The sequence below is a fragment of the Balaenoptera acutorostrata genome, chromosome 11 (genome assembly GCF_949987535.1).
Source record: "Balaenoptera acutorostrata chromosome 11, mBalAcu1.1, whole genome shotgun sequence".
NCBI classification, from domain to species: Eukaryota; Metazoa; Chordata; class Mammalia; order Artiodactyla; family Balaenopteridae; genus Balaenoptera; species Balaenoptera acutorostrata.
Window position 1 is genome coordinate 29,799,560 of NC_080074.1, and position 72,089 is coordinate 29,871,648.

The following is a 72,089-nucleotide window of genomic DNA, read 5'->3' on the forward strand; positions in this document are numbered from 1 at the left end:
GTAGAATTGTGCACTTAGATGGCTAGAGGAGGGAGGGAGGGAGGGAGGGAGGGAGGGTGGAGGATGGGAGGGTTATCCTCTCATGTTTCACAGATGTTGATTTCAAGTTTCTACCTGGTAACAGCCTGGGGGCCAGGACATAAAGATACAAGTCAAAACATAGAGACACACACAGAGAACTGACAGCATCCAGCAAGGGAATTACAAAAACTCAAAAAAGCTTTCCACTGGCTGAATAAATATCTTTCCTTGAATTTGCACTTTCTATTTACTGAATTTGGAAAGAGCCATAGACTTTATTGCCATTTTCAAAGTTCTGAATTATATAAAAGTGTAGCCTATGAAAATAAAATTTTTCATATACAGGTTAAATTAAATTGTGATCAACTTCTAATATCTATGTGTTTTATTTAAAAAAACACACACACACAACTGGTAGACAACAAGAAAGGTTTTAAACTATGAGTAAGGAAAGTAATAAATGACATGCTTTTCATATAAAACCATGGCTTTCTCCAGGACACTTTAGAAATACGTTCAAAATACATAGAAAACCTCCACAGCATAGTACTTGAACTTGCACAAACAGCCCAAGGCAAGTAAGAATCCGAATGACTACTCACTTATTTTCACAGACCACACTTGAAATAATTTCATTCCATTTGCTGGACTTACACATCCTGAAAGCAAGAAAAACTGTCATTTCGGTAATATGATAAATGTGACTTATAAACAAGACTAGAAAGGGTGGATAAAGGAGTCGGGTTGGGGGTGGGGAAATAAACCCTTTAGTTACAATTTTAGGGAAATGAATCGACGCGGTAAAACAAATTCCAAGTCAAGTTGCTCCACTGCTATACTACAGAAGAAGTTTAGAATCTTAAGCAGATGAAAAAGGAATAAAGCATTTAAATGGGGAGAAAAAAAGGCCGATAAAATTTCTGGCTACAATACAAGAGACATATCATTACCATATGATCTAATGTGGGTGTCAGCCGGATTGTGTTCATTGAGGGAAACCTTATTTTTTAACTGTGCTATGGAGTAGAAGCAGGAGGTTTTCAACCTAGTGACAGTCACAGAGCAGCACCTGCCCCCTCCTCCTTTCCACACCTGCAAACTCTTGCCTGGGCTGAATATTTAGTGTAATTACATCTCAGCTTTGAGGGCTCCTGTGGCAGATCCCCGGATTAAAAGGTATGGTTTTCAATAATTGTCCTGAACTCTGCTACAGACTAATAAAACTTTGATCAAGTTGAGAAAAAAGGGATTATTTGGTAAGAGGAAAAAAGAAAACAGTGTGTGCTAAAGTTTTAGTAACCTTTATGCATCATTTTAAACAAGTATTGCTTGAAAACAGAAAGTAAATATTTTGTAAAATGGTTGAATGCATTGCTTTAGTTCTTTCTCTCTGTTCTTGCAAAGATGTTTCTTAAGAAACTATAACCTAACACCATGACTATCTTTATTGATATATTTTTTATTTGTACTAATTAAATGTTTAGCTCTTTGGGAAATGTTTATAGAAAAGTATTCTAGACTGGCATATTATTCGTAGTTGGATTATATATTTAAGGATTTATTCTCCTCCTGGATTCTTGTATATTTTAAGAACTTTAAAACCTCAGAGAAGTGAACTCTGGTGATAACTTATAGAAGTCTAATGTATATTTCTACAACCTAGAAAATAATAGAAATTGTCACCAGAGAGGTGAAAATAAACACTGAATATATTTATGCTGATTATTAAGGACTGAACTAAGATAATCTCACAGTTAGCAACATAATTTCTGAAATGTAAAGAAGAGACCCTGCCAGAATTTTCGCTGCAAATAAAATTTTACTATAAGATACATTCACTATAAAATGAAAGTGTGGGTTATTTTTCTTTCTAATTTCAAAACAGGGTAACATGATGACCACTGGTTAAATGGACTCCCAGTGGTGTAAATACCTGTGGCTTTTTCTTCAAATTGCTATTTTGACCAGAAAAAGAACCAAATGCCTCCTATAGTAGCCTTTATTTATGGATGGATACTGCTTTTACTGTTTATTTTTAACTTATTTCTATTATTATTGAGGTTTTTAATTCACCTAGTGCTGGGGGATTTAATTTGCTCTGCATTTACAGCCTCACTTATCTCTTGAGGGTTAAATTTTGACTTTGAAAATCACACCAAAGGCTTAAATGACATCATACAAATGTTGATCTGAATGGTATAATGAAATGAAGTAGTTTAAGAAACCAGAAATTATTATTTTTGATAGAACACATAAATTATGGCAGTGAGCTTTAGTAAAGTAGTGACATTCTTAGCAATTAGAATTTTAAAAAGAGGCATACATTCTAAGAATACTTAAAACAGTTGAAATGAAATTTTAATAGCATATCATCTCAAGAATAGTCTCCTTGCTGTCTACATAGGCAACTGCTGGGGGTTTTTTGTTTATTTTTCTGATTTATTAAGAAAGGAAGGAAATGATTAAAGAAATCATCAGTATCAACAGCCCACATTAACTGTTTTAAGATGCTGAGTTTTTAAATATTATGACGCTAATTTTAAAGAAGTTATTTCATGGAAGAATTTGTATAAAGTACCTGGACACATATTATTCTTCTCCAGGACATTCAGGGTTAAAATGCACGCACACGCATGCACACACACACACACACACACACACGAAAATAAGTAATGGAAACTTAAAAGCTGTCTGAGTTCAGCTTCAACCAAAAAGATTATTGTATAGAGAATTTGTACCATTTTAACAAGAGTAAACAAATGTAAATGATAATATTCCTCTGAGCTAATGTTTAGCATTTCCTTTTTTTGGATTTGTGAACCAGGCATTTTCTGCTCTGGAGGAAGATCAGAAAGCAACATCTGCATTAATTCTCGTTGCTATTTATTAAATCTGCAATTAGTTTGCTTCATTTTTCTCAAAAATTGTAAGACATTAAATATGCAAGGCTAGCAAACTTGTGGTAAACCATAAACATTGCATTTTAATGTGAAACAGACAGAAAACCACTCCCTTAGATCCAATCCAAGGGAACACTGCCAAAACAATAGGGTCTCCTTTAAAAGGCAATGCAGTAACTGAGTGGGAATGGGTTTCTAAAGGAAACCTGATACTGAATTTAAAGGGGCAGTGTGAATAATAATCTTCGTGGTATTATTTAAATGAAAAGTCACTAGTCTGTATTGCATACGTGCTGCCTTAGATGTGCTTCAGTAATAAATATAAACTAAGAATAAAAGTGTAAGAAATTTTAAAACATTTGTTTCCCCTCTAGTAGATCTAGGCAAACATTTCCAGAAGATACATTAATGTTAGAGCATACAAAGACTTTTTCTTTTCTGTATATGCTATAATTGGATAGTGATTGAAAATAATTCTCTAATTCTAATTATGAATGTACAACTTTAATATGAACCCTTATAAGTGTACAATTAAAGATGGTGAGACTAAAGATAATATCTACAATGTGTTCTGGGAATACTTTGAGCAGTTTCAGTGGGGTTTGAAAATATAAGAACTCAAAAATTGACTGTTCCCCCATGATCAACTACTTTTTGTTATTCAGATTTATTAAGATTTTGTTATTCAGATACATTTAGTTCACTTCAGCCAACTAAACAACCGACTCAATAACATAGATGTACATATCTATAAGGGCTTGTTGAATGAATGGATAAAAACTGTATGGATTTGTCGAAATCATACTTTCTGTTTGTTGATTTGTTTACAAAATAGTCCTGTTGGTAAAATCAGATAACATATGTCATATAAAAATCAGATAGGATTTTCCATATATGTTTATTAGTTTATTAAAAATGATTAGTTTGAGAAACTAGCCAATAGATTTATTTTAAAAACTGAATCTTGCTTATACCAAGTTGAGGTTATCAATTTGGTATCTTTCTTACGCTAGAAATTTGATATTGAAAAAAGATAATCATATTTTTAAAAATCAGACTAGTTGGTTGCCTAGAACAAATTGAATAACGTGTATTGTTAATAAATTGATGGTCAATTGAGTCATTTATGTGCAAAATATTGTGCAAGGCCCTGGTACACAACAAAGATTAAGACACGCCCTGAAGGAGTTCATCTTCTAGTGGGGGGGGCAGGCCAAGCATGCGAAACAAATTACAATATAATGTGATAAGATCTTTAAAAGAGGTAAGCAACGTGCTTTGGGAGCATAGAAGAGAAAGCAGCATCCTGCCTGAATGAGCCAGGGAATACACAAGGGAAGCCCATTATCTCATTTAGTCTTTACCACACTCTTACAAGGTAGGTATTTTAAATGGTGATTAGCTTTGAGTGTCAGGTTTGAGGTGGGGACTGGGAGTAGAGAGAAAATGGAGAGAAATATGGCTTGAAATATCAGTTGGTATCAAATTATGTATGGTCTTGTATGCAACAAAGGGGATGTAGACCTTACTGGCAAGCTGTGAGAAGTCAACAAAGGGTTTGCAGTAGAAAATTAATACAATGAAATTTAATTTTTAGAAGATGACTTGGGCAGCAGAGTGGAAGATGGCCTGGAGCAGAAGAAATATTCAAGGCTGAGTCCATTTGGAAGCTCTTGTTCAGGGAGTGATGAGAAGGGTCTGGACCAAGATAAATACAGTGGGGTGGAGAAATGAGATTGGCTTCCAGAGATATTTCTGAAGCAGGAATTGGAGATCTCTCATGTGTACAGACAGAATTTTAACTGTGGCATGACTTGTGTTGCATGAGCATTGAAAATTCCAAAGTGGTTTATCATCATAACAGTTTTGCAGGTGGCTTGACTATATAACCCATGGTCTTAATTCAGACCCAAATTCAACCAAGCAGATTCAAATACTATTCAAATTTTTCTTCATAAGTAAATAGCTGTGCGAGTTAGTCTCTAATGTACCTTGTTACCTTCCAAATATGTTTCTAACGCTCTGCTCCTAACTATAAATAAAATATTACTTTTTATGCTTTTCTCTATGCTCATTCCACTGTCAGGTGTTACTTAAGAATAACCACATACACTAGGCAAGGCTATTCTTCTAAACCTTTCATTTGTTTCCTAGGTTCCTTGGTTGTGAAAATACATGAGATAAATCATGAAGGCAACTTTCATCTTCCTCTTGCTTGCACAAGTTTCCTGGGCTGGACCGTTTCAGCAGAAAGGCTTATTTGACTTTATGCTGGAAGATGAGGCTTCTGGTATAGGCCCGGACGACCGCTTTCACGAAGTTCCTGAATTCGAGCCTCAGGCGCCAGTGTGCCCCTTCCGCTGTCAATGCCATCTTCGAGTTGTGCAGTGTTCTGATTTGGGTGAGTGGGGTGCAGGCTCTCTTTACCTACCTTGTCTGCTTTATTCATGGGAATGGCTTCTGTGGGAGTTTAGCATTTTCAGTTTTAATTTCTGCAATTCCAAATGTGAGAGACAGTGCCACCTAATGAGGAGTAAGGGAAGCAGAGTAGGAGAGAAAGAAATAGCTTTGAAGTTAGGGGACTTTCTTCTAAATCCGGGCTCCATCACTTTGCAATCTTGGACGAGTCACTTAAAAAGAAAATCATCTTTCTGAGCTTCATGGCTCCCTTTCTGTAAAATAAAATTTTGAACAAAATAATATCTTATGTTCTATGATTCCAGGGTGATAGCTTATTTTAATTTGATGATTTGCTCTCATGAAATCTTAGATATTAAGAAAACCTGGGTGATCTCTCTACTCTTGGCTTAGCCCAGATAACAGTTTGAACATTACTAAATTGTAAAGTATGCAGAGTTATCAAGAGCAAAACAAGTAAACTTTTAGAACAGAAATTTATCTTTCAAGTACCAAAATACTCCCTTAATCCCTGGGTCTTAGTTTTGCCTCTGCCTTTGGCATTTTGTAATCTAGCTGTTTATATTCTTTAGAATGTTTCAAAGGAAATCTTTATAACTAAGTTATGGTATAAATATTCAACATAATCATGAAGCATATATCTTTATCCTAACACTGTAAATACAGTTTGATTTATTAGCTTTCAAGAAAAATTTGGCCTGGGAATTCCAAAAGCAATATACTCAGAAGATAAATCTCCAGAAAGTTTGAAGCCCCAGCAGATGGGCCAAAAGGGAATGAATTTAGTTTACATGGCAGCTGATTCACATTCCTCTTTTTTTTGGTTCATTTTTCTTACTGGAAAGAAAAAAAAAAAAATCCTCACAGAATGATTCTGCCATGGTGCATTTCCTTGTAGAATAAACCCCATAGTTTTGTAGAGCACTTATTTTTGAAATCCTATATTTATTCAGAATATGCTTTCTGGGGCTTCCCTGGTGGCGCAGTGGTTGAGAATCTGCCTGCCAATGCAGGGGACACGGGTTCGAGCCCCGGTCTGGGAAGATCCCACATGCCGCGGAGCAACTGGGCCCGTGAGCCACAATTGCTGAGCCTGCGCGTCTGGAGCCTGTGCTCCGCAACAAGAGAGGCCGCGATAGTGAGAGGCCCGCGCACCGCGATGAAGAGTGACCCCCACTTGGCACAACTAGAGAAAGCCCTCGCACAGAAACGAAGACCCAACACAGCCAAAAATAAATAAATAAATAAAATTTAAAAAAAAAAAAAAAAAAGAGAGACTCTTTAAAAAAAAAAAAAAAAAAAAAGAATATGCTTTCTAGGAGAATTTTGCAGGAAAATTTGCTACTAACTCCTAGAATTGGAATAAACTACATACAGGAACCCAGGAAAATGTAAAACATGTTAAATAGTAACAACTGAAAAACAAACACTTTGAGATAGATTCTTTGATGCTGTCATGTACTGTATAGCCATTTAAACCCAAATAAAACGTGTAAATAAAGGCTTTAAGAAGGCTACAGGATAATTCCACTAGATTAATTAATTAACTCATAAATTCAGAAAATATATTGAGACCCCATAACAGGTCAGATCTGTTCTGGGCCCTGGGGAGAAAGGGATGAGGAAGATAAATATGGTCCTAGTTCTTGTGGGTCTGATATTCTACTGGTGGTGGTTATTCCTTTTTTGAATTGTGTATTAGGGGGATTAGATTACTAGCAAATTCTACAGAAACTTTTATGGCATCTAGAGATTACCTCCATTACTGGTTTAGACAGGAAAATAATGGTGTTAAAAATATCTGAAGAAGGGAATCACCATATGATGGATATACTAGTGGTAAAGTTTTTCAAATATTGCAAAAATGGCCAAGTTTCTAAGAAATGTGATGCAAATTGAATCTCACTTTGCCTGAGAACAAGTTTAAAAGGATCCATAACTACCCCCCACTACACATATTGTCAACAATAAAGAGTTGATATTTTTAAGGAAGCCTTGTCCAGTCACTTCACTGAAGTTTTATTCTTCCAAAAATATAGTTTTACTTTGCTTTCATGATAAATAACTCATAAAGCTTGACTCTGATTAAAGCATTGGGACAGTTTTCTAATTGTCTATCACAAAAAAACTCCCAAGCCTATTGCTCCAAACTAAACAGAAAAATGTAGCCTTAGGGAACATCAAGTTCACTGGTGTGGATGTCTCATGATACAGTTTTTTGGTTGTCCTTGTTATTGTTTTGCTTTGTTTATTTTGTGTTGTTTTCAGATGAGAACGTTTTCCAAGTTATCTTTTTCTCTAAGAGCCCAGAGTGTACATCATTCCTTTGGGCTTACTGATCTTATATACAGAAGTAGCAGCTAAGATTGTAATAATGATTCGTTTTGGGGAACCATGTAAAGGGGAGTACTGAGTTCCAATGAGCAATGGTCTCATCCAAATTACTTTTACTTTTTTCTTTCACATATGCATATTTAAATATATTGTCCAAAAAATCAGTCAGATATTTCTGAAACAGAAAATACATTTCTTAAAAGGAAAAGCAATCCACTGCCTTTAAAGAAAACACTGTATTCACGTTTTCAACTACTGCATAGCCTCTGCTCCCTTTATGATCATGGCAAGCTGTTCAGAGCCTTGACATTTTCATCTGTAGAGAAATCACAGTCAGTCTTAGAGATTCGATTATCTGTGTGAGGTACCCGACCCATAGTAGAGCCTCAATACTTGTTTTCTATATGATGATTATGTGGTGTAAAAGATGAAAGAAACACAGGAAAAAAGCAAAGAAGGGGAAATGGGCAACCTCACTCATAGTAAAGGCAATGCAGTTTATTTTATTTTTTGTTTTAAGTTCTCTAGTAATCTGAACATGAAGCTTGAATTATTATAGCAAAGAAAAAATGCAGTGCACTTTGGGATGAGAAATGTGAATGCCTATTTATACCAAGGACTAATACTTTCTTAAGGATTATTCTTGCTAGAGCTTTTAATGAGCAGAGCGGAGCTTCAGTGTTGAAGGACAATAGAGCTTTGTCATCTTATTATCTACATAATGTTTAATATAAGCAAACATGTCTTATTCAAATGTCTGACTATTTTTGCCAGTAAGAAGTATTTCTGACAAAGTTAAACAGCATCAAAATTTTAAACAGTTCTTTCAAAGCTAAGATATTAAAACTGTAAAATTAAAATTGAATAATCAGTCCATGGGAAACTGGAGGTGTTCAAGAAGATCCATTGACTCTTTTAGTCCCTAGTTCCAACTTATCAGAATAGCATTATAATATGTTTTTCTAGAGCATGGGGGATTGAAAAAGTAAACATATATTTTAGCCTGTCTAAGAAAGTAATGAATTCTCCATTGATACTGGCCAAATTATTTGGCTGAACTTGTAATTTAACTTGTAATTTGAACCAGAATTTTATGAGACCCATGTCTTCTTTTCTTTCTTTATCTATCCTCTTAAGACATAAAAAATCCACTCATAATTATAGCATTTATAAAAATAACAATATAAAAGTAAATGTAGGATTAGCAAATTCAGAACCCTGTGGGTGTCCTTAAAATAATAATCCCACAATGTTACTCATTCTTGTCTGAATGCCCTAATATTAATCCTGTGATTGGACGCTTTGTTTTATGTACTTAGTATCTTAAAGGAAGACAGTTCCCTTACTTATGTACTCTTTGGCTCAGCCATTCATCTGTGGATCCAGTGTCACCAAGAAGCATTACTTGGTACCGACTTTCATCTCATTTATTAAAGGCACATCAGCCCTGCCAGTTGAAATAAGCCTAAGTATTGTTTTTTAACTATTCTTCCAAATTAAAGCAACATGTATTGATATATTTCTTATAAACAACTTTCAAAAGAATTGAAATACCCTTAAAAATACTTAATAGTGGAAAGATCTTGGGTCATGCAGTTCAACGCCTCTGAACTCAAGTCCTGCTTTACCATTTATTACCTGTAACTTTGAAACTTTCAAAACCTGTTTCCTCACTGGATAAATGGGAATATCTCTTACCTTATTAGGTAAGAATAGAAAATATTTATAAAAATATTTTTCATAGCAACTGTTATGTTCAGTTGACCATTTCAGACAAAGTCAGCTAATAACACAAAGTTATTTCTCATGATGTTCTTTATTTTTATGTGAAATTGAGAAACACTAAGTATATGGCTTGTGAAGCTGGATACAAAATAGCACCTTCTCTCCCCTCCCCCCAAAGAAGGCCACATCACAAAATAGATAAAAATTGGAAAATTGTATAATTATCAAAATAGTATTCTCCAAATACTATTCCTTTGAACAAAATTGGTTTGGTTGAGTAGAGAGAACAATAAAGATTTTGGCTATTTAATAATCACAGATGATTCATAGCCTGCATAGTTAGCCCTCTAGACATGATGCCAGAAGATGAAACATTTTATTTTACCAAGCAAAAGCGTTGTAAACGACTAATGGTCCCTAAAGTGTACCTCATAATGCAAAGGATATTTTACTTTTTAAAAATCTCAGGAAAATGTACAACCCTTTAAATTGCATAAAGTTAGTTTTCTTCTTTTTAATCATTTTGCCTCAATTGGTGGAAATTTTGTTAGTGGTCACCACTTGGAACATAGATGCCAGAACTTGTCTCTTGTTTGGGGAAACTGGTTTTCCAGAAGCAAATCTTATGTGTGAAGTAAATGAACCATTAGACTTCTTGCATGAAATCATCCTAGAAGAATAAATTAGGACTATTTGTAGAGGGGCAGAGAGAATGCTGGAAGCTTAGTTGCTTTCATTGTTTATATCTAGCTTTACAGCAGCAGGGATGTGGGGTGACTCTCATTCAGAGTTTCAGATGCATCAAAAGGGTATCTCTAAGATGTGGTGCAGGAAGGAGGCTGTGCACAGAGCATGCCCATGGGTTGCCTAAAATAGTTTTGGGTAAGGATAGAGTACGACAGATCTCAGATGCAGCAAGAGGAATGCTCAGGTGTGATCCAGATAACCAAAGCCCCTGACTCAAGGGTTTAAAGGTGAGGAGTAGGAAGAGAGGGGTCAGAGAAGGCCAAAGGAAGCATCTGTCTCCTTGACCTGACTGACAACTGACATTTCCCTGGTTTCCTTCTTAGTCCCAGGAGAGAGAAAGAGGCAGCTGTGTGGGATCAAGGCATTTGGTTAGACTGCAGCTGTGATGCATTCTCCTCTGGAGGATCATTCCTGGCTCCAGAGGACAGGATGGGAATATGTTAGTCAGAATATCAATTTCCTGGATGAAAGAGGAAATGCAGGAGACCCTCTAATCTTAACTTTTCTCCTTCAAAGGAGTAGCAAGAAAATTATATATTTCCTTGAAAATAAGGATAAAGAAGAATTAACCCAGTTTGCAATCTAGTCTTAACAAAAGGATGAAGCCCTGTAGCAGCTACACTGTAACACTCAAGATTCAATTAACCCTTGACTCAGTCTGAAGATGGTTTTGAGGCAATTTCTGCAGCTTGTCTACTTCTGTGCTCTCACTGTAATCTGTATTTGCTTTGATGATTCTGCAATAATCAATTATATGTACATAGATAATAATTATTCATTATCTTTAATTGCCTATTTAAATATTTACTTTCTCTACCAGAAGAAGAGCATGGTGATAATTTATCTTTTGGTCTTCCACTCCAAAAAATGCTTTATACTTGGTAGGTTCTCAAACATCAATAAATGCTTGATAAATGAATAAATGAACATATGCATGGCTTAGTGCTTGAATGAGTGCATAGTTCTACAATATTCTTGATTCTCTCAAGCTGGAAACAGGGTGGAACATGGCTGACTGGAAATTAGGAGTCATGGAACTGTAGCGTATCCTTTCTTATTCTTTTTGAGGATGACTATAGAACCAGGAAGCTTAAACCTTCCTTAAGTTATTTGGAAAGAGAATCGAATTAAAATGATGATCTATTATTTCTGAATCCAACTGCCATCAGAGTCGAATTGCTATTTTTTAAGAGGAAAAGAGGGAAACATTCCTGCCTTTGGAAGAAATGGTTTTTGATGGAGCTGGGACTCCTACATATTATTTTGATCATATGCCAAAACTAAAATGTATCACCATTGGCCTAATTATTAAATTGAAGACAGAAATATAAAAACTTTTTGGAAATCAACAAGAATAAATCTTGGAGTTTGGACCCCTGCCACAGGGTAGAAAACAACAAAAAAAGGCATGATGTTTTAGGACGACCTGGCCTTTGTCCAACATGATGTTTACCAGATTGATGAAATTTGCTAGCACAAAAATACCATTCATCACTGAGACAACTAGAAAAAAAAGTACAATTCTTATTAGCCTTTATTTTAGAAATGACTTTCTGGTAATGTCTTAAGTAGAGTTTTATTTACTTTTCATTAATAACCCTATTTTAAAGAAGATAAAGTTTCCTTTACTGAATTTGGAAGAGCAACTAAATAATTCAGTCTAGCCTTGAAAATAATTGCATTTTGATGGAAGATTTAGAATTATGTTAAAGAATGCTCATTGAAAAATAATTAAATTTAGGAAACCACTTTTTGCCTGTTACTATTGCTGAATAAATATTACCTCAAAACTTAGTGACTTAAAAAATAATTTTATTTTGCTCATGATTTAAGCTACAGGGAATTTGAGCAGGGCTTAGAAGGGCTGCTCTCACTTGGGGTCTCTCATGCATTTGTAGTCAGGTGTTGGCTGAGGCCACAGCCATGGAGAGGATGGCCCAGACTGGACCTAAGACAGCTCACTCTCATGACTGGCAGTTTGTTCTGCTGTTGCCTAGGAGCTCAGCTCTTCTGTCATCTGGAGTGTCTCACGTGGCCTCTCCAGCATAGTGGTCTCAGTGTAGACAGACTTCTTACATGACCCCTCGATGCCCCCAGAGCGAGCATCCCAGAAGAATTGGGTAGCAGCTGAACAACCTTTTCTGACCTAGCTCCGGAAGTCATGCTCTGTCACTTTCACCACGTTCCATTAGTTCAGAGAGACATCATAAGGCCATGCCAAATTTGAAGGGACAGGAATTTGATTCCATCTTTTGGTGGGGTTGGACAAGTGTGTATTGAATAAGAACATGTAAGATGGGAGATATAATTAATGCCAAGGAAGGCAGAAAGGATGGGAGGGAGGAAGGGAGGGAGGAAAAAAGGGAGGAAGGGAGGGAGGGAGGGAGGAAAAGAAAGGAAAGAATATCCTAATATAAACAAAGACTGATATTTTACAGATTTGCAAGCCTGTAGGATTTGCCATCATTGAACTAGGGTTAAATTGACCATGAACAGCTTTTTGGGGGGTCTAATTGTTTTTTGGGAATATGTGCCTACTAAACTGAGGGGTTACCATCCAAAGGTGGGGGGCTTGGTAGACGAGTTTTCCAAAGGTCTTGAACTTCACGGGAAAAATGATGACTATAACAAGCCCACAAAATGACTGACAAGAAAAACCAACTCAGAATCAAGTGCTTTAGGTGAAAAATCTGTGTGCGATAACAACTGAAAAATAGATTGCCGCTTCCAGGATAATATGCATCATAATCGTATTGTACAGAAAATAAAAAACAATCATTTGTCACAGACTTACAGACTAATAATCAGCAAGATAATTAGAGTTTTACCCTCTCTTCTCATTATTGATAATAATTACAGGTACCAGGATTTGGGACCCTGCTATGCACTATAGTAGGAAATTATTTTATAGAATAGCTTGTTGAATTCTGAGCCAGTTGCATCCTAATAATTTGGGAGATTTATTATGAGAATATGTACCTTTATGAAAGAAGGATGTGAAGAGATGATTGTAACAAAACATAGCAGAAAAGATCTTGAAGCCATGGCCATGAACTTTTCACAATGGGACAGCAGAATATACTATGATTTTAAAACTAATCAGTCAAAAATTTATTTCTGTACATAGGGCAGTAAGACCAAAGCTCTCATGAAAGATAGTCATTTGTCCCTACTTACCCAGAATTTACAGAAAAGAAAGAAAACTAAAATGTGGTATAATACATAATAAGTTGATAGATCAGAATTTTGGAGGCATTTGTTTTATGGAGTGGTTATGACAAATATTATAGAGGGGGATGGGGATAGTGGGTACACTTTAAAGGATTGTTAGAACGGAAGTGGAAGAAAATGAGTGGGTGGAGTATTCCATAAAACTAATTATATGAACAAAATCAGTAGCTGGGAATAAGCACAGTATGTTCAGGGGACAGTGTAGATCAGCATCTTTTAAAAATATGTACATCGTTTCCATGCATGCATGGCATATCAGGTAGTTCTAGAGTGAGGACTCATGCATCTTGTTCTTGGTTTAGTTTAGCCATGAGTCACTGTGGAGAAGCCATTTAACTTCATTGGGTTTCTGTTTCTTTACCTATGAAAAGAGAGTATTAGACTGGCTTGAAAGTTTCTGATTTCTGGGACAAGTAAAATTTTTTGAATGTTGAACAAGTTACTTTCTTATGAAGGTCAAAACCAAATCCAACAAAATAACAGCAACCTGGCATCTGCTATCAGAATCATTATTTTAAAGAAGGTATATTTAAAATGGAGGCAGGAGCTAGTCTCAGAAATGTGTGTGTGTACATGTGTATGTGTGTCTAATAATTTATATTAAAACTAACCAAATTGCCCTCATAGTTTTCTGATTTGGATATAGACTGATAAGAACCTTATCACAGAGTCTACCTGATCAGAATTTGGAAACCATAGATTAGCTGATACTCAATGGTCCTTCCCTTTGTGACATTCTAAGAACTCATAGCTAGGATAATTTCCCCTTTGTATTCTGCCTATACTTTTTGAGCGAGCTAGTTAACACCCCAATACCTTGTCTAGCCCTTAAATGTACAGCATGTTATTGGGTCTGATGTCAGGATAATTCTTCTTGGAGATACAAATAGGTATGATAGGAAAAAAAGTATCCTGTTGGAAGCCAGAAGATTAGGCTTTTCATCTGCATTTTGTCACTCCTAGCTACATGAGCTTGTTCATGTCACTGAACTTTTTCTAAAAATCATATGAAAAAATGAAGTTATCATACTGCCTTACCTGTCTCATTGGATTGCTGTGAGGTAAATGAGATAACATATTTTCAATTTTTTAATAAATTGTAAGGCTAAATAAAGTTTTAATAATAAAGTGCTGATATGTGAAGTCCCTCAAATGAATATGAATTTTCTAGTAATTCAGAGAAGATTGTAGGATTATGATTTTAATCATTATAACAACTCTCTAAGAACTAAGCTGCAGAAACCACAAGCCTGGTTTTTTTTTATGCTAAATCTTCAGGGAAAAGATGTATATAATTCACCCCAAGCAGTTCCTATTACTATAAAATTCTAGGATGACATAATCAAAATTGTCAGCCATCCAGATATATCATTTTCTCTTCACATCTGAAATGTTTCTTCACTTTGGCATTGAACAATTGTTAAGGGGGCCACTATAATGTAAGTTCAACAATGTATAAAACTAAGCATAAGTGGGAATTAAGACTTTGACAAAGAAGCCCACTAAGTAATGATGAAATGTAGGCAGTAACTTTTCTCCAAATGAAAGGAAATGTGCCTTTTCTGCGTTGAAGAACACTAATTATCAAAGATTTGGCAGAAGTCTACCACTCTTAATTGCATGAAGTTAGCAAACTGACATTTCTGAAAATGTCAGTGATCATGAGTGTATAGTGCAGTTAAATATCCTCCTACAAGGTAGCTGTTCTGGTGGTTTGCTGTTCATCACTGAAAGCACTTCATTTTTGTTATTTCTCTGTGAACTCTTTCTGTAGTGAGTTCTTGGAATATATTTATGCATGTGCAGAATCACCTGCACTTTGATATTCAAATTTATAACCATAGCTGATCACTGAATTGGGAACTAGACTTTTTGCCATTATCAACAGAACAGTGATAATGTGAACAAAAAAATTTTTTTTGGAAACAGATCAGAAGTTGGTATTTCAGATACATTTTCTGTAATTTTCATGGCAATATGAAGATAGGAATATGGTTAGCATGATAATTTACCTGTATGCTTACATAAGATTGAAAACTGAAAAGGTATCTTCCCAACATAGCAGTTATTATGTACCCTGTTTCAATTTCCCTTTTAATTGAAAACTGTAGATTGAACTCTTTTTTCCATGAGGATGTGGGCAATTTCTGTCTTCTTCCTGCTATATCCCCAGAGCCTAATAAATTAATGGTGTCTAAAAGGTATTCAATAAGACGTTATTGAATGAATGAAAGAATGATCTTCAGCACTTTTAAGTCTCAGATATGATGGAGAGGTTGAAAAACGTTTCTGATTTATGTTATGCAATCTTAAAATATGAAAATGACCATAGGAATTTGAGTTAATAAAATATCAAATTTTTGCTTACATCAATATGGAACAAAACCAGTGGAAGAAAGGAAGGAAAAAGGCTATATAATTTAATATTTTCTCTGTTAACATTCATAATGATACTTTATTTTAAATGCCATACCTTTTGAATAAAAGCAGTTTATCCTTATACATCTAGTTGAATGACTATTGACATGTCTTTTTTTAATGCTATAGAGCATTTGGTTTTTCAATGTGTTTACGTTTATAAACTAAAAACAATAACTCAGTTATTTAGATCTAAATTTAAAGTCCAAAAGTAATGCTTCATATAATAAATTTTAGAGAAGTTATATTAACAAATTTTGTTCATTTTATTCTGATTAGCTACATATCTATTGGTCATAAAATTGATACTGTTTTAATGTTCCAATTAAAACTGAAAGAACCATTCTTCTAAAAGTTTGGATAACTTTTCAAGTTTTTGGCACAACAGCGTGGTTCTGTATTCACATAATTTTAATTTTATATGTAGATCTGTGATAGCGTTAGGTTTATCAAAAGGATCTTTGATGATTTGGCTAAAGCTCTCTCTACTGAAAGGATATCTATGTAGAAAGATACAGGTTTACAAATCACTTCCACTTAACACTTATCAAAGGAATGACTTTCTAAAACAAGAACAATGAGGTAAAACACACTGTGTACCGAGACATTTGAACCACACCTTACAAAATATTAATTTTCCTATTATGCAGAAGAGTAATTACATGGGGTAAATAATGTGCTCTGTTTATGATTTTTTTAAAAATCATTTGACTTTGTTGGAAAAGATAGAGCAGATATTTTAAACTACAGTTGATATAATTCCTAGAAGAAGAAAAATATGGTAGCGGTAAAACTATCACTGAAACATTGATTTCTCTGTAAACACATCCTTTGTGATTCTGTAGTCATGTGTCCCTTTTCACTGAGTGCACATTGCTTTTACTCTCATGCTAGGTCTGGACAAAGTGCCAAAAGATCTTCCCCCTGACACTGCACTGCTGGACCTGCAAAACAACAAAATAACTGAAATCAAAGATGGAGACTTTAAGAACCTGAAGAACCTTCATGTAAGAATTATTATTTATTTGAGTTATAACAAGATCTAACTCAAAGTATTTTTGAAAACAAAACTTAGGTAAGGCCAAGATTACCATATGGTAATAAATAAGCACATAAGTGTTTATTAAATTCTCTTTTTAGGGGGTGATAAAGGAGCAAAGCATCATATTCATTAACCCCTAAAAAAACATCCAATTTTCTTACATATACCTCATATAACTTTAGTATTGGCTTTCTAAAAGATATGTTATATCTTAATCTTCTCACACATTTTATCGATAAAAATCTTTATCTTCCCAATTAGAATGTACTTCAATAGTGGAACAAAACACAAAATGGACTGATCTTAGTATTATTTTATTTCATTGTTTCTTTTGTTTTCTTTCATTCATTTTCTAAGACATGCAAATGGCTTTGTAAAGGCTCAAAGACTGGCACCAAGAGAAAAAAATAAATGTCTATATAGCTATATATTTTGCTTTGTATTTAAGATTATGCATGCTGCATCCTTATCTGTATCTGTGTTTTTATTCTGCTTTTTCACTTACTTCTACTCTATTGTAATGTAACACATCCAGTCTACCAGTCAGGATTCCAGCAGAAAAGAGATGGCATGATCAAGGCAAGATTTAGTTATCAACTTTCTGACAGCCAAGATGAGAAAAGCAATAAACATTTATCCATTAGGAGAAAATTTACCAGATTTTTAAAAGGAAGCAAAGAATTTTTTCCTTGAGATTTTAAGATTGCCCATGGAACAGTTAACAAAAATAATAGCAAGTAATAAAATGGCATCATCAAATTACTGAAGTATCCAACAATATAAGCACATTACGATATAAGTAGTGAATATTTTGGACACTAAGTAAGAGAAGAAAAAGACATGCTCTTATATCAGGTTACCCAGTTAATGTTTTGAGAGAATATGGAACAAAGGGGTCATAGAGGATTAGCAGAATTTTGAAGGGAAGAGAAGAGAGTTTTCTGTGCAAGAGGAAAGGAAAGGCAGAAGAAAATGAGCAGCAAACAAAAAGAGAAGATGGCTAAAGTGAAAGATACAGGCTCCAAAGTAGTGGAAGGTAAGGCTTGTGCTGGAGATCTTGAACCCTGGACCAATGGGATCCTTCTCCACTGATAGGATATTGGACATGGGCCCCTACTCACCTTCTCTCTGCTTTCATGTTATGATCTCACTGGGTGTGAGATGATGGAGATACCAACAAAGTTTGTCAGTGAGTATTTAAACTATCCTTGGAATAAGTTAAAAGAGGTGATAATAAAAAATGAATATATTAGTTTCAATAAACTAAAATATTAAAAAGCTTCATTTTTTTTTGCATAACTTTAGCCTAAAGCTACTTTTTTAAGGAAGGAAAATTCTCTTACACCCAACTTCCTGTATGTTTAAGTATAATCTCAATAATTTGTTTAAACTCCTCATACCTTAAATAAGAGATACCTAGTTTCTGGTTCTCACTAAATCTGGTGTTTGTAACAATGTGTTCTTTCTTTTCCACATCTTCTGCTAAGTATGTTTTTAGGCAACTTATCATCTTGGCAATCTCTTTCTTTCTGCTTTAAAGTATACACTGGAAAAAGACTGAGATTATTAGAGCTTCTAACCATTTAGAGGATGTTAAACAGCTACTTTTCTCTTACTCTTTCATTCATAATCATTTTTATCCCTGTTATTATGCAAATAAACATCATAATTTCAGCCAGGAAAGCCACCCTTGAATGAGAAGGGAGAGAAATAAAAATTTACCAAGGATTAAAATAGAAAGGATTTAACAGAAAAATGTTGCATTTTTCTCAATAATTTTATTAATTTACAACCGTGCCTCACTATGAGCAGTATATATTGCTTAAGAGTAGTTGTATACTTATATATAGCAGAAAAAAATACATAATTATTCTATAAAGTAATGGAAAATTCAGTATAATAATATCAACATTCAATATATTTCCTTTGAATTAAAACTTAATAAATCTAATTTTTAAAATTTTTAATTAAAAATAAACAAAAATTGTCAAAGATTGAATAATAGCAAACACTTCTTTAGCCATTACTATATACTAGGCACTGTTCTTAATATCTTGTATACATTAACTTATTTAATTCTTGTAACTATTCTAATGAGGTAGACACTCTTGAGAACACCTTTAATACAGATGAGGATACTCAGGCACAGTGAGGTTATGTTACTTGCTTACTGTCACACAACAAATAAGAGCCAGAGTTTGAGATCTAAACTCGGGAACAGTCTGGCTTGAGTCTGTGCACTTATAAATTGCCTGTAAATATGATAGTAACAATAAAATCCCTTAAACAACACCTGGTACAGTGTGAGCCCTACATAAATGGCTTTGGAGAAAATTGTACATACTATTAAGTCGGGTTTCAACATTTTTTTTCAGTTTTATTGAAATATAATTGATATACAGCACTATATAACTTCAAGGAGTACAGTATAATGACTTGACATACATATATTGCAAAATGATTACCATAATAAGTTTAATTAATATCCATCATCTCATACAGATATTTAAAAAAAAAAGAAAAACAAATGTTTTCCTTGTGACAAGAACTTTTAGGATTTATTCTCTTAGCAATATTCAGGCATACCACACAGCAGTGTTAACTATAGTCATCGTGTTGTACATTACATCCCCAGTACTTATTTGTCTTATAACTGTAAGTTTATACCTTTTGACCACTTTCTTTGATGAAGGTGGTAAAAATGCTTTTACTCCTCCTTCCACTCTATTTCTATTGTCAGTCACTTTTTTCGTCACCTCTCCCCTACCTACCAGGCTAGATCACTTTTCTTTAGTTACCAGATAAGTAGGCAGTCCTGATTTTTTGAGCCTGGGCTTCAATTTCAGGTTAAATAGTACTCAAGGCATTTCCTGACCCTTGAGCAACAAGGTCTCTCCCAATTCGACTTCTCTCGGCCTCTTACCTAACTAATGATAATCCATTTCTGCTTGTGATTCTTTTTTTCATCAGTTGATCTCCTGAAGAATATCTGCGGTTCACCTTTGATTCTTTCTCTGTTTTGTCATTAGCCAATGTAATTAGTCAGTTTTTTCCCATGTTGACATCTTTCCATTGCCTGTTATAATATTATAACTATGCTTTCCTCAATACATTTCCCTGTGTATGAAACTAACATTAACCATCTTTAGCAGTACTGTATATACATGAGTACCTTTTTTCACATATGGATCTGTTTTAGATGAAGCTCTAATTTATATATATCTTAACATTTTACATCATGATGACCAAAATTTGTATGGTTGATTCATTTTTCACATTTATTTTATTCTGAAAGTGGAGATGCTTTTTGCTGGACTAGACCTTTCAACCAACAATGCCATTTGAAAGGTGCTTTCCAAAGAAGCAGACTATATGCATGATCATTTTTTCATCCTAACAACAGCCTCCTGTAGGTGTTATTATAGTTTCTACTTTACTCAATAATTGGGAACAAATGTCACACCACCCCAAAATTTAGCAGCAGTTATTATTACTACAGCATACTCACCAGTAGAGACATTGTCTAGTTATTATCTAGGAAAAGAAGTAATATTTTAATACCTGAAATTGCAGATAACACATCAAGAATCAGGTTGATTCTTCATAATAGGTTTCAACATTTAATGTAAAATAAGACAGATTTTCAGACCACGTTTAATTCATTTAATTGTATCAGTCTTTCAGAATTTTCTTCCATGGGTGGCAATTAAGGATGGCCTTTGCCTTTATAATTAAGCATCCACCATTGTGGCTGCCTTTTAATGATGCAAGTGCTCTCTTCTCTCCTCTAGCTCTGGCTTTTACTGATCTTCTGGACATTTTGCTTGTTAATATCAATTTCCTATGACTTTAACCCTCATGGGTTTTTGAACTTTCTGTAATAGTCTTTGAAATTTCCTAGGATTTTGTTTTAATCAACCAATGTACCTGTTAGGATTAGTTAAAAGATTATGTTACTTGTAATAAGTTTTAATTAGTCAAATAATGTGAACTATATGAGGATGTACATGGGTCATTAAACCAGCTGTTACCTTCAGAAAGTAGTCCTGCATTTCTGAGGCAGAAAGCTCTCACTGTTCTATTACTCTAGTTCCTATTTCGCCCCTCTCCATTTTCATATGCTCCTAAAAATGTGCTACAGTTGAAAATACAGGTTTCTTAAACCTTGATAAAATTATCCTAAATTCCTTAGGATTAATTGATAAATTGACTTAAAATAATATCAGTGTTGTTCTGTATACATATAGATCATTGGAAGAGAATGAGGTAGTCCAAAAGTAGGTGTAGCAAAATCTATAGTATAACAGTAATGGACTACAAGTAACTTCCTATATGAATGGAACTCAGAAACATTTTTAAATTACCCCCAAAATAACATATTTGAATACATAAAACCCTTATATGTAAAAAGGGCAAAAACAGAAGAAAAATATATTGTCTCTGCATATCGTATTATCTATACCTTTATTCTGTAAACCAGTTATTAAAATACATTAAAACTTAAGAAAAATGCGAAGTTTTGTGAGCAAGCAATCCATTTCCTCCAAACAATAAATGGTAGCAAAATAAAAAAGGAAATTTGTTTAACCTCTCAAGTGACAAGGAAATGCAAAGTAAAGCAATGAGCTACAACATAATGTGCTAATTTGGCAAACTTTTGGAAGGCGATTATATCTAACTCTGTGAGGCTGCAAGAAAATTTTACTCTCTTGCATTGTTGGTGATATTATAAATTAGTACCACCCTTTTGTAGTGGAATCCATGACAACAGCCAATGAAGATGGACTTTTAGGTTGAAAAGCTGACTGGAGAATGGATGCCTGTGGCACACGATTCTTTTCAGGTCACTCTAGTAATTTCAATATTTTGGAGTATTTATTGTTTAAAAATTAAATATCTATATCTCTATCTATGTATCTATAATCTGTATTTTATCAAATTTCTCTCCCCTTTACTCCTGATGTTCAGGTCCTCATATGTTTTCAAGTAAAGGAATCAGATCGGTTTAATTTTTTTCTGATTTCTTCTAATTTTGCAGATTTCTCTGCTAGTCCCATGAATGGAACGAATACACCACACACTTGCTTTACATACATATGTATGTGTGGAAGGTTTTGGAATTAAGATGTTGCTTTTGTTCACTGTCTACAGACGTTGATTCTTATCAACAACAAAATTAGCAAAATCAGCCCTGGGGCATTTGCACCTTTGGTGAAATTGGAACGACTTTATCTGTCCAAGAATCAACTGAAGGAATTGCCAGAGAAAATGCCCAAAACTCTTCAGGAGCTGCGTGTCCATGAGAACGAGATCACCAAAGTGCGAAAGTCTGTGCTCACTGGATTGAACCAGTTGATTGTCGTAGGTACAGATATTCTTATAACTCTAAGACCAGGCAGGATTCAAGGTTCACCTTAAGAGATTACAAGTAAGCTTTAGCTACAGGAAGGTAAATTAGCTAGAACTTACATGTCTTAATACTATAGAGATAACAGTAGCCGGGCCAGGAGAAATGGGATTTTGAATCTGTGCCTTAAGACGTTTTTATTCTTGTCCTTGAGGATCTGAGAATGTGGAAGAAAGCTCTAGGGCCGATGCTACACTAGCTGCCGCATGCCCAAGGTACAGGATGGAATTAAGTAGTGCTTTTTAGAGATATTTGGAGGATACCTTTCTGTTATGGGAATTTGTTCTAGTCTGAACATCTATAAATCACTTGCTTTAAAAAAATGTGTTCTAAAGCTTTTCTCTATGTGCGGTAAAATATTTGTAATATTATAATTGGCTTAAAAAATCCTAGATTCAAATTATTTTAACAACATTTTAATATATCTTAGTAAAGTAATTGCCCCGTAATAAGTGTGATTTGTAAACACTTTTGTTGACTTCTAGGCAGACCTGTGTATGGACCTTAAATAATTTTGTTGTTATCGTTTTTGCTACTATTGCTTTTTCATAAATCTTTGGATTTTTTGTTGTTGTTCGTTTTTTGATTGTTTTAATAAGGGAAATTTTTACCCCATTTGCTGTCGCTTTGAGAAGCATGTCCTTTAATTTCTCTTTTGTTTTTCAGGCAAGTTGTTATTAACCCAAATTTCTTCTTGTTGAACAGACACTACTCTGACTTGCAATATCCTCAAATTGTCCTCTAAAAGCTTTGCACTTATTGCATTTGTAGAACTTGGCACCAACCCTCTGAAGAGCTCAGGCATTGAAAACGGAGCCTTCCAGGGAATGAAGAAGCTCTCCTACATCCGCATTGCTGACACCAATATAACCACCATCCCTCAAGGTGACGAAAATTCTCCAAAGCAATTTGAATATCTAAATCCAAAGGCTTTGACACTAAAAAATGGTTTTGGAAATTTGAATGGTGACTCAAGTGGCCATTCTCTGTCCCTCGAAGTGTTTCTACTCAACCTAGCTGACCACTGGGCCCTCTAGGCTCACAGCAGAGATGGCTAGACTCTTTCACCTATAAAGTCTCTTACATCTAACATAAAATGTAGGTTAACGCACAATGATTTTATATTATGGAATTGTGATATCACAAAGAAAAAAAGTACAGTTATTTAAAAAATAGAGTGCTTTAGTGGTACTTTGTTTAAAAAAATGATACGTGGAAGTACCTCTGATATTGAGCCAATTTTTACTTTGCGTCTCTAATCCCTTAGTGAATTCCTTTCCATCTTAGGACATTCTAGTCATTACTAACTGAAAACAGGACTCACAGTGGTCACATTCTTATTTAAGAGTGGTGGTGTGTGTTGTAAAGAGTGTGGATTTGAGGGTTCATTTGCGTGAGTTCAGACTGCCACTAATTGGCTCTACGATCTTGGACCAGTTATTCAACACCTATGACACATTTGTTAAATCTGTAAAGTGGTAATAATATTAACATCCACTTCACTGGGTTGTTTTAAAACTAAATAAATAATTAGAGAAATATCTGGCCTGTAGATAAGTAGTGGATTAGTATTACCTTCTATTATTCATTAAAAGTGTTTTAAACACTCCTTTTGCCTAGGCAAAGTACAAACACTGGAGACAGGGCAGTGAATAGGATGTAGACCTGCCTTCAAGGATCTTATTGCATAGAACAAAGACAGGCAAATAAACAGCAATCATCATACAGTCACAGGGGTAAGCTCATCATGCTAAGGCTTAGCCAGGAGAGGCACATAAGCCAATCTTTGTGACAGAAAAGGCATCAAATCACCAAAAATAAGTTTCTCTAAGTTTTACATTTTTCTGGTTCCAGGTTTTTCAGTCTCACAAAACTGCCTCTGTATTCTCAAATTTTCCCCTTAGTCTGGCCCTTCCTCAACTTAGATATCTTGTTCTTGAATTGGGTAGAAAATATAGGTACTTGCCCACAGAAAACAATTTCCCTTTACTGTGCTTCCACAGAAACTTCAAGTCTAGAGAGTACGGAGTCCATAGAATGGTTCCTTACTACCCCTTGCCCTCTCCACAGTCTTTTTGCTACAAAGTATGTTTTTGATGCCCATTAATAGCAACTACTGGTGCAGATGATAGATAGATAGATAGATAGATAGATAGATAGATAGATAGATAGATGGAGGGAGATTGATTTATAGTTCACAAAGTACTTTCATGTTGAGTCTCTGGCTTGTTACATGTAACAAGTAATTTTTTAATCCCCAGTGCAAGGATTTTATATTTGTAAATATATTTTTAATTTATATTTATAATAGTATATTTTATTATATATATACATATACATATAATTTTCTATATATATTTTGCCTAAAGCCTTAGAGCTGTAGGAGGTGAAGTAAAGTAGCTAGAATTTAAAGTCCAGGTATTTTTCACTACTTGATGCTGCCAGATGATTTGCATTAAGTACAATCTTTGATTTTGCTGTCCTTCTAACTACATCTCCTAAATGTACCTCAGTAACACATTTCATCATTTAGTGATCAGTTTTCCTTGATTTCTTATATGTGTCTATCCCTATGCCAGGTGCTCTTTTCTCATCTTCTCTAGCTTGCTTTTATTTACTAAACTCTTAATAATATTAAAATCATAGTAAGTAAGTTTTATTAAGCACTTGTGCCAAATGCTTTTCATGGCTTCTGTTATATGAATCTCAAAACAATCCTTTATAGTAATATTATCACACCTGTCTTATAAATGAGGAAAATAAGTCTTAAAGAGATAAATTGTGACCAAGGCCTTAGAGCTAGGAAGTGGCACAGCTGGGTTGTGCTGGGCTGACATCAGAGCTCATGTGTTTGACCATTTCACTCTGCTGCCATCTTAAATCCTTCTTCCTGTGAATATTTATGCCTGTGTCATGTATGAGTCTACCTTCCTAGGCTGGGACCCTTATGCCTGGATGTCACCACTTTCCAGGAGTCTTAATTTCCACATATTATGTCCCATCACTGATGGACATGAAAAGTCCATGGAGGAGTAGAGAGATTATAAATTCACACTCTGGAGTTAGACCAACCTGGGTGAGAGGTCTGACTGTCATTTAGCTGTTCTGTGACTTCAGGCTAATTATTCCACATCTCTAAAACCTCAGTTTTGTTACCTATAAAATGAAGGTATTAGTGACACCTATCTTCTAGGATATTTGTGAGGATTAATAGATGTATCAATAAATAAGACTTGTAATATATATATAGTACTTGGCCCAAAGTAAGCTCTCAATATATTTTATCTTAAAAATGGAAAAGGAAAAGAAAAAAGAAAAGTAATGAGTATAGATTCTTTGGCTAAATGCTATAGTGGCAAAAGCTAATGATATTCTTTATAAATTTGCCTCTCTCCATCCCATTGCAAAATTTCCTTCCACAGTCAAACTTCCCATAACTTTTCTTTTTGGAAACTGATGTTCCAAAAGGGAAGACACTTAGAAACAAGGTAAGAATGATGGATGTGATGATAATTGGTGTTCAAGAGACACTACATTTTTTTAATGTCTTTTCATAGTGATAGGGAAAAAAGGACATACACTCATTGCTTTGTTATATACTCACTTGCTTTCTTTATAGAAGTATTTTTAAAATCCACGTTTATTTATTCTAAGGAGACTCAAGTGGTTGAAATCCCTTATACCAAGAGTGACTGATTTCCTGACATTTACTCATAAGAATAATGCCATTGTTATTTCATTTCCCTCATTTAAGAGCATGCTATTTTAACTCTCTTTGGCCATCTGGGAGCATATTACTTTCCCCACTTAGTAGCTAGATAGCCTACAAAATGGGTAATTGTGAATCTCTGTTTCCTCATCGATGAAACAAGGTTAATGAAAAATAATTTATACATTGAAAAAAATTACATGAGCTAAGTTACGAAAATGCTAATCTCAGTGTTCAGCACATAACAGACATTTAGTAAATAGAAATTCCTTTCCTTAGTATCTCCCACACAAATCATACTACTATTGAGAAACTAATAGTCATTTTCAAATCAAATATGGAATAAACTTTTACATTAAATAGACAATCTTGACAGAATTCAGTGGGATGCAATGAAAATTTCATACCAAACATAACCTGTGATTTTCCAGTTTTATTCTTTATGGACAAACAACCAATACTATTGGGTTGGCCAAAAAGTTCGTTCGGGTTTTCCTGAAACAGCTTATGGAAAAACGCGAACGAACTTTTTGGCCAACCCAATATCTGCTAAGCAGATGTTAGTTCTACATGTAACCAATTTGCTATTTTCTTTGTAGTTGTTGCTGTTCTTGTAAATGGAACAATATGCCGTTTAAAAAGCCATATAAAAACCTAATAGAGCCTCAGATGGCAGGAGGAAATGAAAATAAAAGATTTAAACTTTTAAATTTACATTACTAAATTTTTAGAAGTCATAGCCATTCACGAAGTACTATCCAGAGGTTCAGTGGATACTTTGGATTTAAAATTTTTTCCCCAGGTGCCCCACATATGGCAGAGCACTTGATTATAGGTCTCTGTACTCATCTTGTATAAAGAAACAGTCTTGATTTTAAAGGAACAAGTAAGCTTGAGCTCTTGCTACACACTGTATTGCAGAGGCATTTGATGTTTTTATGGAAAACTTGATTAAAACTAAAGCCAGCACAGTATATAAGTGTTAGTTATTAATTATGCTCATTAATAAAATACCTGGTTAAGTTTGTTTATAGGTTGAACTTATACATAATTGTTTTATTATGGTGCAAATGCCCATCTCCTCATTTTAAAGTTATTATCCTTTGTCAATGGCAGTGCTAGCCCATTAACAAAGCTGTAAGAAACTAATGAGATTCAGGGTTTTTCTTCAGTTCTACAACTGTATCCTGACAGTGGCTAAGACAAAAATCTACTACATGGTAAACCCAGTCCATGTTTTTGTCATAATAAATCTAGGAGAAAAGCAGAAAGGGCTTGTACTACTTCCCAAAACATATATTATTGTATGAAAGGGATGAAGGAAAAAGATGAAAAGCAAAACTGATGAATCAGATGCAAAGAAAATCCTTTGAAACTGTATGTCTTTTGGAAAATTGATGGCACATGTTCTCATTAAGTCTTTGTACATTCTCTAATTACATTTATCTGCTAATTTAACTTCTTATATTTCCATATTGCAGGTCTTCCTCCTTCCCTTACTGAATTACATCTTGATGGCAACAAAATCGCCAAAGTTGATGCAGCTAGCCTGAAAGGACTGAATAATTTGGCTAAGTAATAATATTCTTTCATAACATTCTATCAGTAAAATGGCTAGGTATATTGTGCCTATATGCTCAGAATTAGAAACATGATGATTGATTTTTTTGCCTAAACCACATTTTTTGTTGTTGTTTCTACAAACCTCAAACTTCAGCTTGCCCAATTATTAATATTAAAAAAAACTAATGAAATAGTGTTCTTATCATAACCCCACCAAAATCACCCTTGTTTTTTATGAATACCATATTATTTTTAGATTAATTTAGATATATCATATGTACAAGATATTTGATTAAATCAGTATATTCATTCAATCTGTTCTAACTTGATTGTATGAAACAGAAGGCTAAGTAAATTATAACATAGTATCCAGAATTTGAAAATGTATTAAAATGAAAGCTACCAGACATGGGAATATTGGGCATCTCACACTACAGTACAGAATAGTTATCATGAGATTCTCTAATTCCTATCCTCTAAAGAGTTTAAAATGTCTCTGGACATTTGATGTACTCTGAAAAACATTTTTTCTGAGCCTTCTTAATTTTTTTTTTTTTCCTTATAGATGATCACTAGTGCCCATCCTGCTTTCTAACCTAACTTCAGTCTTTCTGTATTTGCAATGTGGTGAAGCAATAAAAAAAGAGTGCTGGCAGACCCTTTCAGCTGTCTTCAAGGGACACCCTGCTCTTGATCCACACATACTGCTGAATGTTCTTACAGAGAAGCACAGGGTTGTACCAAATTGGCTCACTCCTTTTTTTTGCATATAAATTTCATAGTGGATAAATAAATATAAAGCATATCATTTGTCTCTGAGAAATACCTAAGAGCAGATGGATATATAATGCAGTTTTTCCCATTTCTGTGGGTATCCCCCAGTGACCCAGTGGAGGTGAGGCCTGAAGGTGTCATATGCATGCGACTATAGCTGCAATATATAACCCTGGTGTCTCAAATGATAAGAAATCCTTTATCAAAAGCAATTTTAATTACACTCTCTAATGAAGAAGATATTTTTCAAAATACTCTTATGCATTACCTACCTTTCTATGTTGATTAGGTCTCTCTAGCTGGAGAAAAATGTAGGAAGATAAGTTGCATTGCTTATTGTGTAGAACTGTCTTTTGGACAGCTATTATTATTGGATTATTATTATTAGGAGGAGGAAGAGGAGGAGTAGAAGTAGCAGTTGGGATTGACCATAGTATAAAATTCTAAATATGGTAAATCAGTCGTAATATTTGTGCCATTTTAGAAGAGTAAGTTTATTTTGTACTGAAAGTGGTATGGAGATTTTGAGTTTCCTCTCTTTAATATAAAATCATATGCTTTGTATCAAAGAGAAGCATAGAAGTATAAAGAGCTAATAAACTTTGAAAAGGTCAATAGAAATGAAGATTTCTGTTTAAATGGATTTTGAATTCCATTCATTAAATCAGAGGAAAATACCTCATTGGCCAAGAAACTTTCCCAACTCTTGAATTGACTAAATACATTTCTCTTTGGAATCAAGTCCAGAAAAATCCATCTATTAAACCATCAAATCCTTATGTTGTTTGCTCCTCACTGATTTTGGAACATGAAGGGTATTTTGGTGCTGAAAATCAAAACTGAGGAAAGGAGAAAAAAGCAGCCACTGACCTCAGAACGTTGTTGCAGCGCAAATATTCCGATTAGTTACTAGGAACAAGTGAAGAAAAAATACTGTATGTCCCTCTGCAAAAAAAATAAAGTGTTTTAATCAGGCAAACTTCCCTTTTCTTATTAAGCATATATATCATCATCTCCCCTAATAGGTGGAATATTCTTCGATGGAAAGAATCATGGTGGTTTTTGAACCATGTCTCCTCTGCCCTCACAAGCCTAGGATAAAAGTCTTTAACATAATAGGTTCTCAAAAACATTTGATGAGTGAATATAAATTAATCATTGAAAATGTAGTTTCCTTCAATAGATAATTAAGATTATTATATTCTAAGAAATGTATTAGCCCAAATTGGATATGGGATTTAGAGTGCTATAAGAAATAGAGACATGATTCTGAAACAGAAAAGGAAAGACCAGAAACAAAAGATGAAAGTTTAAGACTGGGAAAAAACAAAATATTGTGAGACAAGATGCCAGGTTGATAATCAATAGGTAAGACAAACCAACTGTGCTATTAATAGCCTAAAATCAGTACACTTTAATCTCAGTTATTTCAAATACCAAGTCATGATTAAAATTGGAAGACTTTGGGGACTTCCCTGGTGGTCCAGTGGTTAAGACTTCGCCTTCCAAGGCAGGGGGTGCAGGTTCAATCCCTGATCGGGGAGCTAAGATCCCACATGCCTCGTGGCCAAAAAAAAAAAACAAAAAACAAAAACAAAACATAAAATTGGAAGACTTTGGTTACCTAAACCAACATCTAAATCCCAAAAGGGCTCAAAGATCTCAACTAGCTGAAAGCAAGCAGGAATCATCCTACAAAAAGGGCCCGAGTCTTCTTCACTAAATTTGAAGGAATCCAATAGATTCTTCCTCTTTCTCCCTTGGAGCTTTCTGGTTCTCTTCCACAACCTTGTTGCCTCATCTCTCTCTGCCCTTTTGGATTGACAGAACCCTGGTTCTGACAGAGATTTATTCCTAGAACGTTGGGTACACAAGTTTTGTCTTCAAGTCAACTTCTCCGGACTTTTGAATCCCATTTACTGTGAGGGGACATCACAGCTGCAGACTCTCACTTGTTGAACATCTAATTAAAAAAAAATACAACCCAAAACCTTGAGTGGCATTGTATAAGGAATGTCAGAGGGGCCAAGATCAGGGTCAGAGATCAGGGCTCTAGAGGCCAGAGCTCAGAGATCAGTGTCGGGAGGCCGAGAATGTTGGCACCAGGCATATTCTGACAGGTAACAGGTGGTCACTGATAAACTCAAACAAATGTAAAATGCTAATTCTGCTCACCTTTGTGGCAGGTAGGTTTCTTGACTCATTAGAACCTTTCACTTTTTATTTACAACAAATAAATTTGCATAATAAATATACAATTGCTTGGTTTACAAAGTGCAGGAAATGATAATGTTCCTTTCATTTTTCTCTCAAATGAATTCACTGTATTCATTATACAGTCAATTCAGCAGCTATTCATTGATCATATCAAGCTCTGTGTTAGTACTGGATATACCACAAGACAGTCACTTTTCTCAAGGCAAGACACACAAGTACACAGTCCCTAGAGTTTTACAAGAGGGTGATAACAGGATGCTATGTGAGCATTCACTAGGGGTACACTGTATCCAGTCTGGTACTGTCAGAGGAGTTTTAAAGAGGGTAACTCTGAGCTGAAACCTTAAGAACAAATGGGCTCTATCCAACTCAGAAAGTTTGGAAAAATCACATTAGGCAGAGGTAACAGTAAGTACAAAAACAAAACAAAACAAAGTTCTTTTCCTATTGACTTGATTAATCACACAGTGCCTGTAAGAAGGCATCCACATGTAGTGTATCCATTCATTTCTGTTTTCTGTTGCAGGTTGGGACTGAGTTTCAACAGCATCTCTGCTGTTGACAATGACTCTCTGGCCAACACTCCTCATTTGAGGGAACTTCATTTGAACAACAACAAGCTTATCAAAGTTCCTGGTGGGCTGGCGGATCATAAGTACATCCAGGTAATGCAATGCCACTAAGGGATTGTGAGGGATATCTAGGGAGCAAATCCTCCCTACTGGGATGCTAGGAGGCTGGAAGCTCTGCTTAGAAATTCTTCTGCAGAGATATTTTTAATGTTTCTACATATTCATTCTGGTTTTGTGAAATCTATGGGTTTAAATTAGTATTACTTTTTTAAAATTAGGACTACTTCCTTGAACTTACTATAATGCTTGCTTCCAGAATGTAATATTTTTTTTATGAAGCAGGGTAGTTTCAAGTCACAGATCAGTGTAACAAATACATACTTGTTGGAAAAGATGATATCATCTGTTGTGCATAGATATGGAATAAAATAGTAGTTTTAACTTTTAGCTTCAGCAGATGTCATATAGGTCAAAAGACAGTGTTTATCTATTGATAGTAGTGTGACTGACTGAATTAACATTATACAAATTATCAAGTTATAGTGTATTCTTAAAGATAAGAAGATATGGTTCAGTGGCCCACTATGGTAATATAGCTTTACAGTCCATAAATCTATAAATGTAAAGCGTGCTTATTACCTTAAATAATCATAGTAATTTCATATATAACAATATAAGATTTCCATTGTTACCTTGAGGAAATTAAACAAACACATTATTTAAATTATATATTTTTAAAAAATAAATAATGTGGTCATCGACAGATTTTACATATTTGTATATTTCTTCTAATTTTTCAGTTTTTTTAAAGATTGTATTTAAATTGTTTCTTTCAGAAATTTCAGTAGGTACTTAGTTAAATCATGGTGATTCAGAAACTGTGTCTTAAACTGACACTCTTTTACAGATAAAACCATTTTATAAAGTTGACCTTTTGGTAATCTAGTATCTCAACTTCTTTGTTTGGGGTTCAAAATGGGTTTATCCTTTACTCTGCCGTCAACAGTGTCAATAAATTTCTGATCTCTTTTATTTTATTGAGTTGTGCCAAAAACTCCAAATTAAGTTTACATGTCACAATTTACATTAGCTAGCTTTCAGTAAAGTGTAAGAATTCTACATATGAAGATGAAATTAAAGATGTTTTATTTCATGCTGATTCATTTTCAGTGGGTCTTTGGTGGTGGTAGAGTGGTGAGTAAGCATAGCTTGGAGCCACAAGTAAAACCAAGATGCTTGGAAGACCTAATAAAAATAGCTAACGTTGTCATTATTAAGGTTTTTGTTGGTGGTGGGCTTTTTTGTTTGGTTGGTTTGGGGTTTTTTTTAGATCTCAGAATAGTAATTTTCATCTTCTTGATTACTGTTTTTCAAATTTTAGTCTGGACATATTACTGAGTTCATAAAATCAGTTTAATAGTTTCATTTGGAACATCCCATGGGATGGGATGGAATAAGTTGAATAGAATAGAAAATATCACTGTAATGGTAAGTATTTTATAAAATTTTTGTTTCATATGCATAGATCCATATATACTAAAGCTCAATATATAGTGTGTGTCTTATTGTGGGTCACAGAGAAAAAATTCTAAAACATGCCATTTTGAAATCTTTGTTGAATATCAGCAAATCTCATGGACATTCACACAGAGCCCCACATTCAGAAAGACCTCACTCTTGGTTTTCCATCTCTAATTGGCATCCACGTACCCATTTTACCTGCATTTCTAGAGGGTCCCAGGGGTTTCACCTACTCTACTTTCTTTTCTATATCTAGAGTAGGGTTTCACCTACTCTAGTTTCTTTTCTGTATCTATATAGTCCCATTATTTTTAGCAAAATCATGTAATTATTCAACCATCACTACAATCCAGTTTTAGAACATTTTGATTACCTCCAAAATATCCCTTTTATATATTTCTAGTTGTTCTTAATCTCATCCCCACCCACGGGGAACCATTACTCTACTTTCTGTCTCTATGGATTTGCCTTTTCTAGACATTTCATATAAATGTAATCATAAAATGTGTGGCTTTTGTGGCTGGCTTCTTTCACTTATCATAGTAATTTTAGGTCACCCATATCGTAGTGTGTGTCAGTAATTCATTCATTTTTATTGATGAATTGCATTTCATTGTATGGATATACCACATTTTGTTTGCTAGCACTATACCTTTTGATAACTGTAGGTTTTGATTATGTTTAGAAATTAGAAATGAAGGCCCTCTAATGTTGTTCTTATTTTTCAAAATTTTGGCTATTCTTGTTTCTTTGCATTCCATTCAAATTTTAGAACCAACTTGTTCATTTCTTCTCAGATAGATTGCTAGGGCTTTGATAGGAATTGTGTTGAATCTATAGATCAAGAGGAGAGAATTTTCCTTGTAATAACATTGAGTCTTCCAATGCACAAACATGGGATATCTCTCTATTTTGTCTTTTTTTTCTCACAGCAATATTTTGGCATTTTTAGTGTGCAAGTTTTACAATTTTTTGTTAAGTTTGTTCCTAAATTTTGTATTATTTTTGATGCTGTTGTGAATGAATTGTTTACCTTAATTTTATTTTTGAATTTTTTGTTGTTAGTTTATAGAAATTCAGTTGATTTTTGTGTATCTTTCTTCTACCCTAGTGCTGTGCTGAAATTGTTTTTAGTTGCAGTAGTTTTTTGTGCATTCCTTTGGATATTCTACATTCAGGATCATGTAATTTGTAAATAAAGAGAATTTTAAGTATTCTTTTTTATCTGAATTCCTTTAATTTCTTTTCCTTACTTCATTGCATTGGCTAGCATCTCCAGTACAATGTTGAATAGAAGTGATAAAATTAGACATCTTTGCCTGGTCCCTAGTTTAAAAGGGCAATCAACCTTTTGCCATTCAGCATGATGCTAGCTATAGGTCTTTTGTAGATGCTCTTTATCAAGTTAAAAAAGTTCCCTTTGATTCCTAGTTTACTGAAAATTTTTATCATGAAAGCGTTTTTTCAAATGCTTTCTCTTTTCTATTGAGATGATCATGTGATTTTGTCCTTTATTCCTTTAATATGCTCTATTAAACTAATTGATTTCCAGTTAAATAAGTTTTACACCCTTGAGATAAATCATGCTTGGTCTTGGCCATGGTGAATAGTCCTTTTATAATGTTGTGAGATACAGTTTCCTAAAATTTTGTTAATTTTTTGTCTATATGTGAGATATTTAATTGTAGTTTTCTTTTTTGTGATGATTTTTGTTTGGCTTTAAGAAAATATTGACCTCATAGAACAGGTTGGAAATTTACTTTCCTTTTTACACAGACTAATACTTTCTTTATGTCTTGATATTTCCTTCTCTCATTTTCACTATTAGCCATAAAATCTCACCAAACACCTCTCTCCTTTCTTGTTAATCACTTCTAAGAAATGGAGAATGGTCAATGACAAGAAGAAATTTTCAAAGTTTGAGAATCACACACACACACACACACACACACACACACACACGAACCTCACAGATACTGTTTTGATTTTAATATTCCTTGTTTCTATTTTTGTAATACATCTATTGTTCTCCTTCTAAACCCTTTCTTAATCAAAACCCTTTTCACCAGCATATGAGTGCAAGTGTTCTGGTAGGTGGAACAATATTTCAAGTCAATTATTTTAAGGGAGTACCTCATAGGTTTTATAGCTTGCTTTAGAAATTATTGCCTTAGCATTATATTTTAGCCTTGGTTTTATGATCAATTCACTTCTTATTCTTCAGAATTCACATATAAATAATGGGAATAAAAACTCATTTCTATAATTCTTTTTAAGTCTGATATTAATTTCCCTAAGAAAATCTATGAACAAATTACCATTATCTTAAACATAACCATAAAATATATTTCAGAAAAAATTTCTGATAAACTATAACATTATATTCATTGAGCCGAATTTGTAACATAGAATACATTTTTGTTAAAAATTTCTAGGTCTATATACTCCAAATGCAGTGACATTCAAGTATTTCTTAGAGTTTGTGATTTTTAATTTTGATTCTAATACTCTATACCCTCTCTTACTTCACTATATATTACTTCCTTATTTTATATAATTCATTAAAAGGTCTATCATTTTATCTTTGCCCTGAAAACATAATGTTCCATGTAGACACAATTTATGAAATAACCATGAATTCATTCATTTATTCATTCAACATATATTTGTTGAACACCTACTCTGTTCTAGTAGATACTGGAGATACAGTCACGAACAAAACTGAACAGGTTTCCTACCTCATAGAGCTTTTATTCTAGAGGAGGAAAACAGACAAAAAGCGAATATATATATAATATGTTATATAGTGATCATTGTGCTAAATAAAAATAAATAAATATAATTGGAACAGAATATGGCAGAATGGGCTAGTCAAGAAAGACTTCTTTGGTAAGGATAAATGAATTACATGAGTCAGTAAGACTTGCAGATATCTTGGAGAAGTTTATGCCAGAAGGAGGAAACAGTGTGTGTCAACCTGAGGAGGGACCATCCTCTAGAGAAGAGAAACAAGTAGGTTAGGGCGGCTGGATTGAACAGTAAGGAGAGATGAGCTCGGAGTAGAAGGATGCCAGATCATGTAGGATTTGTCAGCCACTGTGAGAACTTTGGATTTTACTCTGCATAAGATGGGAAGCTGCTGGGGTATTGAGGCAAAGATGATATAACTTGCTTACTTTTTAAAATAATTGGTGAAAGGAAGGAAGGAAGGAAGGAAGGGACGCAGGAGGGAAGGAAGGAAGGGAGAAAAGGGGAAAGAAAGAAAGAACAGATTTCAAGAAGGCAAAAGAGGAAGCAGGAAGAACAATCAGGGCAACTTCAAAAATCCAGAAGGAAATAATGGTGGCTTTGGATAAGACTGTAGGAGTAGATATGGGGCAGAACTGGATTATATGTGTATTTTGAAGGTTGCACTAGTGGGATTTGTTGATGGTTGGGCAGAGAGTATAAGAGACAGGGAGAGTCAGAGATAATGTCAATGTTTTTAGCCTGAGTCATCTGGAAAGACTGAAATGCCATATACTGAGATGAGGAAGACTAAGGGAGGGAAAAGCAGATTAAAAAGAGAGAGAGAAATCAAAAGTTTGGTTTGAGAAGTATTAAGGTATTTAAACTGAAGGATGAGTGTACTAAAAATGAATAAAGTATATATGTGTATGGTCTCAATATATTTAGAGGAAAATAACCATGTGCCATTATTTTGGGTTGTAGGTTGTCTACCTTCACAACAACAACATCTCTGCAATCGGCCCTAACGACTTCTGCCCACCTGGATACAACACCAAAAAGGCTTCTTATTCTGGGGTGAGCCTTTTCAGCAACCCAGTCCAGTACTGGGAGATCCAGCCATCCACCTTCCGATGTGTCTATGTGCGCTCTGCCATTCAGCTCGGAAACTACAAGTAGCTCCCAAGAAAGCCCTCGTTTTTATAACCTGGCAAAATCCCGTTAACGTCACTGCTCAAAAAAAAAAAAAAAAAAGAAAGCTAGATACTGGAAACCTAACTGCAATGTGGATGTTTTTCCCACATGACTTATTATGCGTAAAGCCAAATATGCAGTTTAAATAATTGCCTACAATAAAAAAAAAAATTTTGCCTGCCATTTTCAGAATCCTTTTTTGAAGTTTATTATTGATGTTAACTGAGCTATTGCAGATATTCTTATTTCACTAAATGTAAAATTTGGAGTAAACAATTTAGTAGAGCTTTTAATTTCCAGAAGAAATCAAATAAAAATGGTACCAATCTTCTGTAACTCATAGGGGGGTTAGCGCCTTTGACATAGTCTAGCAATAATGTATTCATCCCCATTATTACTGATGAAGCCTCATTTGAGTGTGTAAATTCAATACAGGCTATGTAAAATTTTTGCTAATGTCATTATTTTGAAAAAAATAAATTCACAAGTACATTTTAAATTACTATTGTATAAAAGCGTAATTGTAAATCTTCCCTAACCTCAATTTTCTGAAGAGAGTAAACATTGCTTTCTTGATAAAAACAGCACACCTTTTCAAGTTCTTAGGTGTGTATTCTACCTCTGTCCTTTGACATTTGCGCATTATAACTCACTTTATCTATATTCAGTATTAAGCTGATAAGGCACAAAACTGACTTTCTCTTATTGGTCTAAAAAACCAATATTTTCAGTTACTAAATACTAAATCAATTTTAAAACTATTATGTGTGTAATCAGGCTGAGCATTTCTGTACTTACTAGACGTATTAGAAATATTTCCTGCATTTAGTTAAACCTTCGATTTTAAATTTTTTTTTCTGCAGGATTTAGAAATAGCTATCAAAGCAGACCATTCAACAAGCCTGGGGAATGGGCTGATTTACCAAGAGTAAATATTTATCAAAAAATACATTTATGCTATCACCATCTAATAAGTAAACATGAGAAAACAGTTTATTTCTTTTATAACCTTGGGTGTTTTCTGATTGTAAATACTGAGACCCGGATCCAAGCTGGTAACGATAAAGGGAAATACAAAACAGTCCTGCTATTAGATGAGCCTCTAGAGGAGTTTCTCTGCAATTCTTTCAGCTTTGCCTTCCTTCATTACATTTTCAGGCTGGCTTCACGTATGGTTGCAAAATATGAATCTCCTCCATCATTTACCCACACACAAAAGCATATTAACACAAAATTTCAGGAGAAGTCATGAGATTCTCTCTCATCATTACATACAAATTTCACAACCCTATAGAGTAAATGAGTAAATACTGTTGTTATTCCCATTTTGTAGAAAAGTAAACTGAAGTTATGAGAAGTTTAATAACTTTCCTATAGTTAAATACCTGCCAATAGAGCTTTCTCTTTTAACCTTTGTACAAGTCAGGGTCTGGTAGAAAACAGAATTTACCCCAGAGAATTTAAATGAGGATACTTTAATGAAGGGACTATTTTAGAGTGTGTGCAGAGTTTATGGCATGAAATTAGGGATGGTGAGGCACCTAGGAATGGGCAATGGAGGAAAGGCATTCTCACCCATGTGGCTAAATGGACAGCAGAAGAAATTGAGTTTCTGGAGCTAAGTGAGAGGACAGCCATGGAAGGTTTCCATGCCCAAGCAGCCATGTCCCTGGAGGGACTGCAACATCCACCAGAGGTGAAGTACTGAAGCAGGATATCAACCTTTCTTTCCTTCTACTTCACATCCTTTCACTGATCAAACCTAAAGGGAAGATAACCATCAAGAAAACCAGGAAGATTAAGCCTCCTCCTGGGGCAGAGCAGAGAAGGGAGGGGAATGGATCTGGTCAGGACACTCAAAGAATAACTAGCCCAAACACTATAACAGTATCCGTAGGATGATTGAACAAATTCCACCAGCCTCAGCTAAGCATTACATTTACATCGTTTGTCATCCCAGGCACTTTTTATGACCCCAATTATTTTAGACTTTTCTGCATTGATCAGAGATGCTAATAAATACAAAAATATTTGATGAAACTTTGTCAAATGATTAGCTAAATCTGGTTTTCCATTATGAAACAGCAGACTGTTTTTATAATGGCTCTGACTAAAGCAGAGTTTACTTATTGAAAGAAATATGGTTAGTATTAAAAATCGAAGAGTAAACAGAAGATGCACACTGTCAATATTAACGGGCAGTCAATTATGTATTGTACATAAATTTGGCAGAAAACCAAAATAATATTTGGATAATTATAAGAATCATAAGCGGGCTTCCCTGGTGGCGCAGTGGTTAAGAATCCGCCTGCCAATGCAGGGGACACGGGTTCGAGCCCTGGTCCGGGAAGATCCCACATACCGCGGAGCAACTAAGCCCGTGCACCACAGCTACTGAGCCTGCGTTCTAGAGCCCATGAGCCACAACTACTGAAGCCCACGTGCCACAACTACTGAGCCCGCGTGCCTAGAACCCGAGCTCTGCAACAAGAGAAGCCACGGCAGTGAGAAGCGCGCACACCGCAACGAAGACACAATACAGCCCAAAATAAAATAAATTAATTAAAAAATAAATTAAAAAAAGAAGAATCATGAGAGTCAGAGCACAGAGCTCTAAACTGTTGCAGTTAAAGTCATATTCTCCTCATACCAGTTACTGCCTGGAATGTACAAAGCTCTGTACGAGCTATTTAATTATACAGTGATCATGTTAGTGATATTTATTCATAGTCTATTATCAGCCAATAACTGGAAAATGCTATTTATTGCTTTAACATACTCTATTCATTCATTTGTTCATTCGTTCATTCATTCAATAAACTAGCACTGAATATATTGCAGACATGAGATAACTCCTGGTAGAAAGATAAAAACAACAACAACAACAGTAGCAACAATAGATATTTATTTCTGGAGTTTATTCAATGCATACAACAAATTGCCAGCTTCTGTGTTTGGTTCTTTTTGGACCATGTCTACCTATCACAAAAATTCCATAAGAATGTACTATTTCCATTTCACAGATGATGACATTGAGATATAGGAAATGCAGAGTCAGAATCATAGCCCTGATCCAGTTAGGGTCAGCCCTTGCTTATACAACCGTTTATGCAATTCATAGCATGTCAAGACCAAAGGTGATAGTCTTAAAGATTATGAAGGGAATCTATCCATGGTTCTCAGCAGTTCCTCCGCATTGTGCTAATAGGTTAGAGTGTTGAGGTGCAGGTGCCGTAAAGATAATCACTATTATTTATTGAATACTATGTCTTAACTGTATATAAAGTATCTTATTTAATGTTTACAACAGCCCTGTGGGCTCTGTATGGTTATTTACTATCCCTTTTTCAGATGGGCAGATGGAGCCACAGAGAGGTCAAGTAATTTTCCCATGGATGCACAGCCTGTAAGTAAGAAAGGCAAACTTTCCGTCACTTCAGTGTGTTGCTTTCTGCTACTTTAGACAAGAATGTGCCCAACAATGAGGAATCACTGAACATCCATCTTCTTTGCAATAGTGTGCAGGGCTATAAAATAATGGGCATCCCACCAGTCCAAATCAGTGTTTTCACATTTCAAAAAAGATGAATTTGTTCATAAAAGTTGAAACTATTGTACAAAAACACTGTTCAGCTTTGAAAATGTTCTATAGCAATACTGTTCAGTACTGTATCCACTAGCCAAATATGGCTATGGAGCACTAGAAATGTGATAGAGTTGAAGAACTTACTTTTAAATTTTATTTAATTTTAATGAATTTTAAGTTAATAGCCATATGTAACTGGTTGGTATCATATTCTAAATACTCCCAATGACTTTAAATATGATTTTCATGGTACAGAGTGGATTTTTATTCATGGAAAAGTATTTACTAGATCTGTGCCAGACACTGGGGATACAAGAATGAATAAGATGCCATCTTTGACTTTAAGGTGATCAGAGTTTAACAAAGGACACAATCATTTAACCAAACAATGGAAATACAGAGGGATAAATATTATCATAGGAGTATATGCAAGTTACAGCAGTAGTTCAGAGGATCTTCCAAGGGTAGGAGAATAAGCACAGAGGAACATGGAAGACTTCACTGAGCAGGTAAGGGTTGAAGTGGGTTTTGATGAATGTGTGAAGGTTCAACAGGGAGATTTGGGGGAGACTAAGTTCGACCACTCAGAAGTGTACATAGCACACCATCTCTGATCCGCTGGCATAAAGGAGGGTTTGCTCCTTTACTTTCTTCTGAAGCAGAAGCAGTGGTTTGTATGTACATTTGATATACACGGAGCTGAGGATAACATTAGCAGAAGTGGCCTTTTTTTCTTTTTCCACAGTCTTGCTGGCCCACAAAATATCAATTTCCCAGAACGTTCAATAGGAGGGAGGAAATGTCTTTCTTCTTCTTCCATCTCACACCTCTCAAGAGATCCCACTCTCATGACTACAGTGAAATGGTAATCTCTAAGGGAAGGCAGTTGGTGTTCAAGGTCTACGTCATCTCTAGACAATTTTTTCAGAGCTGGACCTTGAATGTTGTGCTCTCCTCTCTAGTCTTGCCTCCTTCATGCTGTAGCTTCCTCTTGTAGGGGAAGAAGTGCAGCTACCCTGCTGCTTAATCTACAGCTGGGTGAGGGATGGATAGAGATAGAACGATGGGGAAGATTTTGGACTTTTCTCTGCAAGGTAGATACTCCAACACACCTTTTCCAGCAGTAAAACTGTTTCTAATTTTGTTCAGATCCATAGGAGAGAGAGGACTAACCCTTCAGCATCCCACTTTTAGGTATCAGCACAACTTCTTTCTTGTATATTTTTCTTTTGAAATAAAGATAAATGCGGCTCATTTCCTTGACTTCAACATTTGCTATTCACATACTTAGAAGAGTTACTTCACCTTTCTGTGACTCATTTCCCTGTCTGTGAAATGGGAATAATAATAGTGCATACCTTATAGATTGGTGTGTGAATTAAGTGGGTTAACTTAGAGTATAACTCTCAGATTAGAACCTAATACATGAAAAGGGTTTAAATATGTTGATTGCTATTGCTGTTTTTCCCCCAGGCTGCATAGTTTGGGCTGCAATCATCTCAAGGGAAATTATGTCTCAAGTCTAGGGTGGGGTCTGAGATTGTGCATTTCAAAAAGCTCCCAGGAATGTTGCTGTTCCTCGGTCTGTACTTTGAGGAACAAGGCAATAGAGTCCTCTCATTTCCTATTGGACCATGTCTGTCTCTTGTCTCCCACTGCCTGGCCCCTGTGAACAAGCCCCCCTGCCCCCCTGCCACCCACTGTATTAGTGTCCTAGTGCTGCTGTAACAAAGTACCACAAACTGGCTGGCTTAAAATAACAGGAATTTATTCTCTCACAGTTCTGGAGGCTAGAAGTCCAAGATCAAGGTGTTGGCAGGGCCATGCTCCCTCCGAAGGCTCCAAGGGAGACACCTCCATGCTGCTTCTAGGTTCCAGGTAGCTCCAGATGTTCTTGGTTTGAGGCAGCATAACTCTAATCTCTGCCTCCGTCTCCACATGGCCTCCTTCTCTTGTGTGTCTGTCTTTTCTCCTCTTTTATAAGGACAGCAGTTGTATTGGACTAAGCCCTACTCCAATTCAGTATGACCTCGTTTTAACTTGATTACATCTGCCAAGGTCACACTCACAGGTACTAGGGGTTAGATCTTGAACCTATCTTTTGAGGGGACATAATTCAACCATTAACACTCACTTTCTTTTTATCTTTATTAGAATGCTATTTATTTTTTGTTTTCCTTTTTATTAACACTTTTGTTTGACTGTGTGTGGTTTACATAACAGGTTGGAAAGTATGAATTTGGCCCTGACCCTTTGTGGCTGGGTAAGCCCCCTTCATACATTCAAGCTAGCCTAGGCTGTACACGTTTTGGTCTTAAGAGCTGTCATCTTACCATATTCAAGTGACCCAAATTTTCCAGAACACAGCATTTATGTTCTTTTCATGCATTCCTCTTCAATGACCTTGATCTGGCAATGAAAGTTACTATGTCATTCTCATCACATAAATCAGGCGTAACCTGGGTGTCCGCTTTTTTTCCCGGTTCACTCATTTTACTGAATCTTCCCCATACCTTCCTTTTCTTTTTTCCTTCCTCCTTCTCCATAATACAATTCCTCATTCCACGGTTTATTGCAGCTGCAGATGCAGGATCTCATTCCCTTATCTTCCAGGCAAACAAAGAGATGCCTGATCCCTTAAGTAAACTAAAAACTAAAAACGTATGCACAACACTTTCTCATTCATCCAGAGTCCCAGCGAGGCCTGTTCTAAGACTGCCCCTCAATGCACACTGTTAACTCTTTACAAGACTTCGTTGCCCTTCAGACTCTCATCTCCTGCAGAACAGGTGTTATAGGTGGCTGAGTTATTTCATTTCTGATTTTGCTGCTCACTTTTTAATTCCCACACTTATTGCTAAGTAATTTCTTTTAAGAGATCTGTTTATATATTCTAGTGCACCATCTGTCACAGTTGCTTCAAGTCACAGGTCTGCGACAGACTGTCAGTTTTACACTACAAACCGTAACAGTGGAAAACAAAGGAAAATCAAGAGAGGGAAAACACTAAACTTATTAAAATCAAACATAAACATCCAGGAATGTAAAACAACCTTCAAATGGAGTTAAATTTGAAGTAAGAGAAAGTCCATATTTCCCCCCAGTTCACAATAACCAGAGAAGGACTGGATGAAATGCCCCCCTGAGTGCATGACTCCCAGCCATTGATTAGCCGTTGATGGTTAGGAGACTTGCCCTCCAGGCTCCTTATTCCAGTAGGGGCTATGAGGGCTAAATTCATGCTCCCAGGCCTTCACAGACAAATGTAGGAACACAAATCAATTTTTAAATCTACTCAAACATCAAAATAATCTAACCCTCCTATCTAGGCCTGACATGTCTACTAGCACATATCACTTTGTTCATTCAACACATATTTGTTAAAGACCTACTTTGTGTCTGACATTGCCCTGGTGGCTGAGATAGAGCGATGAACAGTGTCTCACCCTCATGCAGCAGACATCACAGTGGCAGGAGACCTTCCGGGGCATGACAAAGAAAACAGAGGAAAGAAAAGGATAAGGGAATAAGGAACATGAGAGGATGGGACTTGCTATTTTATATAGGATGGTCAGAAAAAGACCTTCAGATAAAGTGACATTTGAGCAGAGATATGAAGGATGGAAGGAAGCAAGCCAAAAAAGGAGCCCAATGTTAGGAGGATGCATGGCAGGTTCTAGTAAGAGAGAGATCAAATGTGAACAGGTAACATGAATAAAGGACAGGGAAGGTACAGCATGAGGTCAGAGAGGTAATGGGAACCTAAATCCTGTAGGACTATTTTAGGCAATTTTAAAGACTATCTTTTCCCCTGAGCAAGACAGGAAGCTATTGAAGGGTTTTCATCAGGGCAATGACTTGATTCAAATGTCTATGAAAGGGTACCTCAGGTTGCATGGACCCAGAAACAGAAATGGACCCAGGAGGGGTATTTAGGATGCGATTGTAATAAACAATAGATGCTGATGGTTTTTGACCTGGTTAGTAACAGAGAAGGCGGTGAGAATGGGTCACAATATGGAAGTGTTTTGAAAATACAGAGGACAAGGATGGCTGAGAGATCAAACGGGGTGTGAGAGAGAAAGAAGAGGGACAGAGACGACTCCAAGAATTTTAGTCTGAGCCACTGGGAGGATGAAGTCACCATTGACTGCGTTGGGAAACACTGAGGAGGCTGTGGTGGAGAGCGCTGAAATCAGAAGTCTGGTTTTGGATTTGTTCCTTTTAAGATGCCTATTCAGTTTCTATGAGGAGGTATAAAAGAGGCTCTTGATCTAGGCGTCTGGAGCTCAGGGAGAGGATTGGGCTGTAGACATAAGTTTGGGAGATGTCAGAGTATAGATTGCCCTCCTTTATCAGCACAGAAATGACTTGACTTTATCGAAACTAAGCAGTCATAGTCTAATGTTAGCAACACATTTTACAGGGCCAATTCTGGCCTTTTGCAATGTTCTTGTGGTTTCTAAGATAAATAAACATATTATATGTTTCCCTCTGGATGCCTTTGCTAAGATCCTGTCAGCATTTCCAAAACAGTCCTTGCTTGAACAATACCAGGGAATAAAAACCTCTTGAGGAGAAAGCATTTTATTGTTTTTGAAAAAATCCCTGTGTTTTCTCTTATGAGTTAAAAATTATATAAAAACACAGTCTAGTTTCTGTTTCCCTCAAGGGTTCACATTAACAAAAATGCAGCTTGGTGCCTGCCTTGAATGTGGATGGATAACTTGCCGGTGGTTTGACAGTTGTGAATAAACAGTCCTGTACCATAAAGAAAGCATATTCCTCAAACTGCAGGAGGTCTCGGGGGGCCTCAGGCACTGTACCAACACATTTAACTAGAAAACCACGGAAACACATATAAATTCCATAGCTGATCATTATTTCATGGAATTCCAACATAGACAATTCTGTTATAACTTCTATTGATCACTAGTTTATGAAGAATCCAAGAGGTCACCTGATCTGGCATTGATACGTAAAAAAATATAAAACATTTCTCTTGAAATAATTTACTTTTTCTTATCTTCTCACAAAACCATGTATGTGGCGGGGTGTGTATGGAGGGGGTATCTTCTTGTAATCTTAACATGCTCTAAGAGAAAAAGTAAAATTCTAATTAATTTGATCATTCATTCATGTATTTATTTAATTCACACATTTATTGAGGACATAGAATATGACAGGAACTATGCTAGGTCTGGAGAAAATAAAAACAAAAAAAATGTATATTTGATTTCCGTAGTTAATAACAGTGGGATGTGAAAGTGAGATATTATTTCAATCAACTTTAAAAATGAATGAAATGGTAATACCTGAGAAGATTCTGAGAGGAAATGAAAGTCAAAAGTATTGTGTCCCTGTTCATGATTAGAAATTATAATGCTAAACAAATTTCCTGTGGCTGTCTTTGACTTCAGGAATAACATCTGGAGCACTGTGAGAAATACCAGGCCACCTACAACTCACAAAGCTTTTTCTGAGGTCTAGGAAATGATAAATAAAGCTTATGAGACCAGCTGTTCATGAATGTTGTTATTTTGATTAAGACCCTTTTCATAACATCTGGACTGATAGATGGATTTTTTCCTCTGGTATATCTTCCTAGCTTCAGCAACTCTCATTGATAAATATACTAGAAATCTATTTACCTAAGATGAGTGATGATAGAGTTCGTAGTTTCTGAAAGGGAAATTTAGTGCAGAAAACTCAGCTACTCATGAGTGGGCTGTAGAACACAGCTGGGATATAAAAGTTGCTGTCACATTCACAAAGCCTATATTTTCTCAGATATCTAGGGTCCACTTTAAACTCCTTTCTGAGAAAGAATGCCTTTGGCCCTAGTGGGCAAAAACTGGAAATCAGGTAATAATGTAAACACAGTCTTTTCATAGGTTGCTAAAACTCCTTGACCTTGGTCCTTTTTGACTCTGAAAATAGCAAATTGATTTGAAGTTGTTTTGGCTTATTTTTTCACATGGGCAAGCATGTATTTTTTCCCAGTTTTACTGAGATATAATTACAAATATTATTACAAATACTATAAATAATAACATTATCTTCAAGGTGTACAATTAACCCTTGAACAACACCAGTCTGAACTGTGCAGGTCCACTTATACATGTATTTTTTTCAATAAACACATGTAGTGATATGCAGTTAAAGGAATCCATGGGTGCAGATCCACAGATACAGGGGACTGACTGGAACTTGAGCATCCATGGATTTTGGCATCTGTGGGAAGTCCTGGAACCAGTCTGCAATGGATACCGAGGGACGACTATACAACATAATAATTTGGTGTTTACACACACATACTATACATATAGTGGTGAAACGATCACCACAATAAGTTTAGTTAACATCCTTCAGTTTATATCCTTTCACTGGGTTTTCTTTCAGTAGTAATAATAACAATAACAATAGCAATACTTTGCATTGATATGACAGCTTTTGGTTGACAAGTGTATTCACTGATAGAATCTCATTGCTGTTTTACGACCAACAGTGGAATTTGTTTATATTCTGAAAGAGACAAGGTATAAGTAATTTTAAAAGGCTTTGACAGAGAAATGAAATTAAACATAGGCCTAAATCCATTAGCTAGGGGACAAGGCGTGGCATTGCTAACAGACCAGGGAAGAAAAAGATATTTTTTCCTGCTCCATATTCTTATTGGTATCTCCTCTACCTCTTCACTGGCTTACTCCCTCATTCTCTCATTTATCCATTCCCTCCCTGTTATGGCCTGAGTGTCTGTGACATTCCAAAATTCACCTGTTGAAACTCTATCCCCCAATATGACGGTATTAGAAAGTGGGGCATTTTTCCCTAAGATCAGGAAAAAACAAAAAAGACTAATCTTACCACTTCTATTAAACATTGTACAGAAAGTGCTAGATAATGCAGTAGACAGGAAACGTAAATGAAAAGAATGAAGATTAGAAGATGTAAAACCATCTTCATTTGAAAATGACATGAATTTAGCCATAAAAATACTAAGATAACAATAAAAGATACCTACTAAAATTAATGTCAGTTTAGCAAGATCACAGAATGCAAGGTTAATATACAAGAATCAGGTTTGTTTTTGCTTATCAGCAGCAAAAACCTGGAATTTTAAAAATTTTGTTTCTCTTAGAATTATAAAATGCATGTTTGAAAACTTATGAATAAATTTAACAGGAGACATGTAAGACATATACATAAAAAACTATAAAATATCCCTTATAGAAATCAAAGGATAGCTAGTGGGAAGCAGCCGCATAGCACAGGGAGATCAGCTCGGTGCTTTGTTACCACCTAGAGGGGTGGGATAAGGAGGGTGGGAGGGAGGGAGATGCAAGAGGGAAGAGATATGGGAACATATGTATATGTATAGCTTATTCACTTTGTTATAAAGCAGAAACTAACCCACCATTGTAAAGCAATTATACTCCAATAAAGATATTTTTAAAAAAAAGAAATCAAAGGAGACCTTAATAATGGAGACATATAGAGTGTTCATCATTTGACAATTCATTATTGTAAGATAATTGACCTATAGATTCATCACAATTTCAATCATAATTCTAATAAGACTTTATATATAAATTGACAAGCTGATTCTAAAGTTTACATGAAAATGCAAACAACTGAGTAGATACAAAGCTCTTTTTCCAAGAAAAAATTGATCATTTACACTTTTTAAAAAGTTCTGTGAAGATAGTGTGGCACTAGCCAAGGGATAGATATAAAAATCAATTGAACAAAAGAGAGATGAGCCCAGAAATGAGCCCATACATATACAGTCAATTGATTTTCAATGACAGTGACAAGGCAATTGAAACGGGTCAGAAAGGCACTTTACCAAATGGTCCTGGAACAACTAGATATTGGTATGAAAAACAATTCAAATTGACCATTACCTTATACTCTACCTAAAAATTAAAATTAACTCAAAAGGTATCATAAATATAATGTAAAAATTAAAACTATAAAATTTCTAGAAGAAAACATAGGAGAAAGTCTTTGTGAACTTGAGGTAAGCAAAGATTTCCTAGATATGATACATAAAACATGAACCGTAATAAAAAAAAGTTTATAAGTTGGACTTTAATAAAATTAAAATTTTGTACTCTTCAAAAGACATTTTAAGAAAAATAAAGAATGCTACAGACTGAGAGATAACAATTCCAATACATATATTTAACAAAGAACTTTTATCCAGAGTGTGTGTGTGTGTGTGTGTGTGTGTATGTATACACACATAAACTTAACTTCAGTAAGACCAAACAACCTTCAAAAAAATGGACAAACTTTTGAATAGACATTTCATGAAAGAAAATATGTAAATAACCCAAAAAATGTATGGTAAGATCAACGATGTACAACATGTACAGATCACGTAGTCCTCAGGGAAATGCTGTTTAAAAGCTCATGATGACTATTGTTAATAATACTGTTTTGAATACTGGAAATTTGCTAAGAGAGTAGATTTCAGATGCTTTTACCACAAAGAAAAGAAAATGGTGACTCTGTAAGAAGATACATTAGTTAGCTTGACTGTAGTAATCATTTGACTATTTATATGTCTATCTAATCATCATGTTGTACACTTTTAATATATATATATATATAATTTTTATTTAAAAAACAGAAAATAAAACAAACAAAACACAATAAGATGCTACCCTGTACCTATGACAATGGCTAAAAGTAAAAAGACTTCTAATACAAACTCTTCAGTGAGTAACTGGAATGGTCATATTTGGTTGGTGACAAGGTATAATTATCCTACCAAAAAAATACTGGTTCTTTGTCAGAGTAAGGAAACCAACACTACTATTTTTTTTGGGGGCGGGTTGTTCTTATTAAGACATAATTGATATATAACATTGTTTACATTTAAGGTGTACAATGTATTGGTTTGGTAGTTCTTTAACTGAAGTATAGTTGACTTACAGTACATGTAGTTATCAGGTTACAACATAGTAATTTGATACTTTTACAGATTATACTCCACATAAAGTTATTATAAAATATTGGTTATATTCTCTGTGCTGTATATTACATCCTTGTGTCTTTTTTATTTTATACCTAGTACAAAGTAGTTTGTACCTCTTAATCCCCTTCACCTATCTTGCCCTTCCCCCATTCCTCTTACTACTGGTAACCACTAGTTTGTTCACTGTATCTGTGAATCTGTTTCTTTTTTTTTTTTTAATATTCATTCATTTGTCTTATCTTTTAGGTTCCACATATAAGTGTTAACACATGGTGTTTGTCTTTCTCTGTTGGCCTTATTTCACTAAGCATAATATCCTCCAGGTCCATCCATGTTGTTGCAAGTGACAATTTTTAATTCTTTTTTTATGGCTGAGTGATATTCCATCACACACACACACACACACGTCTTCTTTATTTATTCATTTGTTGATAGACGCTTAGATTTCTTCCATATCTTAGCTATTGTAAATAATAGCACTATGAACACTGAAGTGCATATATCTTTCAAATTAGTGTTTTCATTTTCTTTGAATATATACACAAGAGTAGAATTGCTAGATCATATGGTAGTTCTATTTTTAATTTTTTGAGGACCCTCCATACTATTTTCCATAGTTGCTATACCAATTTACTTCCTACCAACGGTGTACAAGTTTCCCATTTCTTCACATCCTTGCCAACACTTCTTATTTGTTATCTTTTTGATGATAGCCATTCTGATAGGTGTGAAGTGATATCTCATCGTGGTTTTGATTTGTATTTGCCTGATGATTAGTGATGTTGAGCATCTTTTCATGTGTTTGATGGCCATCTGTATGTCTTTGGAAAAATGTCTTTTCAGATCCTTCGCTCATTTTTTAATTGGGCTGTGCTTTTTTTTATATGAGTGGTATGAGTTATTTATATATCTTGGATATTAACCCCTTATCAGACATATCATTTGCAAATATTTTTTCCCATTCCGTAGGTAAACTTTTAATTTTGTTGACAGTTTCCTTCACTGTGCAAAAGCTTTTAAGTGTGATCAGATCTCATTTCTTTATTTTTGCTCTTGTTTCCTTTGCCTGAGGAGACAGATCTAAAAAAATATTGCTGAGACCATTGTCAAAGAGCCAACACTACTATTTATCTAGAGTCAATTTCTGAAAGAACAAGAGCTTTTATATTCTTTAATCTTATGCCTTAATTAATACTTTTTTGCACTAATTTTGGGATTGGAGTTTCAATAAGTTACATGCAAAATGGATAAAAATGGTATTCCATGTGCAACAGTGTAAGTTTGGAAATAGGCAATTCATTTTTGTAACATACAGGCTTTTTGTTTTTATGTTTCTTGGCAGAGCCACAGAAATGATGCACTTTTGATTTTCTATGTTATTTTTGAAACTTTCCTCTTTTCATTGTATCTGGAAAGATAAGATGACCAGGTGATGGAACCAGGAATTTCCTCCTTAGCTCAGCAAATTCACAGTCTAAAAATCATTGTAAAAGACCAGAATGCTGCACACCACTTAGTTTCCTTGCTTAATATATAAAAGGATTATTTTTTAAAAGCCAAAAGAGAGAAAAAGACAAGTAGAAGAATCTGAAGTGTTTGTGGATGGGCAAAATGCCAGCCTGAGTAGAGATCACTCAAGGATGAGAAAACATTGTTAAAACAGCTAGAACTTTAGGAAAATATTCTGCAACATACAATAAAAAGGAGAACTGAACTGGCGTTGGGGGTGGGGAATCACTGCTTTGAAAATCATTTATCTAGAAAACAGAAATTTTGAAAAGTTCTAAATAAATATTGAAAAAGTAGCATTTATGAAATAAGAGGTACTGAGATAGAGGGAAAGAGAGATCTGGGTGATAGGCAGAGTTTAAAGAAATGAAAATACATTATGAGAAAAATAAGATCGTTTCAGAAACAGTAAAGAGGTAAATCAACACTGCAGAGAGAAGGCAAAGGAAAAAGACAAAGGTGTGAATAGTTCAATGTGATGACAAATAAAAACAGAAGGAGAAAACCATCCCATGGGTAATTGTTGTTCTTTAAAACGAAACTAATTCAAACTGTGCAAAACAAATAATCAAAGGCAAAATTGGAGAAACATTCTGAGTTGAAGACTGGAATCTGGAGCTTACAAGGGGGCTCAAGAAGTATTAATGGAAAGAAAACAGTCTTAATGAAACCTGGTAATGTACTTGGATATCAAAAATGAACATAACACCAACCACAAAAACATCACACAGGTATAATGTGGGACAAACAATAAATAAAAGAGTCTATCCACAGGAGGAAAATAATTACACCTGCCTTGGACTTCTCTACAGCACTAAACTCCAGAAGAACATGGAGCAAACTTTTCAGTATTTTGACAGAAAGTTTTGTGACTATGTCCACGCACTCTTTTGTGTTATTTCCCTAAGACCTGGCTTATAGTAAGCAATTAATAAATATTTGTTAATTGAATTAAGAAGCAATATCAGAAAAACAAACAACCCAATACAAAAATGGGCAGAAAGCCTAAATAAACATCTCTCCAAAGAAGATATACAGACTACCAACAAACACATGAAAGAATGCTCAACATCATTAATCGTTAGAGAAACTCAAATCAAAACTACAATGAGATATCATCTCACACCGGTCAGAATGGCCAACATCAAAAAATCTACAAACAATAAATGCTGGAGAGGGTGTGGAGAAAAGGGAAACCTCTTGCACTGTTGGTGGGAATGTAAATTGATACAGCCACTATGGAGAACATTATGCAGGTTCCTTAAAACACTAATAATAGAACTACCATACGACCCAGCAATCCCACTACTGGGCATATACCCTGAGAAAACCATAATTCAAAAAAAGTCATGGGCTTCCCTGGTGGCGCAGTGGTTGAGAATCTGCCTGCCAATACAGGGGACATGGGTTCGAGCCCTGGTCTGGGAAGATCCCACATGCCGTGGAGCAACTAGGCCTGTGAGCCACAACTACTGAGCCTGCGCGTCTGGAGCCTGTGCTCCGCAACAAGAGAGGCCGCGATAGTAAGAGGCCCGTGCACCGTGATGAAGAGTGGCCCCCGCTTGCTGCAACTAGAGAAAGCCCTCGCACAGAATCGAAGACCCAACACAGCCAAAAATAAATAAATGAATAAATAAATTAAAAAAAAAAAAGAGTCATGTACCACAGTGTTCATTGCAGCTCTATTTACGATAGCCAGGACATGGAAGCAACCTAAGTGTCCATCAACAGATGAATGGATAAAGAAGATGTGGCACATATATACAATGGAGTATTATTCAGCCATAAAAAGAAATGAAATTGAGTTATTTGTAGTGAGGTGGATGGACCTAGAGTCTGTCATACAGAGTGAAGTAAGTCAGAAAGAGAAAAACAAATACTGTATGCTAACACATATATATGGAATCTTAAAAAAAAAAAATGGTAATGAAGAACCTAAGGGCAAGGCGGAAATAAAGACACAGACCTAGTAGAGAATGGACTTGAGGATACGGGGAGGGGGAAGGGTGAGGACAAAGAGAGAGAGTGGCATGGACATATATACACTACCAAATGTAAAATAGATAGCTAGTGGGAAGCAGCCACATAGCACAGGGAGATCAGCTCGGTGCTTTGTGACCACCTAGAGGGGTGGGATAGGGAGGGTGGGAGGGAGGGAGATGCAAGAGGGAAGAGATATGGGAACATATGTATATGTATAGCTTATTCACTTTGTTATAAAGCAGAAACTAACCCACCATTGTAAAGCAATTATACTCCAATAAAGATGTTAAAAAAAAAATCTATAAGTGTAAGTTTTAGAAAGCCAAAAAAAAAAAAAACAAAAAAAGAAAGAAGGAATAGTAGAGAAAGCCTTTTCAAATCACTAGTGTACTGTAATAAACCCACTGAATTTTAAACAAGGAGTATGAGTTTTACTTATTAAGTAGTAATTAGTGCACCTGTTTTTCAACTAATCGTTATTAATATTCTTAGGTTTTTGTTGTCCAAAAGAATGCAATATGATTTTCATTCCCTTCATGTTATTGAAATAAACAAACATTTCTTGCCAGTATGCTACAGTCATTGATTAGTTCACCCAAAATCTGGGAAGTTTTTTGATAATCCATCAGTAAATACTACTAACATAACATCCAAAGTATATCCTCAATAAGTCCCCTTTTCATCAACTCTGCTATCAACCAATTCAACACCATCATCTCTCACCTGGGATGTAAAATATTTGGAGTGATTTTCCTGCTTCCACTCGCCCTCTCTCTCTACCCCACTCCTACACAACCCCACATCACAATCTATAAGGCTTTACACAAACACTTCCTTGTTCAAACCTCTGCACTTAACTCTCACCTGTAGCATGCTAATCTGGTCCTACCTCAGGACATTTATATTTGCTGTTCCCTCTGTCTGGAACACTTTGATCTGTGCTCAAATTCCATTTCCATGACCCCATTTATAAAACAGCATATATTCTCATCATTTTCCATCCTTTTACCTTATTTTATTTTTCATAGTACTTAAACTATTTTTGGACAGTGTCTTGTTTACCTGTTTATTATCTTTTCCCCAAAAAAACTCCTTGAGAGCAGGGACTTGTCCATCTTATCCACTGCTATCTGTCAAGAACAAAGGCTAATTCTAAACACACAGTTGGACATTCCATATATCTTGAGTGAATGAATGAAGGACTAAATGAATGAATGAATGTCGGAGCAAAGGAGACCATTTGGTTAGACTCTATACTCACACTCACAGCCAGCTACTCAGAAGGTTTGAAAGTATTATTCAAAACTGTAAACTAGCTGCTTTTATTTACCTTCTTTTTCTTAATTTTGAGTGTTCAGGGTGAAAGAGTTAATAGAGATATTTTATAACAGGGGTTCTGCCAGAAGAACCTGAGGGAGTAACTTGGATTCTAGAAGGTGGAGGCAGGGGATAGGTTCAAGGTGACACAAGATTAGCACATTTAGTAAAGTCTTCATTAGTCCTTGTATCTGCCTTATGAAACAGGTGTGTGCCGGTAGCATTTGTGATGCTGAAAATTCACTTCTTTTTAACAATGTTACTTCCATTTAGCCATAAGTTTCCAAAGAATAATTGACTGGAGAGAGAGAGAGAGAGAGAGAGAAGAAGGAGGAGGAGGAGAAGAGGGAGAATTAGTAGTAGTAGAAGGACAAGGAAGAGGAGGAGGAGAAGGAGAAGAAGAAGAAAGGAAAGGAAGGAAGGAAGGAAGGAAGGAAAGAAGGAAGGTGAGAAGAGAAGAGAAGAGAAGAAGAGAAAAGAAAAGTTCCATTTCAACAGCTGGATCAAATTAGAAAACCAAATGAAATTCTATGGGTTGGGTTCTGAAACCAGAAAACTGCAATTGTGGTAAAACACCACATTATTTTCAGCAAGCAAAATGAGGGAAAATCACATCTGTTGTACTGGGTTCTATAAATGTTGGTGAGTTAGACCGATTCCTTAGGGGACAGTCCTCAGGAATTCTGATCGTTACTGATGAAACGGAAAATTAGAGTTAATGAAGTTTAAAAACAGTCACCTAAAAGATTCCTTTTTGCAAACTGAGCCAGGGTTTTTTTGAGGTTGGCTTGTGTTTACATGAAGCATAATGTCTGAAAAGCCTCCTTTGGTCATCAGACGGTACATTTATTTAAAACTATTTTTTTGGGGTGAGGCAATACTTTCTGAGTACCCAGAGTACTTTCTTCAAAACAAATATGGGCATAAAATGAGGGAAGATGTTCTTGACAAAATGTATCATAATATTTTTCACATTATTTATAATAAAAATGTGAATAAATTCATAACATATATAATTTAAATTTTTATTTTATCTTTTCTCAAATTTGAAATACAAAGTATAATTTCATTTCAGAAAACTATTATAATTGTCAAAGTATAAAAATTAAATGAAAAGTTTTCAAGCTTTTATCCAAAATGCCCACATACATTTGACAGTCAAACTCTTCACTTTATTTCTGGTTGGGGTAAGAATACATAAATAAGATCATAATTACAAAAAAAAAAACCCCATAAAATAATGAAATCTGTATCTGCATTTAGGAATTATTAATTATTAGGAATTGCTTCTTAGTAAGATGATTATTTTGATATTAAGTTGTGTAAAATTATGAGACTAGAGATAAAGATATCTTTAGTTCAAGGAGATAACTGTGTCAATGATTTCACTTTAATATTTCATTGTTAGGTATGCATGCTGATGCAAGAGCATACAGCTCTATATCAGTGCAAAGAGAGATTATGAAATTATATATTGCACTTTTACTGATTTATTTGAATAAAAATGTTTCCTCTTTATTACATAATATGGGTATAATTTTAGTAATGTATTATATTTCATTACATGAGTTTACCATATAATCACTTACACATGCTTTTTTCTCCTCTAATTTAGAATTTCGTCCAACTTTCTATTACTCTAAAATAATACATAACGTTGAAAAAATTATGTAAGGTTGAAAAACTTATTGTCCTGATTATAAATCACTTAATATTTTGATATCTAGATATGGGGATTACTGGATCAATGGCTTTGAGCATTTCATTACATTTTGCCAATGAAAAAAATTTTCTTAATTAATATTATTTCATAGGTCTAAAATGGTAACTGATTTTCTCTGCTTACTATTATTTTTGTTGTTGTTTTTTCACCTAGTTATACTTTACTAACTTCATTATAATGATAAAGATTGTAAAGTCCAAAGAAGTTAAAAAACTGCCCTGGGGAGAAAAAACCCAGCAAATTAGTGAAAGAACTAATCCTACCACCTGTACACAAGTTCTGTATTCTTTATCATTTACACGCAAACTTAGTGTTGATGGCATGTTTTAAATTGGCAATGAGAGACTGTTAAATCTGTGAGACTCATAGTATGAATATTTCTGAAGCACAAATTGGTTGAGAAGTGAAAGCTTAAAGACTCTACTGTGAGGCAAAAGGAACAAACTTAAATGCTTTCATGACACAGCCTAAGAAGTGTGGGGAGATTCGGATATCTCCCAGACTTTTAGAAGACCTCACATAATCCCGGAACTACCTCCATTATGGTTTAATTCTTAAAAGATATTCATCAGACTCCGAATCGAATTCAGAATCCTTTGGCATATACAATATTTTAGCTGTGAGTAGATTAAACCATGATCTTCATGTATTTGTTCATTCATTCAACAAATATTTAAACTCCTACTCTGTGCAGAACTTTGTGATAGATGCTGGAGATTTTACAGTGAAAACAACAACATAAAAAGCAAGTATGATCTCACTCCATTGAGGAGTGACACATACATGCACAGAGTAAGCACAGAATAAGCAGAAAAATAAATAAAAGGCAAATTGTAATAGGTGCTATTGAAGCAGAGCAGGACCCTATGGTCCTTGTCTGCAGAAAAACTTTAATAAGTTTAATCAGAGAAGTGAGAAAATGCAGAACAGAAACAAAGGAAAGCAGTCAAACAAGACCAAATATTAATAGTTTAGTCATTAAGCATAGTCGAGGACTTTTAGTTCCTCCTCAAGGGCTATAGATAATATTCTGAGCCATGTCCTGTGAGCTGTCTTATAGATACTAAAACCCCCACCAGGAGGAAGAAGTTAACTACATGATGACCAGACTATAGCCATGACATAAGCTGTCACAATTCCGAGAGCTGGCCTCAAAAACTGGGAACAAATAGATCCTGGAACTGAAGATTAACTGTACTTAAAACAATCAAGATGACACTGATCTGAACACCGCATGACCAACTTCAAGATGACTGTCAGAGCTGACTGTGCCGTTTCTGCATGTAGACCTTCCCTCTGCCTACAAAAGCTCTTGCCCACTGATTGTCAGCGGGGGAGTTGGCCTTTGGACAGGAGTCCGCCCTCCCCCATGGTTGCTGGCCTCCAAAGTAAAGCAAACTTTCCTTTCCATCAACTTTGCCTCTTTATTGGCTTTAGAACAACGAGCAGCCAGATCCCACTTTCGATAACATTATGACAGAAACAAAAGAGTAACTGAGACAGACAGCCTGCTGAGAGAAAAGCCCTAGGGCTTACATGTACCATGTACAGTGGAAGAATCCGAATTGACTTGGGGGTGGTCGTGAGGGGTGATGAGAGAATGAGTATCCAAAAGGAAATGGAAAACATGAGACAGTATCTCCTCTTTCAGGGATGGTGGAGCTGAGAAGTCAAGGAATTTGGAGGCAGATGTCCTGTTTCTGAGGCCTGATTTTCTTCATCTTTAACACAGACTTAATAATTTGTATTTCACTGAGTTTTAACAGGGATCAGTTCAAATAATATACATGAAAGGGCTCTCTATATTGTAAATAACTAAAACGTTAATGATCTTTATTACCTTTGTCAAGAATGGTAAACGGTGAATTTCTCTAGATATCACTACCATGAAAGACTCTTTTAAGAAATAAGGAATTAAAATAAACTGCTCATGGAGCTCTGCATATACAACAAGATGTATTTAGAGAGACCTGATTAGATCTGGTGTTTTAGAGTGACTGTCTTCAAACACATAATAATGTCTTGGACATATTTCACCACTTCAATTGGAAAGATTCCTATATTGGTGGAAGAGGGAGACCCTGGAATTTCATTTAGGAAGAAAGTAACATTTGGAATTGAGGAAGGGAAGCAGAGGGCTCAAATTCAACCACATGTTAGCCCTATTTGAAAAATACTTACTTTGCCTTTCTTTTCTTTTTCTAAGGAATGCTCTCCAAATATATACTATAACAGTATTCCTTAAGAAGAATCATATATAAAAGCTAATTAAATTGAAGTAGTGAATCTAAAACTAATGGTACACTCCCTTCCTTTGTTTACTTTCTTGTTCTATTTAGTCTTCTTCTGTGTGGAAACCATAATAACTAAATGTATATACAGTAAGTCCCCTACATACCAATGAGTTCCATTCTGAGAACTCGTTTGTAAGTCCAATTTGTAAGTCCAACAAAGTTAGCCTAGGTACCCAACTAACACAACTGGCTATACAGTACTATACTGTAATATTATAATATTTTTCACACAAATAATACATAAAAAACAAACAAAAAATAAAGAAAACATTTTTAATATTACAGTACAGTACCTTGAAAAGTACAGTAGTACAGTACAACAGCTGGCATACAGGGGCATACAGGGACATCTTTGAAAGTTCACGACTTGAAGGTCCGTATGTAGGGGAATTACTGAACATGTTTTTATATATATATACATTACATATATACATATATACATTTACTTTACATTATATATATTTATATATGTAAAATAACATAATTATAAAATATGTAAATATATATTCACATTATGTATATATTTACATTATATAGAAAACAATAGCAGGTGTTGTGTTTATCTCAAAGTGATCATAGGAGCAGTAAAGGGAAATGTAACTGGGAAGTAGGCAGGAAAATGGGGAAGGAGGGAGTCGGCGTTAGGAAGGATCCTGATAAAATTCATGGACAAAATGATATTAGAAAGTTGGTACTCATATTGGGATTAGTATTTTCAGTGGTTGTGATCCATGATCCAGCACAACCACATAACTGTTTTTCTCTTAGATACTCATCTTTTTCTTTTTTTCCAAAGTGGCAAAGTGAGATATGACTCATTTAGGGATTCTACTCTGAGTCATGACCATGGTGATCACAGAAATAAATGGAGACTTGTGAGCACTCATACCCTCCTTTCTGAGACTGGTTGCCCAGACTAGTATACAACAACACTTCTGGGAAGAACAACCCACAGGCCCACAAGGAAATGTCTCAGTGTACTTTTTAAGTTACTCCCAAGTCTATTCCCAGAAAGGACATTAAGCAGAACAGGAATAAATTTATTATAATTTTATTTTCCCTTGATTCCAAGGGAATATTAAATACACAATTTGGCAATGTATAACAGCTGAATCACGCTACTAAAAGTCATATCTCAACTCACCTTTCTAGCTGGATAATAAAAGCTAAAAAATAAAAAGTCTAATTGTCTAATGTTAGAGCATAAATTAGGAGATACTATGTGATGTGGCTATAATTGATTTTTTTAAAATTATGATCAAACATATTAGAAGTCATAGATCTAAAGAGCACAACTTTCTTCTAATCAAACATCCTTGGAGATTTAATTTAAATGAACCCATAGTTCCCCAAAATGTTTTAGAAACTATTGTAGGCAAAATAGTGGCTTCTCAAAGATGTACACATCCTCGTTCCCAGAAGTTGTGAACATATTACATTCCATGGCAATGAGGATTTAAGGTAGTTGACAGAATTAAGAACACTACTCAGTTGACCTTAAAATAGAAGATTGCCCTTGTTTATCTGGGTGGGCCTCATGGAATCACAGGGTCCTTAAAAGTGGAAGAAGGAGTCAGAAAAGTTAATGTCAGAGTGATGTAACATGATGTGACTGTGATGTGATGTGAGAAAGACACAACTGACCATTGCCAGCTTTGAAGATGGTGGACTTAAGAGACAAAACAAAGTGATGTCTCTAGAAGCTGGAAAAGGCAAGGAAATGAATTCTCTCTTAGAGCCCCCCCCCAAAAATGTAGTCCTGCTGACACCTTGATTTTAACCCAGTGAAACTCATTTTGGATTTCTGAGCTTCAGAACTGAAAGATAATATATTTGTGCTGTTTTAAGGCACAGAGTGTGTGATCATTTATTACAGCAGCAACAGGAAAACTGATCCTGCAACTCATCTAAGTCTCTTCTTGACCTCCCTCACTCTACTCTGGCCTTGGTTCTATTACTGCAGTGATTGCAGACAACCACCCAAGCAGAGATTTATTTGGGAGTCATAGCCAAACATCAGGAAGTTACTCAAAGCCAGCCAGAGATGGTGAGAGATGAGCATCATAGAGGATTGATGGGTACACAATCCACCCCAGAGATAAGAGGCCACAAACTCAGGAGCCAAAATCTGCAGTGCAGGAGTTCATCAGTGAAGATACCAAGGAACAAAAGAACCACCATACCAATCCTAGTAGCTGCTCCTTCCCTTCATCAGCCCCTGTCACCAGGAAGATATATTAAGTTCCACACCCAGATTCCGTCCTGTAGAAGATAATGTTGAGGGAGTTAAACTCTGGAAGGCTAAAGGGACAATCTAAATTGAAAGAGACTATTTGAATAGATAGAGACTAACAAAATGTTAACTACTAAGCTCAGATTTCCTACCATCTAGTGTTGGTGTAAGGGAGATTAAACAAAAAATAAAATAAGTATTGTAATTTTCTTTGTCCATCTGAATACAGTGCATTAATTTTCAATCAACATAAAATGAATAAATATTCCACGACTAACTAGCTTCTAGATTTGCCAGAGCCCATGTCTGGACCAATAAGAATATTCCTGAAGACCCTGAGTCTTTTAACATCTTCTCTCCTCAAATTTGCATTATTAACAGACTGAATAGATAGTCATGAAGAAAGCTATGATGAAGTCTTCGCTTCCCCTATGGGTCTTTCTGATTAACTAATCCTGAATTTCCTCCATTGGAGTCACACGTTTTTCACTTAAAAAAAAAAAAGGCAGAGACACTCTCTCCATAAGACAACTGATAAGGCACAGGAATTACGAAGGGGCTGTTTAATTAGCACAGGGGACTATAAGAAATCAGGCTTTTGGAATCTAAGGTCCTGAGGAGAAGATCATTTCAATGGTACAAAGTACAAATAGTACAATCAGAATTTTTATAACTGTCTTACACTTATTGTACAATAGTACAAAATAGTACAAATGCCTGATATTAGCCTAAGGCCTCCAAACTTAGGGTGATGGTATCTTCCACTATACAGAGAAGCAAACATAGAGAAATGAGGAGAATCCAAACCTTGGATAGTCTACTACATAGAGAAGCAAAAACAGAGGAATGAATAGAACATAACTTACTTTCATCTGATCATCGTAATCACTTTCGGTGTTTGTTAAAAATGTAAATGTCATAGTCACACACATTCAATTAGGATCTCCAAGAGACATTTCTTGGGAATCTGTATTTTTTTTTTAAAAAGTTCCTTGGATGATTTCAATCAACAACCAACTTTGGAAATCATTAATTTATTTCAAAATTTGAGTTACGGCCAAATCTAACTAGAGAAGCCAAAAAACATGATTTTTTTTTTAATACAGAAATATTTAAATCAACAAATCATTGGCAAGATTACTGTAATGGATCTGCCCCATTTTCTTCTTGGAAACTTTAGAAAGACTTTTATTAACATGGTAATTTCATTGTTGTGCAAAGGAAGAAATTGGGCGTCAGTTGGAATATAATAGGTTTGGGTGAGTATCTAAAGATATATATTCTGCAGACGGGAAGCTTAGAAGTACACTAGAGTTTTCAATATTGAAGTAATTATCCAAAAAACTTTGTGGTTTATGAATAAGTCAACTACAACTTATATTTTAAAACCCCAGAGCTATTTTCTAAAATTCTCTTCTGAATCTTAGGGGAAACCATATAGCCCTGGAAAATGTGTATCATCTGAAAGTCTATTAACTACTTAATCTTACAGGTCAACCATTTCCTTGCACATGTAATAGAGGAAGGATATTTGGAATGAAGGGTAGATATTAAATTTCAGGACCAAAGCTTTCAACACTAAAATAATGAGTACTCATACCATTTGCTGTTAGAAGTCAATTTGTTTTTGGTGGAACATGTTTTATAATGAGTCAATATTATGTCATTTTCAAAACATGACTTTGGCAGTAAAAATACACTTCAGGATTATTTAAGTTTTCAAAAACTTTATAGTCATACAATATGCCTACTGGACTCCTAGGAAAGTGTTCATTTTTAAAAAGGTTAAGACAAAAATATTTTTAATCTTTTATGCTATTTGTGCATAGTTAAACCCTTGTTTAATTTAGCTCCTTGGAAAACGATATGTTCTGAACCATCATAGAGTTAATCAGAAGAAAAAGGAATTTATTTTTAACTTTTAGTGTATATACAGACCTCCTATTCATGAATTCCATCATGGGAAAGCAGTTGATTCCGAAAAGTATAGGCTTCTTCCACCCTTTGTACCTTTCAAAAGCTTTCCCTCTGTCTGGAATTATGTGAACTATTCTCCCCCTTGGCTAACCCCAGCTCACCCTTCACTGTAAAGGTTCATCTTGATTTTCACTTCCCAATGTAAAATCTTCTTCAGTCAATCAGGCTTGGTTCTGCTGCTACTCCTCTCTCTTATTCTTCCCTCTGTAGAAGCATTTGCCACACAGCATCATAACTGCATGCTTATTTGCATCTTTTCTACCTTGACTCTGTGCTTCGTGAGGACAGGGGGCTGGTCTCTAGTGCAATATGGTGCCTAAGTCTTTATAGGCATTTATGTGTGGACCAGTAAATGAATAATTTGGTTTTCCCTCAAGAGGCAAATCAGAATTTTTCTGTCTTACACTCATTGTATAGGTTTGCATTGATTTTAATTTGAATTGCATATTGAAGAGTAGCTCCATAAGATTTTTTTTCAGTGCTTACAGTCTTTAAAGTTCTTAATTAAGTTCCAGCTACAGACATTAGAAGGAAATATTTTTATGCAGTTAACTCATTCTTTGATTATACTGAAATTATATGTACTAAGTTCTATCCATTTCCATTGCCACCTCTGTAGTTCAAGTCACCATCTTCAATTCTTGTCTGGACTAATGCTACTATGTCCAATTTGGCCTTTTGACTTCCTCTTGTTATTCAATTACCTACAATTATTAGCATCCCAAAGCACTTGAATGAAAATCTAAAATGTATAGTATGAACTGTGATGGCCTACATAACCTGGTCATCATTACATGCCCAACTGCAATGTCCATTCCACTAAACTACCCAGCTTTTATCATCGACCCCTCATTAAGAAATTCTGAAATCTCTGCAATGAACACTCTTTGCTCCACTTCTTCACATTTTCCTACCCACTTTAAATATTTGTTTATCCAACAGGCAGTCTTTCTCTGCTTTCCAATGCTTGTAGTCTCTTTCATTACATCTTATTAGTTTACCTTATAATACTTCTGATAAGTTGTATTTTTAATTTGTTTTTGCATGTTTAATGTAAATATTAGTATAAATATTAATAATTTATGTCTATTTTTATATGCTTTAGCTTACCAAAATAAACCACTGTATGCTTACAATGTTCTAAGTAATGTATTAACTCATTTAATCCTTTTACCATCGCCCATGATGGTGGTAATTAATTCTATTCTACAAAAGGGGAAAATGAGATTTAAAGGGTTTAAATACATAGAGTTTATATACATAGAGTTAGTTGCAAAGCAGACAACAGAAGAGACAGAAGCAAAGATTCCCATCTCAGGGAATTTGCTGCTCCTACACAATGCACCACCTTCCATGTCACTCTCTTTCATACATGCTGGGAGTGGTGGACCTCCATAACAGTAATAATAGCTAGCAATCATTGAGTGTTTACTGTCTGCAAGAAATTTTTCTAAAAGTTTTACATGCATAACTCATTTAAGGTCATGAATAAAGCTTTGCAAAATAGGCACCATGACCTTTCCAATTTTAAAGATAAGCAAACTGAGGCGAAGTGAATTGCTCAAAATGAATCAGCAGATATGTTATAGAACACTCTTAACTGCTAGAACGTATTGGGTAAACACACACACACACAGATTAAAAAGGGATAGAAGAAGGCAGAATGCCTGATGTCATCACTTTTTTATGCTTAGTTGTCATAATCTTGATATATTCTTTAAAATTTTTGTATTTGAAATGATTATTACACTTCTTCCTATTTCACTCCACTTAAATCCAATTAATATGTATAATCATGATACACATTATATTAGACATATATAAACCGTAACATCTGGCAGACATGCTTCACATACAGTGGCTTGTATCTGTCTTGTGAGCTTTAAAGGACATGTCAGAGAAACTTCTAGGTTGAAACTTTGAACTTAAAAAAACTATAATGTCATGAGCACATTACTTGTGCTTTACCTACTTTCATGAAAAATAAAGGGAAGTTAAATTCTTGCTTATCCTGTACAACAAAATTGAAATCCATCTCAGCATTGTAAATGATAGTATTTTTGTATCTTCTAGGTTCGGTTGGTTCAGTAATAGAGACAAGATAATCTGGAGAAAACTAGACCTGAAAAAAAGATTAAAAATAAACTATTTAAAATTCTCCAGTGGTTAGAGTGGAATTATATTCCACCATGATTCTGTCATGGCATGGAGTTTTCAAAAGTTAATTAATTTACTGTACAGATTCAGTTAAAAGCTAGATATTCACAGTTACAAAAAACCACTTAGATAAATGCTAAGACAATCTATCCTTGGATGTCAAAATACAATATTGTAAAGATGTCAACTTCTCCTTGGTTGAGTTATAAAAATCAGTGTGACCTCTTTCAAATCCAACACTATTGTTTTTGCTATAAAAATGTAAATGAGAATCCATCTGAAAAAATAGACAAGTTGAGAACAACAAGGAATATTCTTGAAAAGTATTTCATTCACTCAACAAACTTATATGGAGGACCTGTGCCAACCCTAAGGGACCAGTAAAGTCCTCATTCTTGTGGAAATGATAGTTATAAAATACACTGCTAAAAAATCAACAAACAACCTAAGATAATTCCAGAGAGTGGTAAATGCAACAAACGATGATATGTTAAAACAACAGAGAATAAGTGAAGGCAAGTCCCTGACCCCCTCAGTTTGGGTGGTAGAAAGCCTGTCTGAGGCAGCTGAGACCTAAGTGACGAGCAGCCCACAAGGAAAAGGTCTCAGGCAGTAGTTCTCAAAGTGTGGATCATGAACCTCAAGACTTGAAGAGAGTTCACAGTGTAAAAATTATTTTTATAATAACATTAAGATGTTACTTGCATGTTTCACATTAATTATCTCAGAAGTGAAAAGCATTTTTTCAGAGGCTACATGACATGGGGTATTGTCGTTCTGGTGGCTAATAGACTACTTGCTTGTGTTTACTTGTACTTTCTAGAATTTTCTATAGTCATACGGATAGAGTATGAATGTATTTTTAGAGATTAATCTAGTTTGTTCTCACTAACAATACTGTTCTGCTGTTTCTCTTTGTTTACACCTGCTATCCTTTCTCTATGTAGCTGTTATTCAGTAAATAATTATTTTGAAATCCTCAAATTGTCTGTGTGTCTATAAAAGTGAACAAAAAGAAAGTAATTATAATTTGTGGTCTTGTTTTGCAATAATACTTAAAAGCATTTTTTTTCAAAAATGTTTCTAAATTTTAAAATTTTGTCTAAAATTATTAGTATTTTGAAATGTTTTATTCTATGATGCAATAAAAATCAATATATTCTTCCTGGGATTGCACATGTCAATCCCAAACTCCCAATCTGTCCCTTCCCCCCTTCCCCCCCATAACCATAAGTTTGTTCTCTAAGTCTGTGAGTCTGTTTCTGTTTTGTAAATAAGTTTGTTTGTATCATTTTCTTAAAGATTTCGCATATGATCAATATCATATGATATTTGTCTTTCTCTGTCTGACTTACCTCACTTAGTATGATAATCCCCAGGTCCATCCATGTTGCTGCAAATGGCATTATTTCATTCTTTTTAACGGCTGAGTAATATTCCATTGTGTATATGTACCACATCTTTATCTATTAGTATGTCAATGGACATTTAGGTTGCTTCCATGTCTTGGCTATTATAAACTGCATTGCAATGAACATTGGGGTGCATGTATTCTTTCAAACCATGTTTCTCTCCAGATATATGTCCCAGAGTGTGATTGCTGTATCATATGGTAGCTCTATTTTTAGTTTCTTAAGGAACCTCCATACTGTTCTCACAGTGGCTGCACCAGTTCACATTCCCACCAACAGTGTAGGAGGCTTCCCTTATCTCCACACCTTCTCCAGCATATATTGTTCATAGACTTTTGGACGATGGCCATTCTGACTGGTGTGAGATGATATCTCACTGTAGTTTCGATTTGCATTTCTCTAGTAATTAGCTATGTTGAGTATCTTTTCATGTGCCTCTTGGCCGTCTGTATGTCTTCTTTAGAGAAATGTCTATTTAGATCTTCTGTCCATTTTTTTGATTGGGTTACTTGTTTTTTTGATCTTGAGCTGCATGAGCTGTTTGTAAATTTTGGAGATTAATCCCTTTAATTTTAGAAACCAGTGTAAAAAATGTTCTTTGATATGATTTCAGGTTTCACGTAACAACTAACCTTTTTAAAATTACAACTTTTTGAGGTTTGATGTTTTATTAAAGAAGAGTATTTGAAATTATCTTTAAAAAGCTATTAATATACTTATTTTCCCAAGTTAATATCTGAGACAAGATTTTCTTCATATGTATCAAACATAGCAACATATCACAACAGACTGAACAAAGAAGCAGCTGTAAGAATCCAGTTCTTGGGCTTCCCTGGTGGCGCAGTGGTTGAGAATCTGCCTGCCAATGCAGGGCACACAGGTTCGAGCCCTGGTCTGGGAAGATCCCACATGCCGTGGAGCAATTGGGCCCGTGAGCCACAACTACTGAGCCTGCGCGTCTGGAGCCTGTGCTCTGCAACAAGAGAGGCCACAAAAAGAGAGGTTGCGACAGTGAGAGGCCCGCGCACCACGATGAAGAGTGGCCCCCCGCTCGCCGCAACTAGAGAAAGCCCTCGCACAGAAACGAAGACCCAACACAGCCAAAAATAAATAAATAAATAAATAAATAAATTTATTAAAAAAAAAAAGTGAAAGGAAGAATCCAGTTCTTGTCTACTAAGCCATTTATTAAATAGATTTGCAAAAATATAATTCCTCTCCTCTCATTATGTATATTTTGAAAACTATGGGGTTTTTAATTAAAATATTATTTACGTTAACACATAATGAATTCATTATTGTTATCTTAAGGAATAAAGATGGGAGACTACCAGTACCAAATATTATTTAGTAAATGAAGCTTGAACAATGAGATCACAGAAATTTTAAGCTTGATTATATCAAATTTCATGAATGAATGGTGAAAATATATCCTCATATACCATTGATGAGAGTGATAATCAGAACAATAATTAGACTATATGGCAGTCTTAAAATGTGCACACACTTTTCATCAGAAATTTCACTTTTGGAATTTTCCCAAAGCTATATTGCATTAGTGCACAAAATTTGCTCCACAAAACACTGTGTGTCATAACAATTAAACTGTGCTAACAACAAAAAGTAAACATTGAAACCACTGAAACACTCACCATTGAGCAAAAATATAAGTAATGTTTGTTACACCTATACAATAGTGTGTTCTGTAACTATATAAAACATGATGTAGAAATAGATATATATTAATCAGATAAAATAAGAAAAATATTCGAGGTGAAAAGTGCAAGGCATATAGGACAAAAGAGAGAGAGAAAGAAAGAAAAAGAGAGAGAGAAATGAAATTCAGTTGGGTATATAGAACACGTCTGAAATATCAGAAGTAACAAAATCTAAAATGATTACTTCTGTGGGGTGAGATTGGAAAGTTAGTTGGGTTAGAGGTTATTTTACATTTACCCTTATATCCTGGTATGCCGTTAAATGTTTCAGCATGTTATACCATTCATGTATATTACTTTTACAGTGCAAACTAATTAATACAAAAATATAATAAACCCTACTATTGATAATTCTAAAAATATTTTTTCATGTAAGATGCCAAGAGAAATGGAAGCAATTATAGAATGTGTTTAAAAATATACATCCGGCAGAAGCAAGAAGAACTACAATCCTGCAGCCAGTGGAACAAAAACCACATTCACAGAAAGATAGACAAGATGAAAAGGCAGAGGGTTATGTACCAGATGAAGGAACAAGATAAAACCCCAGAAAAACAACTAAATGAAGTGGAGATAGGCAACCTTCCAGAAAAAGAATTCAGAATAATGATAGTGAAGATGATCCAGGACCTCGGAAAATGAATGGAGGCAAAGATCGAGAAGATGCAAGAAATGTTTAACAAAGACCTAGAAGAATTAAAAAACAAACAGAGATGAACAATACAATAATTGAAATGAAGACTACACTGGAAGGAATCAATAGCAGAATAACTGAGGCAGAAGAACAGATAAGTGACCTGGAAGGCAAAATGATGGAATTCACAGCTGTGGAACAGAATAAAGAAAAAAGAACGAAAAGAAATGAAGACAGCCTAAGAGACCTCTGGGACAACATTAAATGCAACAACGTTCACGTTATAGAGGTCCCAGAAGGAGAAGAGAGAGAGAAAGGACCAGAGAAAATATTTGAAGAGATTATAGTCGAAAACTTCCCTAACATGGGAAAGGAAAGAGCCACTCAAGTCCAGGAAGCACATCGAGTCCCATACAGGATAAACCCAAGGAGAAACACGCCGAGATACATAGTAATCAAATTGGCAAAAATTAAAGGCGAAGAAAAATTATTGAAAGCAGCAAGCGAAAAACAACAAATAACATACAAGGGAACTCCCATAAGGTTAACAGCTGATTTCTCAGCAGAAACTCTACAAGCCAGAAGGGAGTGGCATGATATACTTAAAGTGATGAAAGGGAAGAACCTACAACCAAGATTACTCTACCCAGCAAGGATCTCATTCAGATTCGATGGAGAAATCAAAAGCTTTACAGACAAGGAAAAGCTAAGAGAATTCAGCACCACCAAACCAGCTCTACAACAAATGCTAAAGGAACTTCTCTAAGTGGGAAACACAAGAGAAGAAAAGGACCTACAAAAAGAAACCCAAAACAATTAAGAAAATGGTCATAGGAACATACATATCGATAATTACCTTAAACGTGAATGGATTAAGTGCTCCAACCAAAACACACAGGCTTGCTGAATGGATACAAAACAAGACCCATATATATGCTGTCTACAAGAGACCTACTTCAGACCTAGGGACACATACAGACTGAAAGTGAGGGGATGGAAAAAGATATTCCATGCAAATGGAAATCAAAAGAAAACTGGAGTACCAATACTCATATCAGATAAAATAGATTTTGAAATAAAGAATTTTACAAGAGACAAGGAAGGACACTATATAATGATCAAGGGATCAATCCAAGAAGAAGATATAACAATTATAAATATATATGCACCCAACATAGGAGCACCTCAATACATAAGGCAACTGCTAACAGCTATAAAAGAGGAAATTGACAGTAACAGAATAATAGTGGAGGACTTTAACACCTCACTTACACCAATGGACAGATCATCCAAAATGAAAATAAATAAGGAAACAAAAGCTTTAAATGACACAATAGACCAGATAGATTTAATTGATATTTATAGGACATTCCATCCAAAAACAGCAGATTACACTTTCTTCTCAAGTGTGCATGGAACATTCTTTAGGATAGATCACATCTTGGGTCACAAGTCAAGCCTCAGTAAATTTAAGAAAATTGAAATCATATCAAGCATCTTTTCTGACCACAACGCTATGAGATTAGAAATGAATTACACGGAAAAAAACATAAAAAACACAAACACATGGAGGCTAAACAATACATTACTAAATAACCAAGAGATCACTGAAGAAATCAAAGAGGAAATCAAAAAATACCTAGAGACAAATGACAATGAAAACACGACAATCCAAAACCTATGGGATGCAGCAAAGGCAGTTCTAAGAGGGAATTTTCTAGCTATACAAGCCTACCTCAAGAAACAAGAAAAATCTCAATAAACAATCTCAACTTACACCTAAAGAAACTAGAGAAAGAAGAACAAACAAAACCCAAAGTTAGCAGAAGGAAAGAAATCATAAAGATCAGAGCAGAAATAAATGAAATAAAAACAAAGAAAACAATAGCAAAGATCAATAAAACTAAAAGCTGGTTCTTTGAGAAGATAAACAAAATTGATAAACCATTAACCAGACTCATCAAGAAAAAGAAGGAGAGGACTCAAATCAATAAAATTAGAAATGAAAAAGGAGAAGTTACAAAAGACACCGCAGAAATACAAAGCATCCTAGGAGATTACTACAAAAAACTCTATGCCAATAAAATGGACAACCTGGAAAAAATGGACAAATTCTGAGAAAGGTATAACCTTCCAAGACTGAACCACGAAGAAACAGAAAATATGAACAGACCGATCACAAGTAATGAAATTGAAACTGCGATTAAAAATCTTCCAACAAACACAAGTCCAGGACCAGATGGCTTCACAGGTGAATTCTATCAGACATTTAGAGGAGGGCTAACAACTAGCCTTCTCAAACGCTTCCAAAGTACAGCAGAGGGAGGAACAATCCCAAACTCATTCTATGAGGCCACCATCACCCTGATACCCAAACCAGACAGAGATGTCACAAAAAAAGAAAGCTAAAGGCCAATATCACTGATGAACATAGATGCCAAAATCCTCAACAAAATACTAGCAAACAGCATCGAACAACACATTAAAAGGATCATACACCATGATCAAATGGGATTTATCCCAGGGATGCAAGGATTCTTCAATACATGCAAATCAATCAATGTGATACACCATATTAACAAATTGAAGAATAAAAACCATATGATCATCTCAATAGATGCAGAAAAAGCTTTTGACAAAATTCAACACCCATTTATGATAAAAACTCTTGAGAATGTGGGCATAGAAGGAACCTACCTCAACATAATAAAGGCCATATATGACAAACCCACAGCAAACATCATTCTCAGTGGTGAAAAACTGAAAACATTTCCTCTAAAATCAGGAACGAGACAAGGATGTCCACTCTCACCACTATTTTTTTTTTTTTAATTTTCTGACCAAAGTACACAGACGTCTTTTTTTTTTTTTATAAATTTTTTTTAAAATTATTTATTTATTTATTTATTTACTTATGGCTGTGTTGGGTCTTCGTTTCTGTGCGAGGGCTTTCTCTAGTTGTGGCAAGCGGGGGCCACTCACTCTTCATCGCGGTGCGCGGGCCTGTCACTATCGCGGCCTCTCTTGTTGCGGAGCACAGGCTCCAGACGCGCAAGCTCAGTAATTGTGGCTCACGGGCCCAGCTGCTCCGTGGCATGTGGGATCTTCCCAGACCAGGGCTCGAACCCGTGTCCCCTGCATTGGCAGGGAGATTCTCAACCACTGCGCCACCAGGGAAGCCCCACTCTCACCACTATTATTCAACATAGTTTTGGAAGTCCTAGCCACGGCAATCAGAGAGGAAAAAGAAATAAAAGGAATACAAATTGGAAAAGAAGAAGTAAAACTGTCACTGTTTGCAGATGACATGATACTATACATAGAGAATCCTAAAGATGCCACCAGAAAACTACTAGAGCTAATCAATGAATTTGGTAAAGTTGCAGGATACAAAATTAATGCAAAGAAATCTCTTGCATTCCTATACACTAATGATGAAAAATCTGAAAGAGAAATTATGGAAACACTCCCATTTACCATTGCAGCAAAAAGAATAAAATACCTAGGAATAAACCTACCTAGGGAGACAAAAGACCTGTATGCAGAAAACTATAAGACACTGATGAAAGAAATTAAGGATGATACCAACAGACGGAGAGATATACCATGTGCCTGGACTGGATGAATCAATATTGTGAAAATGACTATACTACCCAAAGCAATCTACAGATTCAATGCAATCCCTATCAAATTACCAATGGCATTTTTTACGGAACTAGAACAAATCATCTTAAAATTTGTATGGAGACACAAAAGACCCCGAATAGCCAAAACCGTCTTGAGGGAAAAAAACGGAGCTGGAGGAATCAGGCTCCCTGACTTCAGACTCTACTACAAAGCTACAGTAATCAAGACAATATGGTACTGGCACAAAAACAGAAACATAGATCAATGGAACAAGATAGAAAGCTCAGAGATAAACCCACACACATATGGTCAACTAATCTATGACAAAGGAGGCAAAGATATACAATGGAGAAAAGACAGTCTCTTCAATAAGTGGTGATGGGAAAACTGGACAGATACATGTAAAAAAATGA

General features: G+C 35.2%; 1 protein-coding gene across 2 annotated transcripts; it reads left to right on the forward strand.

The window, feature by feature from the left end:
- The first annotated feature begins 879 nt into the window (after window positions 1–879).
- Window positions 880–36,584, forward strand: DCN (decorin). 2 transcript variants are annotated; one of them, XM_007165901.3, is made up of 8 exons: window positions 880–1,197; window positions 5,076–5,322; window positions 16,689–16,801; window positions 21,988–22,201; window positions 23,015–23,128; window positions 27,434–27,527; window positions 31,033–31,171; window positions 36,311–36,584. In XM_007165901.3, exons 2-8 carry the CDS (start codon window positions 5,109–5,111, stop codon window positions 36,503–36,505), a joined length of 1,083 nt encoding a protein of 360 aa, XP_007165963.1. In that variant the 5' UTR covers window positions 880–1,197; window positions 5,076–5,108; the 3' UTR covers window positions 36,506–36,584. The 2 variants fall into 2 exon arrangements, with proteins under 2 accessions (XP_007165963.1, XP_007165964.1); XM_007165902.3 differs by lacking the exon at window positions 880–1,197 and adding an exon at window positions 4,190–4,299.
- The last annotated feature ends 35,505 nt before the right edge of the window (window positions 36,585–72,089 follow it).

Bases quoted from the DNA above. Each gene is read 5' to 3' on its own strand.
- DCN (XM_007165901.3), top strand. From the start codon at position 5,109: ATGAAGGCAACTTTCATCTTCCTCTTGCTTGCACAAGTTTCCTGGGCT. The intron at 16,802-21,987 runs GTAAGAATTATT...CACTGTCTACAG, and splicing joins AGAACCTGAAGAACCTTCAT to ACGTTGATTCTTATCAACAA. The intron at 31,172-36,310 runs GTAATGCAATGC...TTTGGGTTGTAG, and splicing joins CGGATCATAAGTACATCCAG to GTTGTCTACCTTCACAACAA.